Source organism: Canis lupus, chromosome 4 (genome assembly GCF_003254725.2).
Source record: "Canis lupus dingo isolate Sandy chromosome 4, ASM325472v2, whole genome shotgun sequence".
Taxonomy (NCBI): domain Eukaryota; kingdom Metazoa; phylum Chordata; class Mammalia; order Carnivora; family Canidae; genus Canis; species Canis lupus.
In genome coordinates, this window is record NC_064246.1 from 78,024,007 (window position 1) to 78,096,095 (window position 72,089).

Sequence of the window (72,089 nt, forward strand, 5' to 3'; positions counted from 1 at the left end):
AAAATGTATGCAAAGCATTTTAATTAAAGCCAAAATTAATCTAAGTGAATTTTTAAAATACACTGTCTTGAATACAATAAAGGAATAATAAATGCACTTCCTTATAATTTTACATATAGTATCAATGTTCTGTTGAAAATACACAGGAAAAAAAAAGAAAAAGAAAATACACAGAAAGGTTAATTTCTGCATTTGTTTTATATGATCATTTATATTCATGTTACATCAAGTGTTATTTTTAAAATTATGTGTCTTTTTCATAAATACCATTTATGCTATCTGTACTCTGTATCTCAGAATAATTATATTAATATTTATGCTTTCAGATTTTAATAAAGGATTATTTACACAGGAGAGATATAATGGAGTCATGAATCATGACATTTGTAACACTTTATAAGAAACCATACAATAGAAGCAAAAGAACGTAATTCCTTGACTGGACTCAGCTGAATGGTTCTTGCCTGAGGTTTTGCACATGATTGCAGTCAGAAAACAGCTAGACTATAGTCATCCTGAAATTCCACCAACCTGGTTTAAATAGTTAAGTCACAACTGGCAGAGGTGGCTGTTTCCTGAAATCTCAGTGGGGATGCTTACCAGAGCGGCTACTTCTGACCTTTGCTTTAATTTGGGCTAATCAACATGGTCCCTCAGTTCTGGGAACTAGTATCTCTCTCTCTCTCTCTCTCTCTCTCTCTCTCTTTCTCTCTCTCACACACACACACACACACACAAACACAAACACAAAAGCAACCCAAGACAAGACATTTAGACAGATACAGCAAGGCTTTTTATAATGTAGTCTCAGATACCACCCTGAATCACCTGCATCCCATTCTATTGATCAAAAGTGAATCTCATGACCAGACTAGAGTCAATTAGAATTGATTATATGAAGGAGTAAATGCCAAGATGTATGACTCATGCGAGGGTCCTGTTTGGAAACTATTTGGCTCAGAAGAAGAGAGTAGATCTAAAAATAGCTTCCCTGAGTCTGGAGCTTTCTTTGTGTGGAGGCCATGACCTTTTTTAGTTAATATGACCATGGCCTTAAGACACTGATATGGATTGCCTAACTGAGACTATAAATAATAGAGAATACTTTTTTAAGACATATTTTTCAAGACTCACAATAGTTTTGTTGTTGTCTGTTTTGCTTTGCTTTGCTTTTAATAGATAAACCAACAATAAAGATGGCTTATTAACATGATGGCAGGTTTCTGTTAGGTCATGAGGGGGGAAAAAAAACAAAACTTTCATAAACAAAACTAAATTGAGCTTCACTGTGTGCTATCTCTGAAAGATTGCAAAAGATATATGTAATTCAGTGTAATTCTAAAAATACGATGATGTGAAGTTTCCTGGACATGAGTGTTGCACAGAAAATTCATCCATAGTATGTATTATTACAGACTAAAAATAAAATAAAGAAAACAAATTTTCCCAAACTATGATGATAATCTTAAAAAATAAAGTTACATAACTTAATTTATCAGCAGTAATAACTTAGGAGAATCATTACAAAGTATATTAATATAAATGTCAACTAATTGAAAAGAGAGGTTCAAGGATGTAAAGTCATGCCAATGTCCTAGCAGCAGTGGTAAATTTAGATATATTTCTTTGCCCAAATAATAGCTTAGGGAAATATGAGTTCTTGTTATCCTGACGCATGCATATTAAATTATTTTAAAGTGTTAAGTTGATCTAATATTTGTATGAAAAAGTATACATATGAATCTTAAAAAGATTGAGCAAAAAGCTAAGATATGAAAATATTAACATGATGCTATATATTTGATTGCAAAATTCACCAATAAATATTTTTTAAATATGTAAAATAAGATAAAAAGATGATCAACTTAGAATTGGGGTGGTGGGGATAAAGGTAAAAAAAAAAACATAAAATTGCTCTTTCAGATAGCAGATAATTGAACTACTTGTATAACAGCATTCTTACTAGTCTTCGGGGTTAACTTGCTTCAATCTTAGGGACTCCTTGCATGCTGACCTAAGTCCCTTTGTCCCTAGCAGAACTAATCTACTTTCCTTGAAATTGGCCTTGAGGCGTGAAGGAACCAAACTTCCCAGGCAGTAAGCCCTGGCCATGACTGGAAACAGCTGCCACTGATGTTAGCAAGTCTGTTCACGGTCATATCCACAAAGGACTAACTGCCTGGGCACTTGCTCTTCTCTTTTCCCATGCCTTCCCCTTTCTTTAACCCCCTTGGGCTCCACATGGTGAGGAAAGATGAATATTGAGACAGTAGTCCATCTTCTTAGGTTGTTACTTTCCAAATGAAGCAACTTTTCCTATCCAACCATCACTTGTCTCTTGAATATTGATTTTCAAGCCAGAGCAGCTGACCCTGTTTGGAACTGATTTCTCTTGTGCAGCTAACACCTGGGAAATAGGAAAAAAAAGAGACTTCGGGGATCCCTAGCTGGCTCAGTGGTTGAGCGTCTGCCTTCGGCCCTGGGCATGATCCCGGGGTTCTGGGATTGAATCCCACATCGGGCTGCCTGCATGGAGCCTGCTTCTCCCTCTGCCTGTGTCTCTGCCTCTCACTGTCATGAATAAATAAAATATATATATATATATATATATATATATATATATATATATATATAAAGAAACTTTGGAAACTTATAAAGTCTACTTAATATTCAAACTATGAAAAAAAATAATAAGCACCATATTTCTATGGAGTGACCAGCGAGGAGACCTAATGAGAAGCAGTAAGTGAGGGGAATGAAATCCAGGGGAGTGTGGAGATGTGGAAGTCAGGTGGAAGACAGAGTTTCAAGAGGAGAGGTAAAAGGTCTCCAATGCCACGTGCAGCATGGGTATTTAATGACACTGATGTACCATTGTGATAGAATGATGAGATTCAAAAGGTATTCAAAGAAAAATTAGGAGAGATTTTGCAGATGGCAGATATAAAGTCTTTTTTTTCCATTTTATTTACATTCACTTAATTAACATATTGTGTATTATTGTTTTCAGAGATGGAGTTCAGTGATTCATCACTTGCATATAAAACACCCAGTGCTCATTCCATCATGGCCCTCCTTAATGCCCATTATCCAGTTGTTAACCATTTCCCCCACATTCCCTGCAGCAACCTTCAGTTTGTTCACTAGAACAGTTTCTTATGGTTTGTCTGCCTCGTTGATTTCATTTTATTTTTCCTTCCCTTTCCCTATGATCCTCTGTTTTCTTAAATTCCATATATTAGTAAAATCGTATGATAAATGTTTTTCTCTGATTGTCTTATTTCACTTAGCATAATACCCTCTAGTTCCAGCCACATCGTTGCAAAGGGGAGAAAAGGGAAGCCTCTTGCACTGTTGGGGAAATGCGAACTGGAGCAGCCACTCCGGGAAACAATTGGAGGTTTCTTAAAAAGCTAAAAGTAGAACTACTCTCGGACCTAGCAATTTTACTACTGGGTATTTACCTAAAGGATACAAACATAGTGACCTGAAGGGGCACCTGCGCCCCAATGTTCATAGCAGCAATGTCCACAGTAGCAAAACTGTGGAAAAGTCCCAGATGTCCATTGACAGATGAACGGAGAAAAAAAGATGTGGCATATATATATATATATATATATATATATATATATATATATATATAATATTACTCAAATATAAATAATTATTTATAGATTTAAGAGGAAGCTAAGGGATAAGACATTACTAGAAGGAAAGAGGGTTGAAAACCTGACTTTTGTTTTCATTTTTACTTTTTTGGGAAGTGAGGTAAAACAATGTTTGCATGTGATAGGAAGGGGTAACAAATTACTGAGAAATGTAAAGAAAATAAGACTTCAAAAGTTGAGAAAGTCGGGATCCCTGGGTGGCGCAGTGGTTTGGCGCCTGCCTTTGGCCCAGGGCGCGATCCTGGAGACCCTGGATCGAATCCCACGTCGGGCTCCCAGTGCATGGAGCCTGCTTCTCCCTCTGCCTGTGTCTCTGCCTCTCTCTCTCTCTCTCTCTCTCTCTGTGACTATCATAAATAAACAAAAATTAAAAAAAAAAAAAAGTTGAGAAAGTATGTCAGAGATTGTTAACAGGTTAAATTAAGAATACTTGCTACAGGGATCCCTGGGTGGCGCAGAGGTTTGGCGCCTGCCTTTGTCCCAGGGCGCGATCCTGGAGACCCGGGATCGAATCCCACATCGGGCTCCCGGTGCATGGAGCCTGCTTCTCCCTCTGCCTTTGTTTCTGGCTCTCTCTGTCTCTCAGTCTTTCATGAATAAATAAATAAAATCTTTAAAAAAAAAAAAAGAATACTTGCTACACGTGTTTGGTTTGGAAGAGGTTCGAATAATAGCAAATATTTATATACATTGTTTCATTAAAATACATATATATTCATATGTTTTTTCAATTGAATCATAATAAAACTTATTTTCAGGAAATATATAGTCAAAAGAGATCCTCATGTTATTTAACTTTATTCTTATCTATTAATTAGAAAGATCATGAGTTTGTCAAGTAGATATAGCCTTAGGTTTTAAAAATTGATCTGGAGTATTCCATTGGTTTTTATACTTGTCGGTCTAAGTCAACCAGCTATATTGGTCACTTTTAGATGACTAAAAACTTTCTATTTATTCAAATAATTTGTTTGGCCTAATCGCACAGACACCAGGTTTACTGCATTTTTAATTTTTCTTTTTTCACAATGCATTTGCATTATTACAGAATCTTTCAGCATGGCTGCGTCCTTTCCAATTGCTCAAATAAGGATTGATTTTCGCTTCATATTTTTAGTATATGTTACCAAATCTTCCTCATTTTTCAATCAAAATAAATGCAACGAAGGATATCTGCAGTGTACCACGGCCGCGGTTCTTTTGCAATATGCTTTCATTCTTACATTTTTTTCTACTCTTATACTGAGGAAATTGTAGGCATTTGCAATAGAAATGATCCAAATTTGTGGTACACATACATTGAAAGGAAAGCTGGAGAGAAATGCTAGAAATAATTCGCAGATGACAAGATCTTCTGAAGTGCCAAGTGCCTCCGCAATTGTAGTTTGGGAATATACTACTCAATGTTATGCTATTTCATTTCTCAAAAAAAGACACAGCATGACTTGAAAAAGGTAAAAGTACTCTAACCCACCCAGTCAACAGCTTTCAGAAACTATGTCATATAATCTTGGTATGATGAGACAATAAGATGGCTGTTTCCGTCTTTATATTATCATTAGGGGGGTGATGGGGAGGGTTTGCGGACACATTCTATCAACTAGCACATGGAAAACAATTGTAGCACATAATGTATTGCCAGAGAACAGGTCTTTACACCAGGTCATTCAACAGGTATGTGTTAGATGCTTTTATTTGTGTATTATAAGCTTCAGGAAGGGGAGCTTTATAAAAATATCTAAATTTAAGACTTACCTTTTATGGAGATGAAGTAGTCATGGTGTTTATTGGTAGGGAGCTGCTCAAAAACTATACCAATCAATACATATATTGCTATTTGCAGTTTAGCTAGCCACATAAATGTAATTAACTTTTTTTATAACCTGTTATTGCAATAATGATAGTGAAAATTTAGTAAGACCTGATAAAAGAGGTGTAGTGGGAAATGATGAGGAAGGAGCAGCAGTTGAAGGCAATCCAAAACCATTTACAGCTTCTTTTACTCAAAAACATTATTTCAAAAATTGGGATTTTTACAATCATACAGGTAAACTCAAAATTTTTCTGAATATTTTAGAAATATTCAACCCCTATGATCTGTTTCTTTATTTTCCTACTTCCCATGTTCCCTTGTATGACACTGCCATATTGATTATTTTATTAGATAAGAGATAATACAGCAGTGCTAATATATTAATAAGTTAATTCATTTTTTTGCATTTTTTTTATTGGAGTTCGATTTGCCAACATATAGCCTAACACACAGGGCTCATCCTTAACTCATTTTTTTTTTTTTTAAGACAGAAAGAGAATATGCCTCCATTCCAGGGGAATTTCCTCAAGATAATTGAGTATATTCCTTGTGGATAGCAATGTATTCATTTGAAAAACAAAAAAAAAAATATTTAGACCAACATAATAAATATGGAAAACTTTCCTACTCCACTTTTCTAATAAGTTAGTTTTTCTATTACGTAAGATATTTTGTAATTTTTTCCTGTCCCAATATGTCTTATTTCCACTCCCCTTCAGCCAAAGACCAAGCTAATTACTTCATAAAGAAAATACATGAAATTGGAAGAAAGCTATTTAACTTCACACAATTTTTTTTTCAAGATTTTATTCATTTATTCATGAGAGACACAGAGAGAGAGGCAGAGACACAGGCAGAGGGAGAAGCAGGCCCTGCTCCATCCTGGGTCTCCAGGATCACGCCCTGGGCCAAAGGCAGCACTGAACCACCGAGCCACGGGGCTGCCCTAACTTCACACCATTTCTTAAGCTAACTTATTTGATCCCATTTCTAGATCTTCTTTCTTTTATTGCAGTAAGAATTGCCTGGGCCCCAATTTTCAATCAACTCATAATTTTGGCTCTGCGCTTTATCTCTTTTTACTACTTAAAAGTTTTTGCAACTATAAGTATTCCCCTTTCCTTTCATTAAAACTTTGCCCAAATTTCTTTTGATTGTTCTCATAATAATCAGCAAACTGAAATATTTGTCTATTCTTATGTTTCCATAATATTAATTCTATCCTTCACCCATTCCAGTTGGACTCTCATCCTTAGACCACTAAGAATATTTTAACATGTCTAGTGTTAATAATCAAATATCTGTCTATGTTTGCATCTATCAGTAACAATTGTCATGTGAAAATTAGACATCTGGCTAAATGACATTGGCTAAAATAAACACAAAAGAAATTTATTGAGAACATTTTCATAGTAGCAACCAATGGCTGCGAAGGGTGCTTGCCACATATCTAAGAATAACCAAATCTCCCTCCAGAATGTTTCCTTGAGGAATAGAACTATGGATGCTTCAGCTGAATCCAGAGGTATCACTGGGAAGGCACTTCTAGATGCCAACATTAGCACCCCTGACACTGTGACCAAGAAGGAAATCTTGCTAGAACTGCCATTGCTGTGAAAATTTATGTAGTTTCAGAACTTTTGTGCCACTTTTTTTTTTTTTTAATTTTAAGCCCAGATTAAGAGCACCTGATTGTGAGAGCTTAGTAGGCCAGGTGTCCATATTCATTCTTTAAGTCATTTGAAAATTGTCTATCTGGACTTACCTGCTTCTATTGTGAGAAGGAGGCTCTGTCCCCTATTTAGATTAATAAAATAAGGCTTTTCCCAAACAGTATCACTTGGCATTAGAAAAATAAAAATAGAAAAAAAGTAAAAGTAGAAAAAAAAAAAAAAAGGAAAAGGAGAAAAAGACAAAGGGAGAAAATAAGCAGTATATTCCACACCATTGGGATCCCTGGGTGGCGCAGCGGTTTGGCGCCTGCCTTTGGCCCAGGGCGTGATCCTGGAGACCCAGGATCGAATCCCACGTCGGGCTCCCGGTGCATGGAGTCTGCTTCTCCCTCTGCCTATGTCTCTGCCTCTCTCTCTCTCTCTCTCTGTGTGTGTGACTATCATAAATAAATAAAAATTAAAAAAAAAAATATTCCACACCATTGACTTTCCAATAAAAACATACATACTTCTTTTCATCTTTACATAAAATGGTTCTTATTTAGCACACATATTTCCTAATATTGGACACACATTCTTTAGCTCTCTAAAAGGGAGAAAATACAAATTCACATCATTTATTGTACTCAACTGAACATTATCCTAGTAATGACTATTGTTTCTCTATTTCTGTCACAGTTCATCTAAAAAATTCTCTAACCTATGGATTAAGTTATAATTTAATTATCTCTCAGTTATAATTATATATATAATTGATAGATGAAAGATAGGAAATATATTATTTAATATAAATAACACAGATTTTTTTTTTAACTCCACAAAGAAGAAAATGCAAAAAGATGTCATTAATTCTAATATTATCCACTGGTAGTGAATCTCTATTTTATGATTACCTTTCTCCACTATTTATTGCATATTTCCTCTAACTTTAGCTTGATCATTAGCCAGTCATCCTTCTTTATCAAGGAATATGATTACAACCTCTCTTTGGAGGAATGTAAACCTTCTGTTTTCTTTAGAGTTTTTTTTTTTTTTAACTTTTACTACTAGACAGGCAGTACTAAGATATATAGAGGCAATCTCTTGAAGTCCATTCATACATTTTTTTTTTCTTCCTTCTGCAGTAGCAACCACACTTCTCCTTGAAAGTCAGAATGGATAACTTCAGCCAAAATCATACCCATTTTTTTCTTGCCCTTGCCTGTTCTCCCTAAAGAATTAAAAAAAAAATTAGAAAGAAAGAAAGAAAGAAAGAAAGAAAGAAAGAAAGAAAGAAAGAAAGAAAGAAAGAAAGACAGGTTGGAGAGTAAAAGAGTGGAAGATTGAGAAAGAGAAACAAACAAAAAATGTCCAGCAATATGGCCTCAGTTTCTAGTTGAGTAAACCCCATGCTAAGTCTTCAAATGGGAGCTTCTTTGCTCAGAGATTATAGTTTCCAGGAAAAGTTTTCCCAATGAAATCATTTTGTGCAATGTTCAGCATGCACCATCTCTCTTTTATGGTCTGGTTCCCACACCATGTATTCTTTCAAAGAAAAAAAGAAATTGATATGGATAGAACTCCAAACTCAGATCTTTCTTTTGCTGCAACTAGGTTCAAGAAGGTTCTAGAATGCTTGTTGCTTCTGACTTATGTAATGCAAATAAATTCTGCGATAATTAGCTTGTCACCTTTTGTTTTTCCTGTAAAGTTCCTTGGTCAGGTACCATACTGTGCTTTATAAAATATCAGTGATCACATAATTTCAGTAAGCAAGCTAAGAGGGTTCTTAGAGCAGCATTAGATAAAGAGAAAACAAATTCAAACTGTAAGTAAGCGTTTACTGTCAAAACTGTGCTAGAGCTTCAATGTAATTTACTTATTAGAGCTATTCCATGGTTCCTGGGCTCCCCCAGAGTATAGCATTTTTTTCAGGGAATCCAGAAGGAAGTCCACTCTTGGAAGGTTAGATTATCACTTACTTTGTGCTAACTTAGTTAAGAAGAAGATCCAAGTCTTTATTTCTTATCAAAGAAACAGCCATTAAACAAGGACTAGATAGCTAGAAATGAGCTTGTCTGATAATTTACAAGGCAATTTATCTAGTCTTACTGATTATTGAGATCTATTTCTTAGAACTTTTGGCATGTCTCAAAATTTGATTTAATCTAAGAGACAATTCCCATTCATGTTCCCAAACCTTTTGTCTTAAATACTCCAAAGTTATTCCCTACAAGCCCTGATCATGATAGCAATCTATTAATTGATGGTAATAAAAATCATTGTTAATCTATATCTCACATGTTACTCCACTAATCTCATATAGGGATTAGCAAACTTCTTCTGCAGGTAAATATTTTAGGTTTTGTAAACCATAAAGAATCTATTCCAGTTACTCCTGTCTGCTATTGCAGTGTGAGAGCAGCCATAGACAGTATGAAAATTAAATATAGTTGCTGTGTTCCAATAAAACGTTATTTGTTTAAAAAAAAAAGAAAGAAACCAGATTTAGACCACAGGCCATAGTTTGCTATTTTCCAAAATCCAATTGCCTTCTGTGCTGGCTAAGCAAGCATATTAAAAAAGAATGGCAAGGAATTCCATTCAGCATATTTGAGGTTCTTTTCATTAAAATGTATTATTCACCTTAGACTCAGTATTGTATAGGGTTTATCATTTTACAGAAGGAATAGCTCAGATGTCTTCTACTTTATTGGTCCTCTCCCAAATACCAGTATTATAGCATAAGCCAAACAGCTTTATGGATGTTATGTAAGTGTCTTAGTAGAACTGCAAAAGCATGTTAAGATAATAGCGGGAAATATCTTGCTTGGTTCTACTGGGAACTCCATAAATAAAACTTACATCAGAACTACATATGGGGATACCTGGGCGCCTGCCTTCAGCCCAGGGCATGATCCCAGAGTCCTGGGATCGAGTACCACATCTGGTTCCCTGCATGGAGCCTGCTTCTCTTTCTGCATGTGTCTCTGCCTCTCTCTCTCTGTATGTGTCTCTCATGAATAAATAAATAAAATATTTTCTTTTTTTTTAAAGAACTACATATGATTTCACTTATATGTAGAATATAAGAAATAGTGCAGAGGACCAGAAGGGCAGGGAGGGAAAACTGAATGGAAAAAAAAAATCAGTGAGGGAGACGAATCATGAGAGACTCTTAACTCAGGTAACAAATTGAAGGTTGTTGGAGGGGAAGTAGGTGAGGGAGTGGGGTAACTGGGTGATGGACATTAAGGAGGGCATGTGATTTGATGAGTAATGGGTCTTTTACAAAACTGATGGATTATTAAAAACTACATCTGAGGCTAATGATGTACTATATGTTGGCTAACTGAATTTAAAAAAAAAAAAAAATTCTGAGTCTTTGGAGCCTGTGTCCAGTAATCTCTATGTAGTTCTGTTGTTTTCCTTAATATGGAGGCATCCTACAAAATGGCTATCAGCAATTTCATAGTAGTATTATAGGCTGAACTGTGTTTTTCCAAAGTTCATATGTTGAATGAAGTTCCAATCCTTAATACCTCATAATGTGACTGTATTTGGAGATTGAGTCTTTAAAGAGGTATAAGGTTAAAATGAGATCATTAGGTGGATCCTAATCCAAAGTGACTGGTGGCCTACAGGAAGAGGCGGTTAAGACACAGACCTACACAGGTAAGACCATGTGAATACAGAGGGAGAAGATGGCCATCTATAAATCAAGAAACCTCAAAGAACTCAGCTTTGTTGGCACCTTTGTCTCAGATTTACAGCTTCTAAAAAATATAAGAAAATGAATTTCTACATTTAAGTCACCAAGTATGGCACTTTGCTGTAAAAACCCTAGTAAGCTGATAGATAGGAATTTTATTATATTAATTATAATATCCCAAGGTCCTTCCTCAAGTTACCGATTTACCTTTGTTCTAAGAGTCTATCTTTAAAAAAAAACTCAAATCATGGAATTAGATTATGGACTATGGTTCTTAATTTTGAAGACCTCATGTAAATTATAGAGACTAAGTGGGAGACGATAGGTGATAGATGATGGATAGATAGATAGATCAATAGATAGATCAATAGATAGATCTCTAGCTCTATAATACTTATTCATTTTTTTTTCCAATGACAAAGCTTCATTTGAATCATAATTTTCAAATAACTACACTCTGAGATACAAGCATTAGAGAATTGTTTTTTCTTCGAAAAGAGCTCCCTTGTGGCAGGTCATTTTTGTTTGTTTGTTTGTTTGTTTAAACAATGTAAGAAAACCCTCATGAGACAGAAGAGGTGAATTTGTACTTGCTGTTAAGGGAGACTCATTATGGTGTAAACACTAAGGATATTCTGAGATCTGTGAAATCATGCATATATTCACATTCCATTTCTCCCTCTCTCATTCTCTATTTCCATCTATCTATAAGTCTTTCTATGACTTCACTAAAATGTCTATTATCTCTTGTAGCCATGGGGCTAGGAAAAGTCTTAAAAAAGTTTGATTCTGCAAATTTAATTGCAGGATTAGTCCAATTTATAGGTAAGTGTTTATTGAAATCATTAGTGTTCAATTCCTCAGAGCTATCCCATAGTGTCCTAGCTGATTATCACTGCCCTTGGTGTCAGTACAAGCAGATAACAAATTGCAGGTTCTCTTCACTTGCCTTAGGACCTTTTACTTCCAATTCCAATTTTTATATTGTAAGAGTTCTTAATTATAAACACTGAAGTAATGTCTAGTAAAAAAAAAAAAAAAAGGAAAAAATACGATCTTGAGTAATTCACAAAATTTTGGAATACTGAGAGAATCATCCTTAGAAGATATACAATCTGGGATCATGCCCCAAATCCCTCCACAGGGTGGTTTAACAGAAACCATGGCCACCTTGTCAGAACTTTAATATTGCAAGTTGTACCACTATTAATGTGCTGCTAATACAATTAGCCCCTCACCCTGGAAGCTGCTCCTAACAAAGCTTCTACTGTCACTTAAGGAACTGAAACACAATACAGCTGCCATTGTCACCGGAGAGGATAATCAACTATTGCTGACAATTCTATTGATTATTATCTCTTGAATCAAAATCGAGAGTATGACCTCCTGATTGCAAGAGCATTAGTCCTATGCCCACACTATGCATGCAAGCTAGCTGGGGAAATGGATGTTTGATATTTGTATATTTTATAGTGAAAGACTTGCAGGGCATTGCCTAAGAACCAAATACAGAAAGGTGTTTCTGGTGCTATGTAGCCAAAATAATGACAATACCATCTATATCATATTATTATCAATATGGCACCCCACCCTAAAAACAAACGAACAAAACTATTTATCAATAAATAGATCGTAATCTATCCACTTAGACCACAAATCTTAGACTTACCTGTGATGCGTCTCGCCCATATACTCAACATCCAATTCTAAATAAAGGCCTCTCAAATTCATTTCCAAAAAGATCTAAACCTCACTGCTTATCCCACTGCAAATCTTTTTCAAGCCATTGACATCCAGATTCTAGATACAATATCCCGTCAGGTCCCCATGCCTCCCTTCTTGCTACTCTGCAAACTCTCTACTACGGAGTAGCTAGAATGATCTTTTAGAGGCTCACGTAACATCAAGTCGTGTTCTATTTAAAACTCCCCATTGCAAACGTAAAACTTTTCTAACTTCTTACCGTGTCTACAAATTCCTGCATGAACTGTGCTTTACCTTGTTATCTGCCCTGATTTACTACCAACTCCATCCAACACATCCCTCCATTACCTTTTCTGTTTCTCGGGGCCTTTCTATGGCTTCTTCTCTTTTTGAGAAAATATATATATATATATTTTTTTATCTCCAGACCTCCTTTCTTTTTCCAGAAATTTCATCACACAGATATTTACTTGGCTTTCTTCCTGTTGTTATATCAAATGAGAGATCAAATACAAGTTGCACAGGGATGTATTTCTCAACTAGCCTTGCTAAAGGAGTATCTATAGTCGTGTTTGCCCATTTTATGTTCTTCAAAGACTTAATAAAGAGACAAGGAGTCTTTCTCCCTCATGTTCATTGATGTAACCACTATGCCTATAATTGTGCCTTTTTACAGAGTAGGTATTCAATAAACACGTTTGACCAGTAAGTCTAAATCCTAAGCTTTAACCACAGTATAATCTATTACCTCAAATAAAAGCTGATGACTGTGAACGTTAATACTGTCCAGGAAGCTAATTTTTAGTAGCCTCGTAAGGAATTGTACCTCTCTGGCCTGTTCTTACTGTTTATATTGTAGGGACGTGGAGAATATTTACAGACTTCTGGAAATAATAAGGATATCCACAATTTTAAGGTATTCTCTGTATATAAAAATTGGTTAGAAATTCCATGTGCTCTAGTAATGATCTGAATTAAATGTACGAAATTAGCCTTGCAGATAAGATGGAGACATAAGAACTGAATAACAAAATATTATTGGGTTTTTTATCCTGTACTCTTTGTCTCAGTATCTTGGATGATTTGGAGTTGACTTATAAAGATCTTTCTTTGACATATTCTAAACTACTTTCAATTCTTTGAAAGTAGATAAAAAAAAAAAATGTTTAGTTACCAAACATTTAGATGGCAGCCGATTAGAATAAATTTGAATATGATAAACAGTACAAAATAGTCAAATTGGCATCAAAGTGGAAGAAAATTATCTTCACTCTGGTAAGATGAAATATAATGAATGAATAGACAAAGAAACCTGAAAAGTAGAAATATTACAAACTCTATCTGAACTGATACTATACTATAAAGGAAAAAAATACTTTAAAAGGGAAATTAAGTCTCGGTATTAATAAAACTTTTTTCATGAGCTATTGACAATAGAATTATCAGAACTGCTCTTTGGCTGCATTAGGATACTTTTCCAAAGTAAGGACAATGCATTTTATTTTTATTTAGCTACTTATTTTTTAAAAAGATTTTATTTATTAATTTGAGAGGAAGAGAGACAGAGATAGAGAGGGCAAGAGCAAGGAAGAGATGGAGAAACAGACTCCCACTGAGTAAGAAGCCCGATGTGGGGCTGGATCCCAGGACCCTGGGATCATAACCTGACCCCAAGGCAGACACTTAACCTACTGAGCCACCCAGGTGCCCCAAGGACAATGCATTTTAGATTAAATGTTTGACCAGATCAAATACATAGAAAAGGGTAAACATACTGGGAGAAACCGGAATGGCCCACGAGGAATAGTCGATAAAATGACACACGAGGTCCAGAGATAGTTAAGAGGAAATGTTTTCATATTCTAGGCATCTGTTTAAAAACTGTGATATGAAATGATAATTTCATTCAGCCTGCAATTCAAGAGGTTGGGACAAGCACCACAGAAAATAATGTTGGCCTGATGGGGGATTCAGTTAAAAAAAAAAAAAAACAAAGATCGGAACCCTATATGTATGGGCCTAGCAATTAAACTGACCTCACCATGCAGTCCTTTCTGCATCTGGAAATGAGCCAGATTAGACCTGCCCCCATACCCCCAGTCAATCCAGTGATGTAAATCGTATTTCCATCAGCCCCATATTTGCCATAGGAGAAAAGAGGAGTGCAGAGCCAACCATACAACATTTTGGGGGTAAAATCATGCTTCGGAATCAGTTCAGTGCAGCAGCATGTTCTCTGAAGCTTGAGAGGGACAGATTTGAACTCTGAAAGATCAGGTTCCATTCTGAATAGAACCTTTAACTAGGTTATAGCTGGGGAATCTCATTATTTAATTGTGTGTAGGAGTGTGGAGACAGGCTGCTGAGTGGAAGTACGCGCGGATCAGGGAGGGAGCGGGCCTGAGAATGTGACAGCTTATGCGGTTTACCCAGTGTGTGGGTGCGGGTGGCAGCCCTGGCACGACAGCCAGAAGGAAACCAAATGGTCACTTTCTTCAATTAACAACCAGAGCTCTGTGAGGTGATGCTCATTTGAAAGTGGACCATCCCTAATTTATACATCATGGGTCAGGGAAAAAAAGAAAAAAAAAAAAACAAAAAACTAAGTTTCAATGCTGCATTTTCTGTTCCCTTAGAAAAGCTCCAAGTCACTTCCAAAAGGCAAGAATTTGCTCGTCTACATTGGGATGTTTGCAAAGAGTTAACATCCGCCTCTCACTCCGTATTCCAAATTACTTTTGAAAGTAATATCCATATTGTACCTTGAAGGAAGGCCTAGGCAGTAAACTTTAACGGCTGCCTGAGTTGGCAATCATTTCATAGAGACAAGACACTGCACTGGAAATTGCCCTATAAATAAGATCCCTTACAGAAAAATTAAAATGGAATTCATATTATTGATGTTCACTAGCAGCCGTAAGAAACACAAGGGAACCAGGATGGGGCACTTGTTTCAAATCGCTCTCAGAGGCACCTGAAGGACGCCCTCAAAGTCAGCTTTGATCAATGGTGATAAGTAGTTTGTCCAGCATGCAGAGTGGGCTGTAATGTATTTGGAAACCTTGAGGAATTTGCCTACCGAATAGAAATGATCCGGACATTGGCTGCCCCACAACAAATTTTATTCTGTGCTGGCTGTGAATTCACGAACACCCCGATTACCTGCAGAATCAGCTGCCTCATCCTTCCCTGCCGGTCCTCCACCTCCCCACTCCTGCGCTCATTGGTTTATTTCTGCATCTTAGTTCACCTTCAGGCCTTAGATTCCCCAAGAGATTTCTGGGTTTGGGACTGAAGGAAGGGAGACCTGGAAAGCTGCTCCTACTTCCAGGTATACAACCCTCTTTGCCACATGTGTATGTTAATGTGAGACCTGAGATACCAAGCCACAATGTCTAGATGGTGCTGTGTTTCTGTGAATCATGACTGCTTGCTGTAATGTCCATTATTATAGTATATTAAGTTGTTCACCCCGAAAGGAAAACAGTCATGTAAAAATGTAAATGTTTAATCTATAAATCCAAGCAAAATAGAGACTATGAGAGAGAGAACCAGAAGGTGAAAACAAGGGCAGGCAAGTGACAGCAAGAGTTAGAGCAATGTAGAAAGAGCAGAAAATAAATTGGAAGGACAAAGCAATTGGAAAAGGTAAGAAAGCTAGAAATGTGCAGACCCATAAAAAATTGTCTTCGGTGCCAGATATATTTATACAGGGTAAATGTGAACTGAATAATAAATAGAAACATAAGGAATAAAACATGTTGATAGAAATTCACTTTGATTATTTCAGCAGAACTGAAAAACGTTTCCCTTTCCTACAGTAAGTAAGGAGATAATTATTAAAAAATGAAAATTGATATGAAATAGAAGAAAGGCTACAGATACCAGAGTTCAGCTCAGTTCTACCTCTTACCAGGTGTTGATCCTCTAGAGGAGGCTCAGCATTGGTTCCTTTATCCATGAAAATCGAATTCCAGGGTAAATATATGAATTGCAGATAGTATGTGTAAGTTACTTAATGCAATGTCTTCACACGGTAATATCTCAATAATAATTGCTATAATTACTAATAGCATGGTATTAATTTCAATATATTATGTTTAGACTCATTTAAAAAGCAGAGCATACGAGCTAAGATTAAAGTAGATTGCATTTATGGCAGAAATGTAGTCCAATATTGAATTCAGAGTTATTAGCTATGTTACTTTCGACAAGACACATAATTTCTCCGGGACACGGATAGTTCTCCTGTAAAATAGCACTGTCAGTGCACACAGCTATAAATACCAACAGATTATATAATACAGAATTGTATGATCAGCTGACTCTAAAGCAAGGTGAGCCCAAGATTGTCAGTATCTGGATAATGTATAAATTACCTTTCTAGAAAATTTGCAAATGAATCCGATGTTATAATAAATGATGTTTAATATCTAGAATCATAAAGCTCACCATGTAAAGATTGCTAAACTATGTAAAGGTATGAGAGAAAGATTAGGCAAGCAATAATGTTGCATAACCTAATTATTTCTAAGTATTCAGAAATACCTATTCCTTATCCAGATGGGTAATATTGGATAAAACACCTTTTCACTGACCTTTTCTCATATGAGTCCACCTGGTTGTGTGTGTGTGTGTGCGTGTATTCTGAGCTGATGACTTACTGTGGCAAGATGTCTTACAAATGAACATATGCTCAACATATTGAATACATTGTTAATCAAACCCTGGGCAGTATATGTCAGTTGATTGTATATAAAAGTGGAGCAAAAATGTCTAAATGTCTTTGTTAGAGAAACATGAGAAGTGCCAGGATAAGTAGTCATAGAATGACTAGTAGAACCCAACTCAGGGCTTGAACTCACAATCCTTAGATTAAGACCTGATCTGCGATCAGGAGTCAGATGCTTAATGGACTGAGCCGCCCAGGTGCCCCCTTTGGGATATTTCTAAAAGAAGTAACTTCCTGTAAATCCATTTGTTCTTTAGAAGAAGTCTATTATTTTGTTCTTTTAATTATGAGATTAATCTTATTCCTCATACTGAGTCACAATGTAATGTAGTGTGAAGACTATAAAATATTTCCTGTTTGGTCACTGCATTTCAATAAGTTTTCTGCTTAAAGGGCCTCTAGTGTGTTTAATTGTATCAACTTACCTCAGGTTGAAATCTAATATGGCATGGAAGTAATTTTTTTTTCTATTACAAAACCCAAGAAGTGTCATTTTACCATCAAGACACACTTACTAATCATCTGAAGTCAACATCTACCTAAGGTTGAATTCAGGTGGTCTAACTGGTCTAATGATAAGATTGTTCAGGCTACTATTGGATAAAGAATATGTATATATCTGTTTAGGAATGAAAAAAAAATGAAGGAAAAACATAAAACAAAGCTGAACTCTGTGTCTGTGTGATGTTTACATATGTGTGTTTACAAACACACATACACACTCACACACACACCTCGTTCTAATACAATTTGGGTAAAACTTCAATTTCCTGGCTTAGTCCTGTATGGTTTTAGGAATTTTGAATTGTAGGCAGCATTTATGTACCTCATGTACTATCCACCAAAATATCCACTCCTAAAACAATTCCAAGATTATTTGTAAAATTAGGCTTGGCTCTTGAGGGTGCCCTCAATCCTGTGTCTTCACCAGAACAAGTTCGTATGTGACGAGGAGCAGTGTGTCAGGTGAAGACAAGTCAACATGGGCATTCAGATGGAGCAGCGACACTGAACACATCCTTGAAGTGAAGAGAAAAGGCACGTTTAGGAGACTGTGAGAAATCTCTTGGGCTTAGACACAGCATTTCACAATACATTGCTCCCATTATGTTTATACTGAGTATTGATACAAAGGGTTACTTGAATAAGAATTATGTGGTCAAATACGTTAAGAAAACATGTAGCTGAAAGCATTCAAGTTTCTTTAACTGAAAAACTTCCCAGATTCTATGTACCCATATTTTCTACATTTCCAGAAGAGTATAGAAGTCAGAGTTTTCCAAGCTTATCTAAACAAAATCATAACTTTAAAAGAGCATGCTGGTTTTCCATTGTTATGTAATTTGCAGAATGGATTGTTTAGAACAAAGAATCAGGTGCAGAATTTTGGGACCTGAGGCTGGAGATATCTGTAGTGGTGAACTTATGAAAGCTCTCAACACGTCTAGGAATTTGGGTTCTAACCTTTCACAGTTTTATCATGGAGAAATGAGGTCTGTTGCATGTAATGGAAAAGCTAACAAAGTTTTAAGCAAACAGACACATTTTTCTGATGTAATTAAAAGTTCAGAATTAGATATACAAGTTTTTGTGTGTGTATATATATGTATATATATGTATTTATATAAATATACATATAAATACATATATTTTCATATTTAGAAATGTATAGTCTATTATATACAGTATATGATATTATTATTATTATTTTTTTTTAATTTTTTTTTATGATATTATTTTTAAGATTTATTTATTTATGATAGATCTAGAGAGAGAGAGAGAGGCAGAGACACAGGAGGAGGGAGAAGCAGGCTCCATGCCCGGAGCCCGACATGGGATTCGATCTCGGGTCTCCAGGATCACGCCCTGGGCCAAATGCAGGCGCCAAACTGCTGAGCCACCCAGGGATCCCCTATGATATATTTATTATGCTTTATATATTGCATTATTTCTTATACAATACACTTTGCTTATTATATATTATTTATAGTCGACACTTTCAACATTTTTGTCTGGCAAATGCTTAGTCAAATCCACAAATTTATTTTTATATTCTTACTTTTCCCATTACACAGGTGACAGTGTTTTCAACTTTCCATTACTATATAAAGCATCTGAAATGAATTTCAGTTTCCTCCATATTATTCTATCACTCCAGCTCAGGTTCAGTGGAAAGAAAATCACATTAAGGTATGAATATCAGGTTTTCAGTTCATTGAGGATCAATATTTGGAGAAGAGTTATGTGATGCTTTCTGGAAGCCATGAGTACTATAGAAACAAGATGGGAAGGATTGAAATAAATAGTGAGAAGCCTTGCTTTCCCTAGAAGGCAATATAGAGAACAAAGCAGATGCATTTGAAGTAGCCAAAAGGAAACCTGAAAAGCTATCAACAAAGGTTGCATGTTAAGCCCCAAAATATAGCCTGCTTGAGTTCTTACTGCTACTATAATTTCATCATTAGCATTTTTTTAAAATATAATTTGAAAATAGCTGTATTTGTGGCATTAAAGATAAAAATGCAAATAACACATTCTAAAGAAGCTTATAATGGAAAAAATGAAGACATATACCAATAAAATTTGGATATTTCCAGAATATTTCATAAAGTTTATGAAATCTGAATAGATATGTGAATAGATTGAGTGAATAGATTATTGAAAACATGTGAGATGAGACAGCTTTAAAAATGTTCTTATATCAATATGAAGTTTGTTTAAATAACATTTAAACACATTTTTTGACTGAAATTCAGTTGCCACTTTTATATAAACCACAGTGTCGAACACTTAGATATACAAATAAATTATTACTGAGTTGTAGATACATTACTTGAAACTTTTATTTTGAACATTCACATTAAAATTATTCAAATAGAATTTTACAATATATAATCTCCTCCTTATTCTCATGTTGCATCTATCTCCAAAGTGTAGGCACTTGAAAAAATGCATCTACTGTCTGCACAGAGTACCATGGTTAAGTTTTTGAATAGTCTGATACTAGTAAATAGGAGATTATTGATCAAATACTATCTAGATTTAACTCAGGAAAAACTTTACTTTTTAAAATCTCTTTTTTCTAGAATTCCTATTGTGCATATTACATGAGTGTTGCTTATTTTCTAAATCATTGTTTTTTTCATGATATAATTATTCAGTTTTCCTCTGTATTTTAACACTTTTGTTGTCAATCAAATATGATTTCCCTGATAGGCACAATGCCTGTATTTGCTATGGACTTTTTTCACTGACTCTAAATTTATAATATGATATTTTTGTGTTATATTTCAGCTTTTTTAAATGGTAAGTAAACTCATAAGCACCATCTGTAGAGGGTATCCTGTAAGACTGACTTTGTTTTTGAAGATTATCCTTTGTGCTTTTTAAAATATATTTTTAAAGACTTTATTTATTTATGAGAGACACAGAGAGAGAGAGGCAGAGACATAGGCAGAAGGAGATGCAGGCTCCCTGCAAAGAGCCTGAAGTGGGACTCGATCCCGGGACTCCAGTATCACACCCTGAGCTGAAGGCAGACACTCAACCGCTGAGCCACCCAGGCGTCCCAAGATTATTCTTATGCTTTTTTTTATTTTTTATTTTTTTTATTCTTATGCTTGATGAAGTTCCATTTACATCAGTGTTCTTGAAAGAATATAAAAGAGGGATAAATAACATGCTAAAGTACATGCAGATATATACTGATACTTCATAATTTGTTATAAATGGAGTTTTTTTCAGTGTTCCTAAAGGAATCATTGAGTGGTAGCTATGTGTACCAAATTTAGGATGAAGATGCTTATGTTCTTTTGTGGGGAGGAAATCTTTCTGTAATATTTAGTATTTGTGATCTACAGAAAAGGGACTAAAACAAAAATTATTATTAATTATATGAACCATTATTTTCAAGACTGCATTGTTTCCATTCCATTTCTCTCTCTTACATTTCTGAAATTTACGATATATGCATTAATTACCTATTTGTTAACAAAAATTCTATGCATCAAGCTGTGCCAAAATATTATTGTTATATAACAATTAGCATTTCTTTAAGTCATATTTCTGTCTGGCTCTGCTTCACTTGTCTTTAAGTCTTTACTTAAACTACAGGGAACTGGTTTGGATATACTCTTTTCATGGTGATAACAGAATTGCAAGAGAACAAACAGAAAAAATGTTACTGCCTCTTATATTTTGGTTCAGAAGTGGCATGGTATCAATGTAACCTTATCCACTTGGTCAAAGCAAGTCCGAGGCAACACCAAAATTCAAAGGGTGGGGAAATATTCATTTTTATGGACCTCTTCAGTGGGAGGTCATGAATCAATGGGGATGAACCCAGAGAAGAGTCAGTAATCAGGAACACAGGATTAGTCCCTGGAAAACTATGTCATAAATATATGAAGACATTTGTGTGATATTTTAAAAGGATTTAATTAATCAATTTAAGAGCATGAGCAGGGGAAGGAGCAGAGGGAGAGGGACAAGCAGACTCCATGCTGAGCTTAATCCCACAAACCTGAGATCATGACTTGAGCCAAAACCAAGATTGGCTGCCAAACTGACTGATCCACCTGGCACCCCCCAAGACAGTTGTGCTTTTTTCATATGAAGGAAAACATATTTCACATGGGGTAAACTGGCTCTTTTAAGATAGAACTGATTCTTTAATTCATTAAAATATTGATGATTATTTAAATTGATAATCTTCAGTTTTCAGGAGTTCAATAGGAGACAGTTTTTGTATTTGTTTTGTCGAGCAATTTTAACTGGGCATAATTTGCATGAATTTTAATTTTAAACCTTGTATTTCATAGTAATTTTCAGAAATGTGTAATGTGCTTAAGCAAACATTGGAAATCAGTAAAGGTGGAATAAATACTTAAAATAATCATTACAATATAAATTGATAAATAACAGTATTTCTGCTCTGGATTAAAATTAATAATGGCTTTAAATTACTAACAACAAGGTTTATTTCACTATAAGGTTTTAATAAAACTTAAGATTGTATTTACGTCATTAGTGTTACAGTTTTACTAAAGAAAATAATGTAACTTACACCCTTGATCTCAAACTTTCCAGGATCTTAGGAACTTAACTCATTTTCAGGCTCCTTGGATATAGTTTTATTTATCAATATGACCAGGCTAGCCAATAATTTTTGTCCCCTTTCAATTAAAATCTATAGTAAAGCAAGTTATATCAAGATTTCCAGGTGGGGTTAATGATAAAACCATATTGCCTGGAGGAAAATGCTACCTCCCACTTATTTTATATATCATTTTTCTTTATATCCACTACCTTCTGGACTTAAGCAATTCCCAATTAGCCATAACCAGAAATAAAATTACATTTTCAAAAACTCAGAGTATGGTATCTTCAAGAGTTATTTTGTTGTCTCAATCACATGCACCTTGCAAAACTGTCACTCCACACACACAAAATGAGACAAGCTATCTCAGCAAGGACTGTGGACATTATTAAGGAATACTGCCATTCACAGCATTTCTTTCCTTTCTCTCTCTCTCTCTCCCTCTCTCTCTCTCTCTCTCTCTCTCTCTTTTTGCTCAAGAGTAGAATCACTAGCTTAGGACATTCAGGGGTGAACTACTTTTATGCTCTGACTTTGTTCTGAGAATGACTTAAGGCAGCACTACTTGAAATACACTTTGATTTGCTTCAGTGAATGAGACGAAAGGTCAAGGAATTCCTTCACACTAGTTGGCCACCCAGAAATATGTTTACTTCAGACTCAAGATTTTTAGGTTGTTCAGCACTCATACAAACTCTAAATAACATCACAAAGCAAACAAAGCTCTGAGGACTACCGCATGGTACAGAAAGGCTTAATGACCTCTCAACAGACTCTTAAAAACACAGATGTGTGAGGCGTGATTTAGACTCAAGCCATATGAAGAACAGAAAATAATATCAAAGAGAGATTTAGAACATGCATTTTCCCAAGGGTTAGTGATCCAATTACCATTAGAGCTACGTGGAAAGGGACTTTCACTTATCTCTAGACAGTATAATTTGAAATGCCCATTTCAGTTCACTTCATCACATTTATAATATTTCAGAAACATTGCCTTGTTTATGATCTCTCATATGACGACATGCAGGATAATATAAAAAGGTTGAAAGCATAAAAATACAATGCTGCATATTCGCTAAAACTGAAAGACAAAGCAACATGGAAAGGCTTATTCTATTAATTTTTCTGTTGCATATATCCTTTTTTCTTGCTAATATTTATAGAAGGCTGGTTATTCTAAGCTACACTGTGTGTGGTATATGACTGATTTAGTAGATGCTACTACCTTTTTAGATAGATGGAACTGGAAAGGATTTGGGTATAAAAGTTGACATACAAGAACAAACTCATGATAAACCCGAGGATCTCTTTTTCTTCCATTAGTATAAACCAAATTTCAATAAAACTGGAAAGAAAAGTTCCAACTGCTTCCCACATTAAAAATTTTACACATATTTACAAACTGCAATGTTTACACAAATCTTCCCTTTATAACTTGATGCATTTCTGTATCATAGATTAAGTTTCTCCACTCAAAAGTGAATTATTCTTAGAATGTTAGACTTCAAGGCCGTATTGTCATGATTGGTATTTGGTTTTCCATTTGGAACAGCTACACTTTTATCAGGGATGCTATGCAATCTTGTTTTCAGGATTGGCCACATTACTGTACTGATTGTACTTTGTACCACTGACCTATATCGAGAGAGGTAGAGAGTGTTTAGTAATCTAATAAGAAAGCTAAGCTAACCTTGCAAACGTCAAATAGAGCGCCATAATGTTTTCATTTCTTCGGGTGAAATATATTTTATTAAACTAAAATTCAAATGATAAGAAACCTAATTAACATTTGTCCTTAGTTTTCCAAAATGGTTTCCTTTTCCAATTATATGTATAATAATACCATAGCCTGGAGTAGGCAGAGGCGGTTTAGATGGAAAATATACTCTGTAAAGTAACTTTTTAAGCATATTTTGGAAATATGCATAAGCATCATGTTGAAATGATGCACAAAACGGTCAGGTGATCATTCCAGTATCAGATCAGCTACACAAAAGTAGAGTCCTCTGTCCTCTGTAAGGGGTTCTTCCTCTTCCCACATTTAGCTGGGACCTCATTTTTAATTTATTTCTCTTCTGTATCTATTTACTCTCTTTAAATAAGTAGTCTCACTATAAACTCACAGATACCCCCCTCCAATCCTATACAATATTGTTTTTTTGAAGCTGCATAGTCACCTAAAATATAACATCCTACAGGCTGATGATACCAGTTATGAGCTCAGAACCGAAACCCCACGTACCTTTTCATAGTCTTCATACATTGGTTAATGACTTTTTCTGTCCTTATTGATAAATAATATATTTTAACTCTATCTTCTAAATATATTTTGAATTGGCACATGTTTTGTACTGTCAACACCAAAGGTATAAAACATGGATTACTACTGTCATCTTTTAATGTTCTCTAGGGGCACCTGGGTGGTGCATCAGTTAAGTATTCAGCTCTTTGTTTTGGCTCAAGTCATGATCTTCGGGTCCTGAGACCGAGCCAACCATTGGGCTCTGCGATCAGTGGGGAGTCTGCTTGTCCCTCTCCCTCTGCTCCTCCTCCCACTCATTTTCTCTCTCTCAAATAAATAAATAAAATCTCTTAAAAATGTCTTTTAACATTTATTATCATAAAATCTCAAACTATTTACAAGTATAAGTGACTTTTTATTATAAAGCTTAATAGTGTGCAATGCTATGTCATGTATGTGAGAAAAAGAGGACAACATTCATTATCTTACATTTTATATTTCTGTAGGGAGGTAAAGTCAATTTTGGAGGAAATATAGATGCCCCTTTTCACTCATCATCTCTCTTCTATTCCAAATTCTGGAATTTGGGAAACTATTTATTTTTCCTCTTCCAAATATCAATGGGAGATGGTCATAGGTCACAAGTAGCCTATAATTCTCTCTCTCTCTCTTACTTTCTCTCTTTCTCACAAATACTTTCTCATAAATGCTTTCCCTGGTGTTTTTATCTTTATCTATATTGTTATTTAGAGCAATTATATTTGCTATAACAGATAAATCCAAAAATCCCATGCAGACCTAAACCTTTGCGACTCATTGGGGAAATATCCACAAATCAAGGAACAGAACTCCTATTTTATGGCTCTTATATCTTCAATATAATGCACCCAAGATCACCAGGAAAGGGATCAAGAATGAGGGAATGCACATGGAAATATTTAACGGCTAAGCTTATAGGCCTTATACTTCACTTCTATTCACATTCTCGGCCAAAACCCGGTCATGTACCATGTCTTTTTTTTCAGCGAAGAAAGCTGAAAAATATATTCTAGCTGTGTGATCAGAAAGAGGATGAAATATATATTGTAAAAGAAAGCTTATTAAGCTTTGATACGAGGTCTGTCTTGGTGGTGGTTTGAAAATAGCAAGCTTTTTTGTCTTAGACTGGGTGAGCAAATCCAACTCATTGGGCAGGGAGTAATAAAACACTTTAGATTCATATTCAAATCAGTCACTCCACTTCAATAATGCTCACATCCCTGGGTGTGTTTCTCCATTGTTCTAGAAGTAAGCAGTTTCTTTAACTTCAGTATGTATGTAAGTGTTTTAAATGGTTAATAAACCTTGCCTGTATCTCCTGCTTGATATTTCTTCACACACTCTCCCTTGTAAAAACTAATCTGCTTCCTTTACTACATTCCTTATATTCCAAATACGCTATGATCATTCCTGCCATAACCACCACTATACCTTTGCATAGTTGCCAGAGCAGGAATTATTCACCTGTGTGGTAGTTTCTTACGGCAGAGGTAGCCTACAACAATAAAAATGTATTCTCTCACAATTCCGAAGCCACAAAGTCCAATAGCGAAGTGTTGGCAGGGTCATACTCCCTCTGCAGGCTCCAGGGAAGGGTTTGTCCCACACTTCTCTCCTAGCTTCTGTTGCTGCAGCAATCTTTGATATTCTTTGGTTTGTGGATGGATTACTCCAATCTTTGCCTCCATATTCACCTGAAGTTCTCCCTTCTGTGTCTGTATCTTTATATAGCCTTCTTAGAGGACACCAGTTATTGGATTTAGGGCCACCCTAATCCAGTATGACGTCATTTTAACAGAAAAGTCAAATGAGAGTGTCCAAACACAATCTATTAGTGTTGATTAAATCACACTAGTTCTTCATGGTTATCACAATAATTGAATGTCTAGCAAATACTTGTTTCATATTCTCTGATTTGTTTAATTATTTTAATAGATACAATTCCATATCAAAGATAGGGAGAAATATATAATACTGCATATATTTTATACAAATTTTTATTTTTTTGAAGGAATTCATTTATTTATTCATGAGACACACACAGAGAGAGAGGTAGAGACATAGGCAGAGGGAGAAGCAGGCTCCATGCAGGGAGCCTGATGTGGGACTCGATCTCAGGATTCCGGGATCATGACCTGAGCCAAAGGCAGACACTCAACCACTGAGCCACACATGTGCCCCTATATAAACTATTTTTATTTCCTTTGTGAAATCATTCATTACCTAAAATGTAACTGAATTAAGAATATGTGTTATTTATGGAATGGATGATGGTGTTTTCATTACAAATGCTGAAAAGGTATCTTGACTTAACAAAAAACTATGATTGCTTTTATGAAAATAGCATGTGACAATTAAACATAGTATTATGGTTTGAGTGACTACATTGTTAGATACCATGAAATGTGAGCGAAATCATAAAATTTAATTCAGATTCACTTTAATATATTTCCACTTCTTTTTTTTAATTAATCATTTTCCTTTCTTTTTTCTTTTTAAATGTTTTATTTATTTATTCATGAGAGACACAGAGAGAGAGAGAGAGAGAAAGCAGGCTCCATGCAGGGAGCCCCATGTGGAACTCGATCCCGGGTCTCCAGGATCATGTCCTGGGCCAAAGGCGGCACTAAACCGCTGAGCCACCTGGGCTGCCCATATTTTCACTTTCAAATTTGTTGTTTGAAGAGTAGAATAGGAAATAATAAAAATGAGTCATTAAAATATTTTTGTCAAGCTTTAGAAAATGCCCAAAGGCCGGTACTTTTTTTCTCACTCTCCCAAAACCAGAACCTGATTTTTTCCCTGAAAGAACATATCTAATTCTGATATTATCTCTGAATTCTCATCCTCCAGTCCTCACTGAATAGGTTATTATTACAAGCTTAGTCTTCTACAGGACATCTAAAACTGCTATCTTGACCTTCTATTTCCCAGAGTACTCAAGAACTCTGTGTAAATCACTCAAGCCCTGGCAAAGAAGGGAGCATTTCCTTTTCTGAATTGCCTTACGTGCTGCAACCCCTTGCATAGACTATAGTCATGTTTTAGACTCAAAATTGAATGCAATTTAATGTAACATATATTCCATAAATGCCATATAGACCTAAATCTTTGTGCCTTATTAGGATGAATGCTCATAAATCACAGACCCAGACTCCCTTACTTTATAGAATTGAATACAGTTTTTTTTAAGGACACCTGGGTGGCTTGGTGGTTGAGGGTCTGCCTCTGGCTCAGGTCGTGATCCCAGGGTCCTGGGATCCAGGCCCATGTCAAGCTCTCTTCAGGGAGCCTGTTTCTCCCTCTGCCTATTCTCTGTCTCTCTCTGTGTGTCTCTCATGAATAAATGAGATTAAAAAAAAAAGATTACAACTTTTTTGTAATGTCGATACCCAATTTGATATAATTGTTTAGCAAGTTCACAGTTCTCAAATGCAGTGCAGTGACAAAAGGAACTGTTAATACTTAAGAGTAAGAACCAAGTCCCAGTGAATCTCTTGGTGAGATTTAAGAAGTTATAAATATATATTTCATGTAAAACAGTACATCGTGAAACAGAGGAATAAAGTCTTATTGTCTTCCATATTACAGAATAAATATCTTAATTTTCAAAAAAAGTAGAAAACATATAGAAAATGGGTACACTTGATTTTTTTTATTAGTACTATATAAAAAGAATAAAAGTATAGCCATAGTAAAAAACAAGAATTTACTTGTGGGGACATATATATCACATGTAATCCCTGGCATTATTTAAGGATGTACATTAGTAAATATGAAAAAAGATAGACAAAAAGCAATGGAGGTCCATTTGGTGGGTTCCAAGAAAGTCAAGGAGAAAATATTTAAAACTAAATTTGTCTATTAAGGATAATCTATTCTAGCCATAAATGAACTACTACAAGACCAGGAGAACAATTTAAAATAATAAACAAAATTTTATTTGTGAGATACAAAACCATAATGACCCAAAACTAAGAATACATTTCATGGCTAAAGGTTCACCAATGGTCTATCAACAAGGATTAGAAGCTAAACACAGAACATGTTTCTACTGAGGGCTGTTTTTTTTTTTTTTTTTTTTTTAATAGCTGAATTTATTTATGTTTAAAATGCTAATTGCTGGGCAGCCCAGGTGGCTCAGCAGTTTAGTGCCACCTTGAATCCAGGGCCTGATTCCGGAGTCCTGGGATCGAATCCTACTTTGGGCTCCCTGCATAGAGCCTGCTTCTCCCTCTGCCTGTGTCTCTGCCCCTCTCTCTCTCTGTCTCTGTCTCTCTCTCTCTCTGTGTCTCATGAATAAATAAATACAATCTTTAAAAAATATATTAAAAATGCTAATTGCTAAGGAAATATGGCTTATTTCACAGAATAGATACAATTATTCCTTTCCAATCTCTGGTTGTCCATATGAAATTCTTGGTTTGCAGATTTTTTTGAAATATTGCTTAGAGCAATGTATGACCTGGATAATAGACATTTGAAAACAAGAGTCTATATGTTTGCTGATTGTTGGTTATGTTAGTTAAAGAGACTGCTTTAAAAAAGTTCACTATGGTGCATTTATCACAATTATACTGTTAATATCTTCAGATAATATTTTACAACTCAGAAAGTAACTTTGTCTTAAAATGAAAATAATTAACTCTAACACATTACTTACATATACTCATATATTTCATGTTGGTTTTCCTTCAAGTTAAGAGAATATTCAGGATAGTAATTTCAAAGTATAATCACATACCAGTATATGTTCATAATTATTCTGAAGACTAAAAATAAGTATGGTTCTCTGGGTTCTCTCTCAGGAAGTTTTAATAAAATAAATCATATAATTATATATATATATATATATATATATATATATTCAGAGGTATTGCTATTTTCTTTACTCATCTTCCTGCTTCTCTTACTTTTCCTTGAAGTCAGTGTCTCCGAATCTTACCAGTATCTTATAGGAAGAGTTGTTATTTCAGTATTCATATAAAAAGAAATACTATGGTTCAGTTGATCTGTAGGTAGCATGCAGATGTGAAGTTCTATCCCAGGGTTTTACATGCCATGGAGATGAAGCAGCTGAAGCATCTGGGGGTTGGGCTGTCACCGCTTATCTTAATGTTATCTTGTATAGAAGATGGCTTGCCAAGTTTAGCCTTCTCTTGGGAAAATTCTTCCACCGATGACTAGTCAATCTGTAGTATAAATTCCCAGCTCTCTTGCCTCAATTTGGGCTACCTCTGAAAGCCCACCCAGCTTCAGAGCTCTCTATGGGGTGTTCTGTGTTCTCGGTTGCAATGTCACTGCAGAGAAGTTTTATCTCTGCCCAGCCCTACTTTCTTACTCTTTTACAGCTATTACCCCAATAGATTTCATGTAAATCTTGAGCTCAGGGTCTGCTTCGAGAGTTCTCAACTTAAAGAAAGCTTAAAATTGAAAGCAAATTGAATGTCCATTAAGTTAACAGAGGTGATCAGAATGTCAGGTTGGACTTTCGTGAACTAGAGAGCCTACTGACTTTCAGCTTTATAATTATTTCAAGAATACAAAGAACCGACATGCACAGGCAAAGAGGGCAGAGATCAGGATCTTTTGCAAGATTTCCCAGGCCCTTTTTTTCTAATATCAGATATACTCAGGCTTTGGAAAACAGATGAAATTTCTAAGCAAAGTGTGAGATAAGCTCACATACCCAAACATAGACATTTAGGTCATGAAATATCTACATTTTTTTACTCAGTTTCACAGCTACGTGACATTGTCATGGGAGCCATGTTTTATAAATCCATAGACCCCGGTCAGTAATCCTCGATAGTCTGGCACAATCTGTTAAAAGCATTCATAGATAAGAATTATTTTGCCAAGAAAAAAAGAATTTGGACTTTTTGCCAAGAGATCTGTCATTGTTACATTTACAAGATTAGATGGGGACACTTGTCTTCTTTCTTTCCAGTAGAAAAGAACAGACCACAAACCTGATGCTCAACTCCCTAATCTACATTTATTATCAGAATCGATTACTGAATTGTGATATAGTCACAAAATTGACTACCAACGAGTAAAGAAAATCAATGAAATATAACTACATCAACAACACAGATGAAACTCATAAGCATAATAGTAGATAAAAGAAATACAACACACACAATATATACCAATTTATTCCATTTATCTATACATTTTAAATACAGGCAAAACTTAACCATATTTTAGTAATTAATATGGTATTACTTGTGGAAAGATAAAATTTAATGATTGGGAGGGAGTACAAAGAGCTTTCATGGTATTTTTCATGAGTGGGTGTGGCTACACCATGGCTATTATTTCATTTTATACATATGCACTGAAGTGTACATTTATGTTTTGTGCAATTATCATTTTTAAAAAAGAAATGTTTAAACACTTACATAGAATATGATTAGAATGTTAACCTTTATTAAAACTATTATTTTAACAAATATTTAACCATAAAATAACTTCAATCTTAGAGAATTTTGTAAGGGAGTTTTTACACAATATTCAAGAAATAGCTAATCTGTATTTTAAGAAGTCTCTTCCAGAAATTGAAAAAAAAATATACACAGAATATGTTATAAATAGAATTTAATTTATATATCAACATTAAATACAAGGAAGAAAATATTGTTTCATGTGAACATGGCTTTTAAACACTGATAGAAAAATCTTAAAAAAAAATAGCAAATTGAAATGAAAATCCAAAATAGCCCTCTCTATATACATACACACACATAATATACACATGACTAATGATATATGCACATGACATATATTTACACATATATCATCAATGTTTATGGGAAGGATATATATACGTTTATATATGATCAAATATAAGCATATCAATAAGACAAATCAGGGACAGTAGAAACAGACTTGGTTGTGTATCAAAACCTGGTGTAAAACACTCAAAAATGTTGCTGAAAGTGTATCTGAAATGTTTGTGTACTGTAAGGCAACTACACCTTTATTAATTTCTAGAAAGATTGGATTATATCATACTTGGGAAATGTTATGTTTAAAATCTTTAGAAAATATATGTGGTTCTCTAAGTGTGAAGTAAGCAAACATTTTCTGACAAAGGACCGGAAAGTAGATATTTTAGAGTTTAAGGATCAAAAAAGAAAAGAAGGTCTCATGAACTATTGAATATTTTTTTTCAATAAACATTTGCTAATGAGAATAGTGGGATTTATATTATCTTTCATTTTCTTTTGTTTGTTTCATCGAGATTCAAATTTCATGTTCCATATCATTGAAATCTTTTGTAAATATTTACCTGTTAATGTTGATCTGTGATGAGATTTTATGTATTTCCTCTATGAAAACCTTTTCTTATGGAGATAGGTAATGCCAGATACTAGTATCATTCTACAAGTATATGCCTTTAATTGAGCATATTTATAGAGCCCCATTGGGTTATCCTCTTGATATTTGTGTTTTATGATGTCATTACATTTCAGATAATCACCTACAATCAAAGGTTATATGAAAGTTTCTCCATTTTATAATTCAATGCTTCTTGAAATACAGAAATTTCCTTTGAACTTTCATCGAAGTCTGACACACACTGCTGGAATGGTAGTTTCGGCTCACCTGAAATGTGTGCACCTGCAGATTTTGCTTGTTTAGCTATTGACAGCACAGTGTGTAAAGCAGCTTGACATTACTCATGACTCAAAGAATGTTAATAATTATCAAAAGTTATTTCACATATCTGTTTCCTATATAAGCACTGTTTTCTTGTTGGATTAATGAAGAAATATGACGAAGTCCACAGCAGAAGCTAATTTTTAAAGCTTTTCAGTGTGTTTATAATATAGGTTGAGGGAAGTTTTTCTTTAAAAAAAATCATTTTTTATCCTTGGTATGAAGTAAATTTGAATTAATAATGTTAGCATTAGAAATGCATTCTGGGAGATATTCAAATACTAGATTATTTCAGAATTTTCATTGGAACAAAGAAAGACTGCATTACTCTAAACAGCAAAAGTTTCTATTCACTGATTTTACTGTTTGGTAAATTACATGCTATTCAAAAATAGGAAGTTGATTATCCTTTTACAGTAGTGAGAATGACATCAGGTGGAACAATATATTATAGACTACATATAAGTGATTTTATTTTGGCAATAGCATCAACAGTAAAAAGAAAGCTGCATTCTGAATGGACTCTTGTTTATTTGGCCCTGCCTAGGAGTAAAATTTCAGATTCTAAAGAAAACATTTAAAGACAAGAGAGAGACAATATCACCAAAGGAGCTGAAATAGATTTTTTTGCTGTCATACAGAAAGTAGGATCACCTCAGATAACATAGTTAAAAATAATAATAATAGGATGATTATTCTACTTGTTTAGCTAACCAGTGGAGATTTACCGATCTTTGAATTAACTTAGCACATTTAAATGAAACAACTGTATGATATTTTATTATAAACATTTGATATTGTCATAGGTAAATGCATAATATTTTGCCAGACCTCTTGTTTTCACCTAAACATTTGTGTTTTCTCTCCTGTGTTCTGTCTCCAAAATTAATCACAAATCTCTATCTTAGGGATGCCTGGGAGACTCAGTGGTTGAACGTCTGCCTTTCGATCAGGTTATGATCACGGAGTCCCAAGATCAAGTCCCCCAGCAGACTCCATGGGGAGTCCACTTCTCCCTCTGGCTACGTCTCTGCCTGTCTTTCTGTGTCTATTATGAATAAAATAAACAAAATCTTTAAAACAAAACAACAACAAAAAACAAATCTCTATCTTAATACTAATACTATATATATTATCACTTCATTATTCTTGTAATTATTTAAATTTTTTTCTAATCATTTGCAATGTCTGACATTGGCAAAGGATTGCTACCTACTACATAGTAAGAACTTGAAATCTATACAAAATAGAAGTAAATCCAATAAAAGTTAAGCCAAGGCTATGCATAGGTAATTGATGAAAAGTAAAGTCTGGATAGCTAAATAACATACAAGCAGATGCTCACTTCACTAGTAGACAGAAAAATGCAAGGTAAAATAAAAAAAAAATAAAACCAAATTTGTTTTGTAGAAAGGGATGAAGAATTCTCATTCCATTAAATCAATAACATAGTTAAGAACATCAATAAAATATAACAATATTACCATGTTCTTAGAGTCTTTGCAAAATTATTATCTAAATTTGGGAAGAGTTACTTCTAAGATTTCTACTCTTGTTATGATAATATGAAATAAATGTTTAAATTGATTATTTTTGTCCAATTAAGAAGTCTTGCTTTTTTTTTTTTTTTTCGGTACTATGGATAAGACTTGCCCTCTGTGTACTTCCTAATATAGTAAAGATATCAGAGTATATGGGTGCACAGATAAACCACACAAAGACACTCTTCAAGGACACTTTATTTGGAGAGTGTATATAAAATCTTTGATGTACATTTATTTACATTCCTTCTGAGCATAGTTTTCTTCTCATTGTCATCAAATTACTATATAGCAATTCATTTCCAATCAGCAGCTTTCTTAGTTACAGCTGTTATCTGCAAACTGCAATCATGGTAATCGGATTTAGGATTTATAAAATCTGGCAGTACAGCAGTGCTGCAACATGCTTCTAGGGCAATAGTGTGTTTGGTTTTAATGATAAATGTTTGTGGGGATCCCTGGGTGGCTCAGCAGTTTAGCACCTGTCATTGGCTCAGGGCGTGATCCTGGAGTCCCGGGATCGAGTCCCAGGATCGATTCCCACATCGGGCTCCCTGCATGGAGCCTGCTTCTCCCTCTGCCTGTTTTTCTGCCTCTCTCTGTGTGTCTCTCATGAATAAATGAAATCTTAAAAAAAAAAAAAAAAGATAAATATTTGCATTTTGGGTTTGTTTTTGTTCAAAAAACTAATATTTATTAATTACGGAAAAAATATCAAGACATTATAGGAGACCCATTAGCAATTAGTTTTGTATTATCCAAATAATGTTTTGCTATATATTGAGACAGGCACTATTGCGTATTACCAAAATTAGGTGGCAACATTAACTATTGCCATATATGTGGAAAAGAGTATTTAGCCTAAGTTGAGCCTACCCTCACCTTGAACCACCAGGGCCTGCTTGACAACTGCCTAAGTAATCTCTAGAAATTCAAGCCCACAGTTACCCATTCTGGACTCTTCCTGTGCTGTTCTCTGCATTTCCTCATTTGAAAAATCACCACCACCTTCACCTTTATATACAAATTACTTTGCAAATTCTTGATTGCCTCAACTCACCCTCTACTTCAACTTAGAAAATGTCTTTAACGTGCTTGTTTTTCTTAAAAGCTTGCCATTCCCTTAGGAAAATGACTCTCCGTAAAGGACACCTGAGTGACGTTTCTTAAAAACAAATATAGAAGATTATCATAGAAAGACCATGATCTTTCAGACATAGCTATTATTGCGATTATTCAATCTATAGCTCATTAACATAAATGTGTAGTTGATTTTACAATTTTAATTATATATGTCCCCTTATAACCAGTAGATATTTTTTAACTCTTGATCTTTACAGTTATGTGTGATCTTTATTGACAATATTGCTTTATTGATATTGATTTCCATTTTAAAATATGGTTTAGGAATGCCTGGGGGGCTTAGGGGTTGAGCATCTGCCTTCAGCTCAGGTTGTGATCCCAGGTTCTGGGATCAGTCCCACGCAGGGAGCATGCTTCTCCCTCTGCCGATGTCTCAGCCTCTCTCTCTCTCTCTGTGTCTCTCATGAATAAATAAATATTTTTAAAGCATAAATTCCATTTAAAATATGTTTTAAACTTAGGTTATCAGAGAAGAAAATCAAGATGAAGTTTAAATAGTCACAATGTTGAAATTTACTTCCAGGTTATTTAAAGAAAGAGAAATGGGGAAAAAAAAAAAAAAAGGAAGAAAGTGTCATAGGATGTGAGGGAGGAACCCAGACAGATGGGAGGATGGCGAGACCCAGGACCATGTTCTCACATCCTGCCCCTGTTGCACCAAAGCTTTCTTGGTATTTGTTCCCCTTGGACTAATGACGAAGATATTCAATACAATTAGGCAGGAAAATGACTTTTGGTTATGATCACCTTCATGTAGCCCACAGAACTGTCTTGAAAAGACTGGTGGATTTTGTGGGATGGTTTCCTGTTTTTTGTTTGGTTTTGTTTTGTTCAGTACTGACTGCCCTATTTTGTTTTGTTTGAGAGAGAGATTTTGTTTTGATGTATTGCTGTTGTTTCCCAATATCTGAGGAGAAATTTATAGTTCAGAGAAAACAAATTTATAGTTCTGAGAAGAATATCAAAGCTTAAAAGGTTACAGACAATATTTGCCGTCAGAGCTCAATGGGAATGTTGGAACCGTGGTGTCTAATTATAAAGCACAGACAGGGAATCAGTTCTTAGCCAGGTCCTTCACTGATGGAGGAGGAGATGCCCTGAGCTAAGATGAGCTACAGCTCCAGGCTTTGTTGTGGGCAGAGCTGGCCCCATGAAAGCAGCAGGTCTTAGGCTTACCTGACAGCATCTGTTCTGTGGATATAACACTGTTTCCTCTTGATTTTCAGATTTAAAATGTGAAGGCCCCACAGGAGGGATGACTTCCCCTCTTTCTGTTCCAGTCTAATCTAGCCACCTCCTCCATTCCCTTACCCTTCTTTCCCATGAAAAACACCTGCTGTCCTGTTTGCAAAACCTTCAAAGATTTTCGGCTTTGACTAAGGCAACAAAAATGCTCTACTGTTTTCTAAATTCAAGAGAAGAAAATTAGAAGAAGGAAAAACAAAGCCTCTCTTCTTGTTATTCTACTCTCTTTTTTAAAACATAGCCAGTTGCGTTCTTCGAGAAAGAGAAAATGCCATATTAAGACAGTGATATAAAGTTCCTACATTCATTTTTAAATCCCACCTATCCTTCACTGTCTGAAAGGGACAGGCCAACAATGATAGAAAAGGACTTTGCCCTATAAATCGTACCATTGGGGCCATCAGAAGGACCCAGGCAGCCTGGCTTCAGGCAGTGGGATTGATGCTGTACAGTGCTGCTTTTGCCAATACAATGAGACACCTCCAGATGTTTAAGATGTTTGCTAGTTGCTCCACGTTAAACTTAGCCCTTATACTCCCCTGTCTGATTCCACAGATGGCAGTCGCTGCGAGCCTTAAAGTAGGAATCCAGCAACTTTTTCTTTCACTCTTTCTCTAGGATGACCTAGCTTCCAGTATTGCAGCTAACTGGAAAAGCTTTTGACCAGGCAATGGTGCATAGAAAACATTTCCAGGCTTCCCCTGTTCTTGCAAACTGGGTCACTATCAATCATTTTGAAGGTTAAATTCTTCTGAATCATGTAGATGACGTGAAACAAATCGAGTATTTTTTTTTTCTTTTTCTGCATTGAATTGAATTGAAACTGAGACCTAACCACATAAGCTATGGTAAAATAACTTTTATGTCTTGAGCTAACATAATATATCAAGAGTTCTTATACTGTTATTTTGCAGACTGAGCCAGGTGGAAACCTACCTCTATCACATGTAATTAACTTGCACAGTCCTTGTTATGATTCTGGCCTTTTTTTTTTTTAAGATTTTATTTATTTATTCATGAGAGACAGAGACAGAGAGAGAGGCAGACACAGTCAGGTGGAGAAGTAGGCTCCATGCAGGGAGCCCAACGTGGGACTCCTTCCCGGGACTCCAGGATCATGCTCTGCGCCAAAGGCAGGCGCTAAACCGCTGAGCCACCCAGGGTTCCCCGATTCTGGCCTTTAATATATCTTTCTTTCAATGCCTTACTCTCCCCAAAGTAAAAAGACTCCAACATGACCACGATACACTGTCCTCATCTTTCCTCCTATAGGTTATATCTGTTGAATGGTTACTAGGCTGAGTGAAAAGCATTGATGGGCAAAAAAAGTCTTAAAAGTGACTTTGAGGAAGAACCTGATAAATACACATAGCATTATGCACTCTCTTTCTCCTGGAGTGTTTCTTAGAAGTAATGATAAACAAAGAAATGAGCTTAGCATTTTAGATCAGATGTAGCAGATTCAAAAAATATAAATGTAGGCATTTTACTTTAAAAAGTATTATCTTTAGATATCATTATTATTAATATACAGATTTCTTATCTGTAACCAATTAATGCAAATTCACTGATACATTTTTTTGTACAGCACCATAGAAACCATAAAAATATCAAATATGCTAATAAAGTTGTCCAAAGTGAGAAGGTATAAAAGATTACAAGTTTCTCTATTATTTACCATTAATTGTAAGGCATAAAAGCAAAATTACCATCTGTGAATGTTCCCAACATTATGCTAATAAAACAATTAAAATATTAATAGGAACAAAATTCTAAATGGGACTATGGTTTATTTGAATTATTACCATAGTATAATATTTGGTTTCTTTATTTAGTGCTTATCAGCCTTATAAAACTCCACAAATTGAAACTTTCAATCACCCTAACTGGAAGACTTAGATAATGCCCAAGCACATTTCTATAAAACCATCCAATAAAGAATTTAAAATAGGTTAATGCATAAAAATTTATAGAAATAATTTCCTCTCCACATACTTTTCTCATGGTCCTAGCACTAGATGCAAATATACTTAATATATAATTCTAAAAAGCCCTTTGCTAAAAATGGTGGTGTCAATGTTTGCCATTTATTTGTAACAGAAGAGTTTTTTATATTTATGTCTGTGTTTTTTATAAACATTAAAACTGTAACTCACAAGGTAGTCCTGAAAACATCTTTATTGCAATTTAAGATATAGAATAAAGTGTCCATTTCTTTGCTTAAGATTTTTAAAGTTATGAAACGTTTCCTGGTGTAACAACTTTGAATTATTTTTGTAATAGTTAAGACTTATAAAGCAGATACAATTTCTTCCTATGCTCTCTCTACATATTCCAGCTTTTGAAAAAATTATAAGTTTTACTTGCCAAATTTTGTTACATTTTTTCCAATTTCTGCAAGCTTTTCTATTTTGCAAATGTTTCCCTGTATCTCAATGTTGCTTTAGATGAGGGATTTTTAATCTAAATATTATGTTTAAAATAAGCAGCCATAATAACTAAGGAAATGAATCTGAAATAATGCAATTTCAACAAACTTGACAGACAACAAATAGAGTAGGAAAAGGGAGGCTGTATGCACATATTTATGCATATGTTTGCGTGTGTGTATGTGTGTACTTTTGATCATCTGATTTTGAGATAGAAGGGCATTCCATCCTCAATTTTACATTTTTTTTTAAAGATTTTATTCATATATCTGAGAAAGGGAGAGCTCAGAGGAAGACTGAGAGGGAGAAGCAGACTCCCTGCTGAGCAGAAAGCCCAGTGCACTGGATCCCACGCCCCTGAGACCGTGACCTGAGAAGATGCTTAACTGACTGAGCCCTCCAGGCAACCCCATCCTCATTTTATGCCAGTACCCCACATTTTATCACATTTCATCCTATTTGTTTTCCATGTTTACAAGGATGGTCTTGTTTCATATACATAGTTTCATAATATTATTATCTTGTTGACTTCATTAAGGATAAAGAAATGATAGGGCAAATTATACTTAACATTTCAACTTAAATTATTCAGGTTTTTCCACACCAGCAGAAGATTCAAAAGAACGTACTACGACACCTAGAACTCTGAGAAATGATTAAACGAATCAAAACAGCCGTGTCTACTGTTGATTTTTCTAACATGAGAAGTAATTATGAATGTATGACTGTTGTGTAAACAAGATATTTTTGGTTTGTGTTTCCAAAATGGAAGATAAGCCTCATTTACATATCTAAAACTGTGACAACAATGTTCTTAACATATTAAAGGAAAACCGGTGGATAGAAAAAGTCAGGACCATAGTTTTCAAGTGGAAAGGAAGCAGATAAAAAATGTAGTCAATTTATCTGCTGTTTTTCATAATGTATACTTACAGATTTATTCTTATAATGTAGCCACTTTTTTTTAATTGAAGTATAATTAAGATAAAACCTTATATCAGTTTCAGGTGTACAGTAGAATAATTTGACATTTGTATAGATTGTGAATTATTCACCACATTAAGTTCATTTACCATGTCACCATACAAATTTATAACATTAGTTTTCTTGTGATGATAACTTTTTAAGATGTACTTTTTTAGCAACTTTCAAATCTATGATAAATATTATTGACTAGAGTTACCTGGCTGTACATTATGTCCTCAAGACTTATTCATTTTATAACTGGAAGTTTGTATCTTGATCTCCTTCACCCATTTTGCTCACCCTTGAATCCTCCTCTTTTACAGACATATACCTACAACATAGTCACTTTACCAATATCACTCAGTTTCCAATAATTAAATTTATGTTCACTGTCAAAGATAAATGTGGGCACTGGTTAAAGAAGTAGGCGCAGATTTTATTCGGTAACAATAGGGGAAAGAATCTGGCATGAACTGAACTCAACTTCACCCGAAGAAAAGGCAGAAGAATTTTAAAGGTTAGAGTGTGCTATGAGAAAAGCACCAAGGGTGAAGATAGAGGTGTGGTCTATGTGACCAGGCCATCTGGACTGCTAATTGGCATTCACCTGGAGCAGACACAAACTTGCAGTGGGGCAACTTGGAGCATGGCTTCCACCAGTTAGACCCTTCTCTTCACACCTGGCCAGGAGAATCAGAATTATCTCCCTGAATGTTTGTTTTTCAAAGAGTTGGCTCTCAAGTCATTGAAGAAACAATACTGGTGAGTCAGCGGCAGATGGGGCTAGGCAGGGAAAGATAAGGGAAAGGCCCAGAGTCAGGCTCCCACAAATTTATGGGCTCCCATAAAAACCAAGGACATTGAGATGCAACAGAGACAAGGCAACAAAAACAGAGATAAGGAATTAAATCTGGTCCCTTGGCTTGAAAATACTAGGAGTATCTTCCTTTGATGGCTATCAAGTAATCACTGAGACTCAAAACAGTCATGTCATTCACTCAAGAAATCTCAAGGCCATCAACTCCCTAGTCAGGTTTTCTATAAAAGGCCAGTCAAAAAAGTTCTCAGTGGCAACCCTGTCGGGACCCCTCTCACTTCTGAGAGTTTTCTCTGCATCTTTGCTTAATAAACTTCAATGCTTTAACTCACTTTCCTCCATGAAATTCATTCTTCAACAACTCTGTGAGACAAAAACGAAGCTTTCCAGCTCCACTGGTGATAGATATACATCTCAAAGGTCAAAAGATTGATAACTGTGAGCTATCTAAAGTAACAGGTCTCACAGGGAGTTCAGGGGCCTATCTGCTTATCACCAGGTTTTGGCTAGAACAAACCGGAGACTATCCTGGTGGCATTGAACTTTTCCAGGCAAGGATTTTAGGGAGGCTGGATCATTTCAGAGACATGGCCTGAAGCTAGTGGAAGCCATGGTAGAGTTTGGTCAAACCTCTTAGTGCAAGGTTTGGAAGGAATTGTTGTGTCCAGGGTTCTACAGTTCTCACTGTTAAGGAATATTCTAATTTTCACTTAGATTCCAACATATGTTCCCTAGCAATATAATGTACTAGCCAAAGGGTTGAAATATTTGACAGTTTCATTTCCAGATGATATTTCTAAATTGATATTCAAAGATCTTGTTTTAAAATTAGACCTGAGGGCATCTGGGTGGCTCTGTCAGTTCAGCATCTAACTCTTGATTTTGACTCAGGTCATGATCTTCAGCTGGTGAGATCCAGCCTCACTTTAGGCTTTGCACCTGCATGGAGCCTGCTTAAGATCCTCTCTCTCCCTGTCCCTCTGTCTCCCCCACTCCCTCTAAACAAACAACTAAACAAATGAAATGAGATTTGACAACAAACCCCTCATATAGATTAGTTTACAATTTTCATAAAAACACTCATGTAAACTATTAAAACATTCTGCCAGCAAATGTGAAACTAAAATGAAGTTCCAAGACTTATACAAGCTGATGAAATTAAGTTGGTTAACACAAACATAGGCCTATTGATAATTGGCCTAGGTTGAGTAGGGTCACTTGTCCTTCATCATGCTTTACATTTCCTAATTCAGCAAGAATCTTCACCAACTAGAAAAATCTGTGCTATTATTGAAGTTTTCAGAAAACCACTGGGCAAAAGTAAAATGTTTTTGACAGCTGAGCCCACCCATCTTGATATGTGTATTGCCCACAGGGTCTGGAGGCAGAGACATAACAGTCTTTTGGCAGAGGGCACTTGGGAGTCCAATTTTCATATGCTTCATCTGAAGACTGAATACAATTTAATATCAAGTCCTTTGAGGCTGGGTTGATGAAACAGTGTTATACACAAAAAAGTGGTGTAGTCATCAGACCCTCTAGCTAGAGGTGTTGAGGAAGAGATTGACCTATTTCCTAATGGCCAAAAATAACTTCAACTCCAGTGTTGCTTAACATTCTCATTCAGACAGAGCTTTCTCAAGTCAGAATAGGAGAAAGATATGAAGAAGAGAAAGAAGGAAAGGTAGAAGGAAGGGACAGACCCAGAGGAAGAGAGACAGAGGGATAGAGAGGAGGAAGAGAAATAGAAAATATTGTAGACTAACACAGATAAAATATCAACCTGAAATCCAGAAACTCTTAGCCCTGAAATGTGCTTTACAAAAATGGGAAAACATTTTGTAAGGAAGAGACCCATGAAATATGAGTAAAAATTAGTGGACACAGAATAGGTTAAAATGAAGACATAAGATACAAATAGAAATAAATAAGATTCAAAAGAACTACATAAAAAAAGAAAAACAGCAAAACTAAAATAATGTTGCAAATGATATGAAAGAGAACTTATAATATAAAACATATAGCAATGTGGAGGGAAAAAATCTGAGAGGCAATTGTAGATTTGAGAAAATAAGGAAATAGATAATTGAAGAATAGGATAGAGATTTTAGGCAAAAATGTATACTTAATATATACATTAGAAAAATGAATAAAAGCCATATTTAAAGAAATAATGGAGGAAAATTGTTTGACCTTGGAAAAATAATTTTAAAAATATAAATATTTTGGGCATCTGAATGACTCAGTGGGTTGAGCACCCAACTCCCCATTTCCTCTCAGGTCATAAGATTGACCCTGTGTTGGGATCTGCACTCAGTGTGGAGCCTGTTTAAGATTCTCCCTCTCTTTTTCCCTCTGCCTGCCCCCCCCCCACTCATGTTCATGCACAAGCTCAAAATATTTTTTTTTGAAGGAGCTTATGATCTTTTAGGAAAAAACAATGAAAATAAAGCCATTTTTCTGAAATGCCAAGAAAGAAAGGGCAAAGTGCTTCAATAAATTGTATCCTAAAATCCTAAGTTCTGCAAAGTCATTTAAGTTAGAAAATAGCATCTTTTTTAATGTTTTCTTTGGGAACACAAGAGCTGTACTTCCTGATTCAGTTTGAGTAATAATGGAGGAGGTAGTTAAGAGATGGCGTTTGGGACAATAAAGACATCAATCACTGTAAAGATGAACTTTCATTTATTTACCAGTATTGGACATGTCTAGATTGCAGTTATGCTTTTGGCTTTTTCCTTAGTTGCAAATTCCATATAATGTTGGCTGCTGCTGACTCACTTCAATTTTAGCCACCATTTTCATTTATTTTTTGTTTCTCATAGAAATGCTTTGGAGCTTCTTAACTCATAAGGGATGTAGTTCTACCATTCTAATGAGGTGTTGCAAGGAAATGGAGACAAGCTAAACACAGTTTATTAGTTATTGTACTAAGCACACTTAAATACAATTGAGAAAGAGACCATAACTACCATAAATCTTTATAATGTGGTAGGAAAGATAAAAGTGACAGAGCATAGGAGAAAGGAAGAATGGTAGAAGGATGTATAAAGTTGCCAACTGCTTCATTTAACAGTGCTAACCAGGAGATGTTAACATTTGTTTGAACAAGACTTTTAAGTATATATAGGGAGAATCTTTTCTTTGAGTCTCTCATATTTTTGCATACCTTCTGAACAAAAGCATTATTATTTTTATTATCGTTATTACTATTATTGCTTGGAATTCTCTTTTCAAGGGTGTTTTTGTAGAAAGCAGCCTTGGAAGATAATGTCTCCATCTGAGCAGATCTTACTGTCTAGATAATAAAGATAGTAACTCTCACAGAGACAGAAATTGGGCAGGTTTGCTGGTGGCTCCTTACACAGAATGGTGCTTCCTCAAGTCAGGACTCCTCTCCTGTAAAACACCCCCACCTCATGTGAAGACATCTTCTGATCCTCACTATGTTGCCCTATAAAAAAATGTGGCTCAGGGAATAACACTGGAGCTACTGCTATTACTTCAATTGATACATTTCCCTTTGTCTCTGGCAAAATTTTCTATGAATTTGTTGCAAGCTAACTTTTAGTTTGCAAGTAAGCTAAAAATCTAGACCCTTTATATTCCTGACACGTGCTCCTTAAACATACAACAGTCGCCATCACAACTTGATTATATATCAAAAATTCTGAAGTGTTGGCAGGAAAGTGTAGTTAATGATCTAAATTATTGTATGTTTCAAGGGTAGTCAGCAAACAATGTCTTATATCTATAAATGCACATGGAATATTATAATCATGTGATGCTGAGTAACAAAAAGGAAAAAGTAAAGTAAGAAATATTCAAAAGTAGCTACCTGTAAGAAGTCTTTGAGTAGGAAGCAAAACAGAACATTGCAGTTTTTCACCAGAAGAGTTTTTTTCTTTGTCATGAGTTATATGACAATTAAAGCCGGAAATACAATCCTTTTAAGTATCCTGTACAATTATCTAAGAAATGGTTATATGAGAAAAAAATGAAATTATTATGATGCAGGTATCTTTCTCTGCTATATCAAGTGCCAGAAGGCAATGGGAGTAACATCTGCTAAGCTTGAAGAAAACTATGAAGCCCAAGAATATACAATTAGGATTTTTTTTTTCTTTTGTGAATTGAAACAACAGAAAGCCATTCCCAGATACAAAGAATTTTGGAGATACACCACACACATTGCTTTCTTAAAAGTATTTCTTAGATATCTAGTAGACCAACAAAAGTTAATCAAAATAAAAAGGTTCAGGGATGGTGAATATGTAGTATAAAACATCTGGTAGATGGCCATAAAAGATCATCAACACACATAATTTGCAACATGTTCTGAGATTCTTTTGGACGGTCATTCTCTCAGAAAACCATTATTAAACTGGACACATAAAGGACCATGTAAAGCAAGGGTCATGATGACAGGGTCTTTTCTGAAGGGCAGATGACTTAAATTTTAACAGGTTTATTATGATTTCATATGCCTTAATAAACATATAGAGAAGAATGGAAAATCTCTGCTCAGAGGGTTTAGGAACACACAGAGAACTCTAAGTAAGATTACATTGTTTTAAAGAAAACTTATATGTTATTTATTAACTACTAGAAACCAATATCTCAAGAGGTTAAAATAACTACTTTAACATTTTGTGCTGTGTTAGTGATTTAGGCTTTATAATTAAATGAAATATGTTTCTTTCAATACCTCTGTATTTAATTAATGTATTTAAGCACCACATTTCCATCAGTTTAATTAAAAATTGTGCAACAAATGAATATAAGGGTTTTCTGGCTTATAAATTCCATTTTCCTGTGGATCACATTAGGTTAAGTCATATCTTTAGGTCTTTCATATTCCTCATATCTGGTAATATCAATTACCCGGACGTACGATATGGAAGTTCTTCACGTAACCCACTACAAATATCAAAACATCTGATAATTGTTACATCTTAAAGTTAAAACAGAGTAATTATAGTAAAGTACTTTTCAAATGAAGAGTTTAGATGGTAAAACAACTTTCATAGAAAGATGGGATGTAAGTTTCACATAGGAGACATTTCAATTCCAGAAAAAGAGCAAAGAGCATTTTCTTCACTTTACTTTCAAAGATCATGGGAAAGAAAATCAAGTTATTCATGTCTCCAATTTCTTCCAATTTGGTAGGGAAAGAAAATATGATTTATTAAATTTGATTTGTGGCAATGTTTAGAATGATGATTGTGCTCTAGGACATGGGCTTATATTTGTGGAAATTTAAAATTTATAAAAAATTTAAGACACATTTTGCTTCAGGGGAAAAATAAATCATATACAGTCCTTTATTGAACAATTCAAACTTATAAATTAGGTCACGTACAAGAGGAAATCTTTTCCCAAATATTTTCCTATTTGGATTTCAGTGATCATTATTGTGGCAGGAACAATAAGTGCAAGAAAAAGTCTTCATGTGTCTTTACTTATGCTAACATCGGATGTTCTGTTTCCCATTTTTAGTTCTAAAAATAGTTTATTGTGTTAAAAGTTTTTTTTTAAGTGCATTAAAGGGAAACACCAAGATATTTACATATTTAAGATTTTAGATTGTTGTAGTATATTTTTGTATTACCAATATCATTGCATCCATACAGGATGAAATATTCCACAGTTTATATCATGATTCTTATGAATGTTGGTAAAATAGGCATGCTATATTAAAAATACACTTTTGTATAACAAGGTTGAAAACAAAATGTTACTTTTAATAACTTCTATTCAAAGCCAGCAATCATAAGGTTAGAATTTAAAGGACTGGAGATCAGTATAGAATTTTTATTATTTTGTTGTCTGTAGATACTAATAACACCATATGGTCCATTGATGCTAACATCTGTCACCCAGCCAAGTATTGATTAAATCACTTGGAATTATGTGAGGCACATGGAGATTTAAAAGAGATTTGATTATACATTTATACATGTTATGTTTAAAACTGCTCTTAATCAAGTAGAACTTAAATGAAGTAAATATTAAAACATATTTTTTCTCAAAGGAGAAAGTGTTTCTTACTCATATGCATTTATATACTGAATTTCTTAACAATAATTTAGACATATATGTAAGACATATAATTTAATTTTGTCTATTTGAAGATTTTTGATATATTCAAATATAATCTTGTTACTCTTCATACTTGGTAAGTTTAATTGGCAGCAAGGAAGATGATTTTTCACAGGAGTAAAAACTTCTTGCATATAGCCTTGGAAAACTGCCCAGATTTATTTAAATTCCTCCTATTCCCAATAATTTCCAAATAAATATCATTGGCTTATAGATGCCTGGAGGTTAGGTTACATGAAATTGTTGTATGAATTATAATTCATGGCCCTATTTATCAAAGTAGTATTTTTGTATTTGCTGTGCATTTCAAAGAGACAAAAGTATTCAAACACTGATATCCAACTGCAGTTTGAAAAGTAAAATAAAATAATTCATAGTTACAAAACTGGATAAGGTTTAAATCTTAACTATCATCTATGTGAATGGAATTCATGCATATCGATCCATATTTATATAATATTTAGTTATATTATGTGAATTATAGGAGTTATGTCCTAGAAACAATATGAAAAGTAGATTATTAGATATTTTTATGATCATTACTCTACTAATAATCAGCAAGTATGCCTTATATACATGTTATTATAATAGAATGTGAACCTAAATAGGATAAAATAAATGTGACCATTGTTAAAGTGATAAATATGTTACATTTCTGGAGAAGTCATGGCCTGCACTGACATTCTGCCAGCATCATGACTATAATTAACTTTCAGGATATTGTTGGTTCATAAAAAATAATTATAGGAAAAAAATGACCTATGGATCTAAATTGTTATTTAGAGGAAAATGCAAAAGCAGTTGTTCTTAGCAAGTAGTTTTAAAACACTTGTTAATGATACTCTAAAAAAAATTGATTAGGATAGTAGGTATTGAGATTAATTATCATTAGGAAAAAATGAATATACTAACATTTTTAAAAATATTGCTACTAACTGTCAAAGAGACATGCTTTAGAGGCAGAAGAAGGACATGGCAAAATGTGTTCTTGAGATTTGGGATATGTGTGTAATTTTATTTTTTAAACTAAATTTTGGGAAAGATTTTTGTACTTACCTTTGCCCCAAATCTCCTACATCTTGTATGCCATTAAGTCTTTTCTGAATAATACTTTCAAGAAAATGATTTTGCTAACTCTTAATTTTTGAAGATAGATTTTAAACACCTTGTGTTAAAGATGATGGATGAAAAAAGAGTCAAGGGGAGAGAGAGAGAGAGAGAGAAAGAGTTGCACCAGTTGCCTAGAGGTAAAAATTTGTCTAGACAGTATCAAATATTGCAGCCATGTGAGCTTCACGTCATTGCTGCTATGAGGGAGTGATAGCCTGGTGTTACCAATTATTTTAATTTTTAATAGATTTTTGATGTGTCATATTCTGAATTTTAAAATATGAAGGGTGCCAATACATGTTTATGGACCTATTGTGTTCCTGTAAGTCTATCATAAAAGTCTTATGCATCCTATAATGACTTTCACTTGGAATGAAACATTACAATTTCATTATGCAGATTTGAATTCGAGGTATAAGATGATATCTTATATTGTCAGCAAAAAAAAAAAGAAAAGAAAAAAGAAAGAAAAAAGACAGTACTTCCAGCATGAAGAGGTTTCCTTTCTTTACCAAAATATTTTGATTTCCCATCTTCTATCTGAAAGCCAGAGCTTAAACTAAATACATTCCTCTACTTGAATTTTTACCAGTTGAAAACTTTTATCCCTGTATATAATAATTTTCATATTTTTCTAGATATTGAAAGGACTACAGATAAAATTTATTGATACAAACCTGTATTGTAGCTGCTTTCAATAAACTCATTGCACATTAGACCATTTACTCTTCTCAAAACATAAAAGAGAACACGAGAGAATTGTTTGACTCATTTGTTCACAGATTTGCCCAGACTTCCTACTGTGTGAAAAGCTCTATTCTAAACTCTGAGATACGATAGTAAATAAGACAGACAAAAGCTAGCTCCTACGGGCACTTGTGTTTCAGTGAGACAAACTGACACTATACATGATAAAGAAAATATAAAACAGGTTGCATGTCTGTGTTAGGGAAATAATTTAACTGTTTCAGGGGAAAAATGCGGGGGGGGGGGGCTCCTGGGTGGCTCAGTGGGTTAAGTGTTTGCCTTCAGCTCAAGTCATGATTCTATGATCCTGGGATTGAGCCCTGCATCAGGCTCCCTGCTCGGTGGGAAGTCTGCTTCTTCCTCTACCTTCCCCCCCCGCTCATGGTTTCTCTCTCTCTCTCTCTCTCTCTCTCAAAGAAAGAAATAAAATCTTTAAAAAAAAAAACATAATTTTTGGAAAGGAGAGTAAGTTTTGAAACTTGAGCTCCCGTGGTCAGGGAACACCCCACTGAGGAGGGGACCCCACTGAGTAAAAAGTGAAGCTAACATAATTTAAGGTATCTGGTAGGAGAATATTGTAGACTAAAATTCCTCAACATTTTTTAAAATATCATTATCTACCTTCTTAGGAGCCTTTCAGACTTTTCTTAGTTGTTCTTCTTCCAGAAATTCAATCCTAAGAATTACATTTTGGCCAGTTGAAATGAAACATCAATGAAATTGAACATTGAAAGGCTCAATTTTAATATCTGAGATTTTTTTTTTTTTTTTTTTTTTTGCCCTTGAAGAATCCATTTTTGTTCTCTTGGGGGAAAATTTACCATAATAAGAACATGTTCTCTAGACTTAGTAGCAAGAAATGGAAAAACTTGAAATCTGTTATGTTGGAGTATATGCATATCTAGGAAAACAAAGTTAGTGTCTGACTCAGAGAGAATCGTGAAAGAACTGTAGGAAAATAAGGGAGAGAACGGAGTGAGGAAATCATATATGACCTTACTAGTCAAACTCTTAGCTTTGACATAATCAGAGGACTTTAAGCAAAGGAGCAATATGGTTTAACTTAAATTTTGACAGATCACCTTGGCTGTCCTGCCGAGTCTAGAGGGAATACAAGCATTAGCAGGCAACCATTTAGGCAACTTTTGCAATCAGGTCTGGTTAAATAGTTCTGAAAGTCCAGTGCAAAAGGAAAGGATTCAATTCTAACTAAAATATTAAGTATTTAAAGAAGCCAAAGAGCAGAGCATTAAATCAAGACAAGCGTCCTTCTTTTCACCAGGACCTACTGCACAGGAAGCTACTGTTGCTTGCAGTAATTTTTGGATCAGGGTGGTGACATTGGTGGTGGAGAAGGGATTTAAATGTTGAATGTTGAAAGCCTAGCAAACTGAATTTTTCATAATGTGGATAAGGAATGTGATAGAAAGAGAGGAGACAAGCAGCATAAACTTAGGTTTGGTCCTGAGCAATTGAAAGGATGAAATAGATCTGAACTGAGGGAAAGAAGACAGCAGAGGAACTGGCCTAGCAGGTGTGTCGGTGTTACTGTCCTCATTCTGGCAAGTTTATATAAGATGTTGTTTCTGAATTATAACTTATTTCATATCCTCTATCCGTGCTATCATTATTAACATATCTTAAGGGTTATTTTAATTTAAAAAAAGATGCCAGAAATATTGCATTTATTTAAATAATCAGGCTCTTTTTCCATAACTTTGCAGACTACTCCCTTTTGCAGTTTAAGTCAGTTTCAGTAGTAATTAGAGAGAATATATTCATAATTGTCATCTAAATATGTGCATGCACTTTCAAATGTATATTGGGTGCATGTGTGCATCTGATTCTACTTTGAGTGCTTTTAAGATTCACAATTGCCTTACCCACTTGAAAGGACTCATTGATAAATCAAATTAAATATTGATGTTTAGTTAAAATAATTTATATCCAAATTTCAAAACCTTAAAGTTATGATTAAATGAGTTATACGTTTCCTTTTCACCTTCACCTTCCTTACTGAGTGATTACAAAATGATCAAGTTGTGGAATTAAAAAAATAATAATTCACAGGCAACATAACCTATTTTGAGATAGAAATTGATAAGAACGCCTATGTAGTAAACTTGTTATTTTCCTAAAGACCACATCCAATAGTGTCTATTAAACTTTAAAATATATATAAGCTCTGAACCACCAAGTAAGCTTCTGTATAGTTACCCCTTATTTTTTTAATAACATTCCCTCCTGTGTTGACTTTTTGTTCTCTAATTTAAAATCCTCTGAGGACACAAATGTCAAGTAAATTGCCTATAATTCTATTCATACTTGTTATTAAATTCCATTAATAAGTATACTCTAAATATATATGAAAAGGAAAGTATGCATTCAGGCTTTAATTTTCATGCTAATCTTCTGCTTATTTTCTAATCAATGCTGAAAAAAGCCTTAAGATGCTCTTCAGCTTCTACTCTGGAGGTCAACAAGGACAGCAGGAGCAGAGAGCTGATAAAAATGGGGGGTACAAGGCAGAGCGAGCCACTGTGATTATTTCCTCAGTGTCTGTTTTGCAGAAAGATCTTGTTATCTCAAAACTCAAGAAGATTATAAAGGTTATTTTTCAAGGTAGGGGATGTGTCAAAAAAACTACTCAATCATGCTGTCAAAGATTTGTGTAGCTGAAAGCAGAATTTATATTAGAAAATATATTTGTCTTCTACATCTGATAAAACTCAGAATTCAAAATTGATAATTAAATTTGTTTTCTAAATTTGATGAGGCCAAACAAATGAAGATTCTAAAATACTGTTCTAAGATGTGTAATTATTTTCAAAAGTAATGAAATGGAGAAAAGAATGAATGCATCACACCATAGAAACTAGAATAGAATGAAGAGTTAATTTCATGTTTCATATTATTTTAATTTCTAATGTATTAATAACATGACTCTACCATGGATGCATATTTCTAAATATGAGACATACATTTCCTACTATAAAGCATTTATCTGAACCTATTTCTTCACATAATAAAATATATTTAAAATATTTGGAGATGTTACAATGTAATAGTGTGCGCTTATGTGTGTGTGTTTTAAAAGAGAAAGGTACATAAAATGTTGACATATCAATAGCATTGCAAGTAATTATTTGAATTTCAAATAAGAGCTGCTCATATTACCTTTTCAAGTAATAATCCAAAATTTATTTGCAATTTTTTTTCTTTTTTTAAGATTTTGCTTCATGGCTCCACACTGTGGAAAAAAAAAAAAAAAACCTATACAAAATAATTTATTGATGAATTTTAGTAGTGAAAAGTGTGCAAATAAACAGCAAGAAAGGCACTTATTTATCTTCTATGATTTTTGTGAAAAAATAAAACATTTACTGATTATAAGCAATTCTTCTTTGAAAGAATAACTTTTACATTATATGTGGCATTAGAGATGCTGAATGTATATTTGAACTAAAATACTTTAAAGGAGTACTGTAAGTGACAGATGACTACCATTTGACAATATTTGTGATTCATATATGTTCATACTAAAAATTTTTAGGTAATCTGAAGTCTTATAAAATTATACCTACTTCTTAATTACGTTCATACCCAAAGTCTATAAAATCAATAGAGAACCCAAACCATAATTTGAAAATAAAAAAAATTATTACACAATTATCTAATAACATAATTACTGATATTACATTTTTGTTTATCTCTGATACCTCTATATTTTTACATCCATACTCAAGAGAAATGCAAAAGCCATATCACATTCATTATGGTTGGGAGGAAGGATTCTAGTTCTTCAATTCATGTAACTTTCTGTGATTATATTTCAGAAGTGTAAAATGATTGTCATTAACATACAGATTTAAAATAACCTAATAGACAATGCCTTCTATAATATGGTTACACAAGGTAAGAAACTATTTTTTTTCTGGAACAATTTTATTTGGACTTTTTCTTATTTCTACACTTAATGCTGGAAATGTAGCATTGAATAATTTCTTTATTTAATATTTAGCAGAATTCCATGCTATGCATATTAGACACATAAGATCATTTCCCTCTTGGAATTTGCATTTTTGTGGGGATTCTAAATTTTGAAAAAAATATTTACAAGGATGCTGAAAATTACCAAAGAGAAGAATACTATAAATTGAATTAAGAAAACCCACAAGAATGTATCCTTTATATGGTTTTAAAAAAGTAAACTGTGCATCCCAGTTGTCCTGGAACAGTTGAATTTATACCCATTATCTAAACATAATTATTAATGACCCATTTGATGATCAAGGTTGTTAATGCTTAAACAACAAATGACATTGTCACCCTAATTAAGGCTATCTTACTTATCATTCTGTCTCTCAATTGCACTCTAACTTCCCTTAAATAGCAAATATTCAGAAACTAGGCTTTTCAGGAATTTACGAAAATGTACATTGTTGATTGAAAAAGTAGCATATTTGTTGTTGTTATTACCAATGATACAACAAGAAGCTAGACTATGATGATCTTATGGTGCTTACTGTAAACTTACCTGGATGGTGGTCAACTTACTTTTACATGGAGATGTCCTTGGGAAGTATACAGAAAAAAATCAAAATTATTATTTAAATTAAGTTGTGGATCTTTTTAACAGGTACTTAGCTGTGATTGAAAGTGCCTTGCCGGGATGAATGCAAGAAATAACAATCTGGTGAATTATTTAGCACCAAGCTATAGTTAACATTGACTAAAATATAGAATATTTCTATGTGTATTTGAGCTTTTATTTCACAGAAGATATCCAATGTCATTAAAAGGAATATACATCTTAAATTTCTAATTTCCTTCATAGAAGTAGGTTCCTATTCACCCTAAGACACCCTTTTACTTTCTAAGAGCTACTTTCCAGAAGATGAGAGACAAGCATTTGTTTAGCTGTTTTTGTGCATTGTGTGCCATGCATAGCCAGATACTCATCTCTTGATGTGCACTCCCTTTAGTACTGACAAACTAAGATTTCTACCCCTAGGTTTGCCCCATTTCTTTGATGGAATCTGTGGCTTCCAGTCAGTCCAGTTTGTCCCATTGTTACCTCTTGGTTCCAAGCAATAGAAATCACTTTTGGTTAGGCAACGTAAGTGCATCAAAAGAGTGGAAAGCAGAAGCACCAGAATTGCACAGGAGTTAAGAAAGACAAGGCACAGCAAAAATCATTCCACAGAAACAATTTAAGCTAGTATTGCTGCCAGCATTGCTACTTAATACTCTACATGGTCACTGCTTTAGGTCACTGGTGGCCAGGGGGCTCCACTACGCCACTTTTGGTTAATTTGCTTTCCTGATTCCATTGTATCCAACTGAATAATATTTACTTATGGCTTTGAGAGATGGCAAGCAGATAAGAACCAATGAAGAAGGCTAGTGTGTGCTTGCTGGGTGCTGCCTGTGGACCAGAGTTCCTCAATTCTCATTCATATGGTTTCTCATCTTCCAGGGAGTTGGCTTTAGATAGTGGCCCCAGGGCAGTGCATGAAAAGGAAAAGAAAGAAGTTAATAGGGGTCATCTGCTGAACTCTCAAAATGTCATCTGTGAACCATTGTCTTGGTCAAAGGAAGTCCTATTTACAGCCCATATTCAATGGATAAGAAAATACACCCTGCCTCTTGATAAAGGAATGGCAAAGATATTGCCAAAGAATATAAACATAGGGTTAGGAGGAATTATTGAGCTCATTAAAATGGGCACTGAGGGGGGCACTTGACGGGATGAGCACTGGGTGTTATTCTGTATGTTGGTAAATTGAACACCAATAAAAAATAAATTTATTAAAAAAAAGTCAACCCTAATACCCAAAACATAAAAGAATATAATTAGCTAATTTAGTTACAGAAAAAAACAAATTTATTTTATTCTATTAAGCATAATGCATTAGGTGGTAAAACATAACCTAGATAAATATATCAATGAAGGAAGATTAATTACCCTTTTGACTGTTTTTTGCTTTTTCATAGTGACATTTTATTCCCAAGTCATTCAAATATGTTTTCAAAAACAAAGCAGAATGTTTTCTGAATGCAAAGATCCTATTGATTCATACTATTTGCTCAGTGCAAATACAGAGATAAAAAAGAATACTCAGCCATTAACAAATCATTTCAAGAAGATATAACACTCACAATAGAAAATATGTGACACCTTTTAGCATTAAGAGGGAAATAATGAGATGAATTAATTATAAAAATTGACATAATTTGAGCTGTGTCTGTCTCTTCCGTTTTGAGATAGGCCTTTATTGTTCATAACAAAGCACCATGGTGGGAACAGAAAATTTGTCAGTTTAAACTGAGTTACATATTATGAATTCATAGTAGATAAGGGAGAGAAAGGGAGCCATGTATGAGAGAAAGGAGATGCCTTATGTGTTACTTAACTTGTACCATCTTAGCATAGAGCAGTACAAGACTTGTTACTTTAGCACGCTGTTTCACCACCTTGAGTAATTGACAAGAATTCATAGTCATCACAGTGGTTGTAGAATCTAATTTATTTGCAGACTTGCATGGAAAAGGAGTTTATAAATCTCCCTTGCTAATATTTGTTAGGGTCTAGTATGAATTTCTGTCAAGTGCATCTTTCCGTTGTCCAATCTAACTCACTCCTGCTGTGATTAAAAAACAAAAACAAAAACAAAAACAAACTCATGTCTTCTACTCTCAGTGGAAACGAAGAGCAGCGGGTTCTAGTACTCCTTCTTGAAGGTTACAGTTTCAAGTCACTCAATTATTCGCTCTGACAAACCTATGACTCTTGGAATTTTTCCTTTGCAAGTTGATTGAAAGTTTTTAATTGATCACATGTCATAAAACTATTACCACATCAATGCATCAATAGACCAACAAAGTAGAGAGAATCCCTGATGTACTTCTGTTGTTCGCTTAATTACCTGTGTTGATAGCTTTTTAAATAGACACAGTTCAGGTTTTATTTTTTGCTTTTTTCTCATCCTTTTTGGATCAAAGTCATTTTATGAAGTGTATAAATTTATGTGCAAGTTGGAATATGAAAAAGAAAAATATGACTGGAAACAGAAGCATTAAACATTTAGAAAGACTAAAGAGTCTTTGTGAATTTAATGTATGTTATTATGCCATCTTGATTTGCTTAATTTTTCAATGATAACATCACAATCTAGTGTGGTTTTGGAGTTGGTTGAATGATGCATAAAATCTGTTGGATTCCAGAATGGAATTAGATAAATAATAGTCAGTAGAAAGGGTTGACATGCTTAGGAGAAAGTACGGGTTTATGCAAGTGATAATACGGAATGGTAAACTTCAGAAAGACCATCACCAAATGTATAGCAGGCTCAAATATCTTTTCTCTATACCTCTTGTTTAATACAGCATCTCAGCCTGAATGCCAATTATTTGCAGTAATATTACTAGTTTGAAGGATTTCCTCCAGCATAGCCTTTCAATGCATTCAGAGCTCCCACAGTTCTAGACTCACCAGGGCACCTTCTGTGGATTCAACCCATGTCTTAGAAAAGTTCAATATGAGAATATAATAGCTGCACCAAAAGATTATTTTCTCTCCCCATTTTTAATTTGCCCTATATATGATGTGAATTACATGATACAAAAATTTGTAACAACCAGGCTTTTAGAAAGAGAGCTATTCAGAGGATGCAGTGGTTGGGAGAAAAAAAAAAAATCAAAACGTGAAACAAAAACCCAGTATCCATTCTACTACTTGGCAAAGGGTGAAACATTTGTTACTTACAAAGCCATAGCAAATCCGGTGGAGCTCAGATGTGAAAAAAATATCTTCACATTGGTTTTCATATTTTTTGACCACTCCTTGGATCTTAATAATACTCAAGGAAACCAAGGGAAAAAATAATGTTCTGAGTATGATATCATGTGTATAAGAAAATTGGCAGTGAGTCAATAAGTCTGCTGGTGAATTTTCTTGTGTATTGCCAAAAATATGAGAACTATCTGTCTTCTGCTACAGGACTCCACAGATAAGGAATTGATTATTTAATTTCACCATATTTTCAGACATGCAGCAAGTATAGCTCAAAAGGGGCACACTCAGGTAAAGCCAGCTTTCTAGTATTTATCATTGAATATCTATTTTCACACTTTATTAGAAGTGTATTATATTATCATGTGATGATCTCTTCCATCTTTACATCATTCACTTTCAGAATGTGTTCAAGTCAATCTGCCTACAGTCTGTTTTCACCTAAAATTCAACACAAAAGTCAACTAGCTAGGCAAGGGCCAATGGATACGTGTTGTACTAGATTTCATTCTCCCTCTGAGATCACAGACCTAAGTGAGACATAGCGTCATGCAGGTGGAAGAGCTGCAAGAGGACAACAGAAAGAGGTGAGGTCTCTTTTATGCCTAGGCTCAAAATCAACATAATCACTTCAATCCATATATCACTGATCAAACAGGTCACTTGGCCAAGCCCAAGTCAAGGTTCACTATATACATTGGCTGTTAGTGAGATGGACACAAAATTGAATGCCAGGAAGCATGAGTATCTCAAAGGATAAAAAATAAGTGCCAGTAATAAATCTATCATGTAGCTCTCAATCTGTTCATCTCCCAATATTATTATTCTCTCCTAGCTACCTCTTTGTCCCCATGCAGAAGGTAAAGGAATGAGAATTACTAAAACCTTTTCCCTCAGATTAAAGACTGGGATAAAAATCCTTCCTTGCCTTTTTTCTGTCTCTCTCTCACATACATACATGCACATTTGCTAATTTTCCAGTAGTTTACTATGTAGATATCTTCCATATCAGAGGAAAATCTGATTATATTTTGCTGAAGATTTTTATGAAGAATAGATACTAAATTTTATTAAGTGGTTTTTGAAATTTCTTGAAATGATTCATACACTCATTTATTCAATTAATATTTACTGAGAACCTCCTAAGATTTCCATCTGTAGTGGAGGAATGATAACAACAAACAATAGACAAAATTCCTTGCCTCATGGACCTTACATTCTACCAGGGTGAGAAAATCCATACAAATGATAAAAATAATAAAAATAATAAAGAAATTAAAATTGTATTATAGTGAATTGTGTTTATTGCTAAAGACAAAAATAAATCAGGGGAGGGGAATGGAGAGTGGATAGGAGGGAAGGCTGTACATTGAGATAAGGTGGCCAACACAGATTCAGAATGATGAATGAGGGTTAAACATCTCTAAAGGAAATTATTTTTTAACATGTTAAATGTAATATACTTATATCCTGATATTACATAATACCATACTTTTAAGAATGAAATATTGTGATGGTATATTCTTTATTGTGTTACTGAGTTCTATTTGTTACCATTATATTTAAATGTTGAATAGATACTCAAAAGTGTAATTGGCCTTTTCTTTTGCTATGATATCTTTGCCAGTTTCTTTTTTTTAAATCAATATTTCTCTAGATTCTCAATAAATAATATTAAACAGTTTTACCTCTTGATTATGTTCTGTAATGATGTAGATCAGAATTATTCTTTCTTTAAATATATTTGAAACGACTTTCCAGTGAACCTTATTGGCTAGGTCTCTTATTTGTGGGGCATATAATTCTACATTAATTATTGGAACTGTTTTGATGTTTTTCCAAAAATGTTATGTCTTCATATGTAAGAATACTATGCAATATATATATATATATATCATCAGCTAATACTTTATAAGAAATTTATTTCTAGATACACATATATAAATCTTATCAATTACATTTCTCTGGCAAACTATGATTAATACAGATTTCTTCTACTTCAACTCTTTCAAGTGTTTGAGTGGAAATAGGAACTCCCCCAATACTACCTACTTGAGTGTTAGGGCAAAGCTACACCAATAAACTCTATGCATAAGCACCTGGTTATTAATATTCTCTCCTGAGTATGTTGTACTTCTCTCTTTTATATCTATGAATATTAGAAGTAGGGATAGCCAATTAAAATGTATTTTTCTTTTATTAAAAAGATTTATTTATTTATTCATCAGCGACAGGGAGAGAGAGAGAGAGAGAGAGAGAGAGAGAGAGAGAGAGGCAGAGATATAGGCAGAGGGAGAAGCAGGCTCCATGCAGGGAGCCCAATGTGGAACTTGATCCTGGATCCTGGGATTGGGCCCTGAACCGAAGGTAGGCGCTCAGCCGCTGAGCCACCCAGGTGTGCCTAAAATCTATTTTTCTTATTCGTATCCTGAAGAATTTGGTTACCTCTATTCTCTAATTGAGAGTTACAGAGTCAAAAATATGTAGCAATCCTTATAACATAGTCCAGTATATAATACAACCAAACATTATTTGTGTAAATGTTTGTGTTTATCTTACAAAGTCTTTTTCTTTTCTTTTCTTTTTTTTTTTTTTTTAACATTAGGTGGATATAATAGTACACATGAAACAACTTGAGAAGAAAGTAGGGAAATACAAAGGAACATAATTTTAGACACCTGTTTTAGATTACTATTTTCACAATTGACAATAGAGAACTAGGAAATTCCTAGAGAGAAACTGGGTCAAGGGAATTTTTTAATATGGATTTTTAAAATAAAATTCTAAAGATGATGTACAAGAAAGATAATCCTTGAGGGTAAAGGGTGAGAGAGGAAGATTGCAGTATTGAATTTCTTGGGTTGATGGGGGAGAACGGCATCCAGATCACAAACGAAAAACTCGAATGAAAGTAAGGGCATTTTAGGGCATCTGGCTGGCTCAGTCAGTACAGCATGTGACTCTCGATGTCAGGTTTGTAAGTTCAAGCACCATGTTGGGTTGAATAAAATCAAGACTCAAGAATAAAATCTTAAAAAAAAAAGAAAATTTCTTCTTTTTCTTTTAAAGACATTTATGTATTTAAGCAGAGCAGAAGGAGGGGTGGAGACAGAGGGAAACATAGAATCTCAAGTAGATTCCCTGCTGAGTGTGGAACCTGATGCAGGGCTCCATCTCATGACCCTAAGATCATGACCTGAGCCAAAATCAATAGTAGGATGCTTAATGAACTGAGCCGCTCAGGCACCCCTACAGGCATTTCCTATTTTGTGGCATAAGCAAAGTCAGAATATAAACCTCCAGAGGAAAGAGCATTGTTAAACCTGCTTGTGGAAATATGAGGTTTTTCACCTCTGATTGCTCTCATTTTTTTTTTTTTTCAAATGAAATGTTAGGGAAAGTTTTTGATGAGTCAATGGGGATAAGTAAAAGGGCTATAGTTTTAAATAGGAAGATGGGATATAAAGTAGCTATATAGGAGTATGGGAGTGAGAAGTCAATAGATACATACAGTAATGTGCATTTGGGATTTGTGTGCACACAAATAAAGTGGGACCATGTAACACTGTCATGTGCTTTTTCTATTAATACTCAGAGTAGGATGTGAATCCAGGATGGACTAATAACTGAGATGAGGTTTGTCCAGTTGTGATGACAAATAGGAAGAGTAGTATAAGACTAGGTGATCCTATGGCTAAGAAACAAAATGAGGAAACTGATTGATACATCGTGAAAAACTTGTGACATCCATAGGTAGGAGTTCTCAGTGGAGTCAAAGGATTGCAGAGAATAGCCCTTGGAATAAGTGAACTCGGGGAGAAACATGATATTTGGGGGACAGGAGTCTTAAAATATGCATTTCAGAGAATAGGCAATTACCAGGGCCAAGAATCTCTGGAGTGTGACCATATGAGCAGTTAGCTCAGGTGAGTAGGAATATGATCATTGTAATTTTAATTTTATAGTTGTGACAGCTTGACTGGATCTCCTTCATTGCCCAGTAAATATTATTCTTAAAGAGTTTCTGCCACTGAATGGTATTAGGTAGAACTTTGAAACCATCCTGCTTTTACCTCTTAACTTTCTTGAATTTTACCCACTTCCCACAGGGGCTTCAAAAAGGCATAAATATATGAAGCATTGATTATAACTTAATTAATTATTGCATGTAGTTGTTTGCTTTGCTTTTTCTTGAATTTTGATACATTCCTATTCTGCTGTTTTTTAAAAATAATTTTCTTCCTTAGTTTGCATTTTCTACTTTAGGGGAATTAATTACACATTTCTTAAATATTCTTATGATGTGTACTTCACACTTACTATCTTCTAATTTATGATATTGAATTTTCTTCTGATTTCTCGGTGATTATCTTAACTTTCTCATCTAGTCTATTGATTTAGATACTAATATAAGAGAATTCTGCTACTATATTTTTCTTACTCATGTTTGTTCCTATAATTTTGCTTTTTTTCTCAGCTTGTTTTGTTCGGCATTCTCTGTTTATCTCAGTGAAGGAAATATAACTTAGCATTGGAAATATAGCTTATTTTTACTGATATCAAAATTTCTTTTAAAATTGTAGGAGTGCAAAATATGTTTTGGACTTTGATTAAGTTATGATTTCATCTTTTTTCCTTCTTTTTTATTTTCTCCTCATTTTGCCATCTTACTAATTTTAACCTGGACACCCTTACCTAAACTAGATATTACTCATATAAAATATCTAACCAATTAGCCCTAATTTCACTGCACTTTGGGACTTTATTTTTCTTTTCAGAGACTAGACATGAGGGCTAAGTTTATAGAATTCTAGTCTCCATATTCTGCATTTCCTTGTCCACAGATTCAGTCTTTGATATTTTAAAGTATATTTAGGTTAAAAGTCTTTAAATCACTTCTGATTTGAAGCATATTTTATTCCTACCCAGGGTATCTTAAGCTTTTGAATAGCTTTTTCTACTTTATTTTTTTATTTTTATTTTTTTTTAGCTTTTTCCACTTTAGATTGATCCCAGGAACTAGTAAAAACACTAAGTATGTTTATTGTACATAAAATTGTTATTTTATAGTAAAGAAAGGAAATTTCAAAGGGTTACAATGTCTATTTTTCTATATCCAGATTACTGATCATCTCAGTTTTCTTTTTCTATATTATTCCATATATATAAAGATTTTATTTGTTTGTTCATGAGAGACACCAAGAGATAGAGGCAGAGACATAGACAGAGTGAGAAGCAGACTCCTCACAGGGAGCCCAATGTGGGACTCAATCCCAGGACCCCGGGATCATGCCCTGAGCCAAAGGCAGATGCTTAACCACTGAGCTACCCAAGCATCCCTATATTATTCCCTATATAATTACCACTTTCTAGTAACACCTTATTTGTGAAGAAGAAGGGATTCAGGATTAATGAGTCTCTTCTTGTCACCTAAAGAAAGGAGAAAAAGGTGATACTGCTTTCATTTCCTCTATTGGTGTTGGGATTACTATAGGTATCACAGATTGGTTTCTTGCAGGAGGACTCTGAGAGATTTTACATGCAGGAATTTTATTGGTAAAAACTCTCAGAATCTACATTTCTATGGGAGTAAAGAAATAGAGTTAGGTAGTAGTAGAAGTTTAAATATAGAAAAGATCCCATTTGAAGAGGCACTAGACCTGGAATGGCATTCAGAGTTGCATCAAATTGGAATAAGGGGTCTGGGCCTTTAAATTGCCAACTCAATCAGTCATTGAACGTGTGTTGCTCTGAACAGAGTGTAATGACATTGGATGAGCAACTCTCTTCAACCCATGACAAGGCCTGGATGTAACTCATCAGAGAGATTTGTCTCCCCACGTTTTCAGCACTAGGAGAATGAATGTTTCAGGCCAGAAATATAGGAAAGGGAGTAAGGAATTGGAATATTACATGGAACATTTACTACAGTTTGGAAAGATATTTGGCCTTACAGTTATTTGGTGTTTCTCTATATGGTTCCTAAATTCCCCTCAATCTGACTCTCTTACATAGATGGTATCTATGAAATTTTTCATATAGTTTTTTTCTACCACCATTCCTATGACTGTTGAAAATCATTAAAATGCAAATAAGATATGACCTATCTACCTAGTATCTGTTTTTTATTGTGTCGATACAAAAGCAACATACTGATTCTGATATATATATTTGAAATATAAATTTATGCAAAATTTCTTAAGTATTATTTGGCAATGTATTTTCAAAGTACATAAAATATATATTTTGAGTTAGCAGGTTGAAATTTATTTTTTTTTTTTAAATTTTTATTTATTTATGATAGTCACACAGAGAGAGAGAGAGAGAGAGAGGCAGAGACACAGGCAGAGGGAGAAGCAGGCTCCATGCACCGGGAGCCCGACGTGGGATTTGATCCTGGGTCTCCAGGATTGCGCCCTGGGCCAAAGGCAGGCGCTAAACCGCTGCGCCACCCAGGGATCCCGAAATTTATTTTTTTAAGTAAAAAATTAGTACCCATAATTTTCAAAGTCATATTAAAAAAACACAACTTGAAAGCGATAAGGAATGAACCAATTAAGACATGGGGCTTAATATAGTGGAATAATATACAAGTTGTTAAAATCAAGGGAAATGCAGATTAACAAATTTAGGAATTTTATGATTACTTTGAATATTTATTTATATGTGAATATAAATATAAAGGACTCTGAAAGAAAGCATAAAAAATTATGTTGCCAGAAATTGAATTGATTATTTGTTTATTTTTAGACATATCATTCATGTCAGTTTTCCAGTGCATGATTTCATAATCAAAATAAGCATATTACATACTGTTAGAAGAATCAGTCACCATGATCACTGGGATTTATTCCTGGGCAGGTTGTCCATCCTCACCATTGTTATTTAACATAGTACTAAAAGTTCTAGTCTCAGCAATCAGGCAACAAAATGAAATAAAATGCATCCAAATAGGCAAGGAAGAAGTCAAACTTTCACTCTTTGCCGACAACATGATACTCTATGTAGAAAACCCAAAAGACCACTAAAATTTTGCTAGAACTGATACACAAATTCAACAGTCACAAGATACAAAATCAATGTACAGAAATCTGTTGCATTTCTACAGACCAATAATGATGCAGCAGAAAGAGAAATTAAGAAATTAATCCTATTTGCAATTTCACCAAAAACCACAAGATACCCATGAATAAAACTAACCAAAAAGGTGAAAAACCTGTGTTCTGAAAATTGCAAAACATTTATGAAAGAAATTGAAAAGAACAAAGAAATGGAGAGACATTCCATGGTCATGGATTAGAAGAAGAAATATTGTTAATATGTCTATACTACCCTAGCAATCTACACATTCCATGCAGCCCCTATCAAAATAACACTAGTATTTTGACAAAAGTAGAACAAATAATCCTTTTGTATGGAACCACAAAAGACCCTGAATAGCCAAAGCAATCTTGAAAAAGCAAAGCAAACCTGGAGGCATAACAATTCTGGACTTCAAGTTATATTACAAAGCTGTAGTCATCAAAACAGTATGGTGCTGGCACAAAAACAGACACATCCATCAGTTGAATGGAATAGAAAACCCAGACATTGACCCATAATTATATGGTCAACTAATATTTGACATGAAGGAATATCCAATGGAAAAAAAAGACAGTCTTTTCAATAGACGGTGTTGGGAAAATCGGACAGCCACATGCAGAAGAATGGTACTGGGCCACTTTCTTACACCATACACAAAAATAAATTCAAAATGGGTGAAAGACCTAAATGTGAAATAGGGAAACATCAAACTCTTAAATAAGAATACAGGCAGCAACTTCTTTGACCTTGGCCATAGCAACTTCTTACTAGACACATTGCTGGAGGCAAGGGAATCAAAAGCAAAAATGAACTATTGGGACTTTATCAAGATAAAAAACAAACAAACAAAAAAATAAAAACAGAAAAAAGGAAAACAAACAAAAAAACCAAAACAAACAAACAAACAAAAATAAAACCTTCTGCACAGTGAAGGAAACAATCAACAAAACTGAAAGCATATGGAATGGGAGAAGATATTCACAAATGACATATCTGAAAAGAGTTAGTATCTAAAATCTATGAAGAACTTATTAAAGTCAACACTCAAAAACCAAATAAGCTAGTTAGGAAATCAGCAAAAGACATGAGGAGACATTTTTTCCAGAGAAGACATCCTGATAGCTAACAGACAAATGAAAAGGTGCCCAACATCACGCATCATCAGGGAAATACAAATCAAAACCACAATGAGATATCACTTCACACCTTTCAGAATTTCTAAAATTAACAACACAGGAAACAACAGATAATGAGGATGCAGAGAAAGAGGAAACCCTCTTACACTCTTGATGGGAATGCAAACTGTAGCAACTGTTCCTCAAAAAGTTTTTTTAAAAAAGCTAAAAATAGAACTATCCTACGACCTAGCAATTGCCCAACTAGGTATTTACCCAAAGGATTCAAAAATATAGATTTGAAGAGATACATGCACTCCAATATTTACAGCAACATTATCAACAAGAGTTAAACTGTGGAAAGAACCCAAGTGTCTACCAACTGATGAATGAATTAAGAAGTGGTATATGTTTAGAATGGACTATTACTCAGCTATCATAAAATAATGAAATCTTGCCATTTGCAAGGGTGTGGATGGAGCCAGTGTATCACGCTAAATAAAATAATTTGGTCAGAGAAGGACGAATACCATATGATTTCTCTCATATGTGGAATTTAAGAAATGAAATAGATGAACATGTAGGCGTGAGAGAGGCAAACCATAAAATGGACTCTTAGCTATAGAGAACAAACAGAGCTGCTGGAAGAGAAGTAGGTGGGGGAGTGAGTTATGTGGTTTATGGGCTTTAAAAAGGGCATTTGTGATGAGCACTGGGTATTACATGTAAGTGATGAATCACTACATTCTACTCCTGAAACTTATATTACACTATATGGTAGCCCACTGGAATTTCAATAAAAAATTGAAACTAAAAAAAAAAAAAAGTACATTTATCATGATGAGCAATGAGTAATGTATAGACTTTTTGAATCACAATATTGAATACTTGAAACTAATATGACACTATGTTACTATTAACTATACTGGAATTAAAAAAAAAAGTACATTTATCATGATGAGCAATGAGTAATGTATAGACTTTTTGAATCACAATATTGAATACTTGAAACTAATATGACACTATGTTAACTATTAACTATACTGGAATTAAGATTAAAAATAATTTAAAAACTTTAAAAAATAAAATTAAAAATAAACATATTATTTTTATATGAGATATCACTTCACACCTTTCAGAGTTTCTAAAATTAACAACACAGGAAACAACAGATAATGAGGATGCAGAGAAAGAGGAAACCCTCTTACACTCTTGACGGGAATGCAAACTGTAGCAACTGTTCCTCAAAAAGTTTTTTTAAAAAAGCTAAAAATAGAACTATCCTATGACTTCTTCTTATACTTACTTCAGCAGTAGTTATTTAATTTTAATTTTTCACAAAAACAAAGTGAAGTATTGAGGCATATTGAAGCAGTAAAGTATTGAATAAGAATCAGAGTCATTTTGTATAAAAATATAGCTAAAGGCAAACTCACATGGAAGTAAACCTCTGAAGGCCATCACAGCATGAAATATGGCATGATGGAAATTAAGAATATAAATACTAAAGCAAACTTTATTTTGAAGGTGTAAGTTTTGATGGGGATTTATTTATTTTTTTACACATTCTCATATTATTTGAAAAAGATGGGGAGTGGAACAAAAAAAAAAAAAGAAAGAAAGAGAAAAAAAAAAAAGAATCGCAGACTCTTACATGCAAAGAACAAATTGATGGTTGCCAGAGGGGTGAATGAGGGTATGAGTGAAATAGGTAAAGAGTACTAAGAGGTTATATTATTCCAATTATAAAACAAATAAGTCCCAGAGATGAAATGCAGCCTAGGGAGTATAGTCAATAATATTGTAATAAAGTTGTTTAGTGACAGATGGTGATTAAACTTGTAATAAGCATTGAGTAATGCATAGAATTATCAAATCATTATATTGTACACATGGAACTAATATAACAGTATGTTAATTAAACTTCGATAAGATATAGTTATTTTAAAAAGCAAAAAAAAAAAAGTATGTAAGGGGTACATGCAAAACTGATTGTTATTTTGTTAGAACAGAGCCATTATAGATGGTTTTACTTTTAAGTATTATATTATCTTAAAATGTTAAGATAATTTTAAAGTCAGAAAATAGAAATTGCTTAAATGTCATGAATGACTCAAAATTGTTGGGTGACACTAAGTCTAAATCAGGATGGCCAAAGATATTTTTTCTTGAACTATACCTTAAAGACATTTTAGAAGGAGCCATGGGAGCAATGTCTGTCATTATTACTCACTGTGCTTTAGCAGAGAGGAGAAATGAGCACAAATCTATCCCTTAGGCAAGAATAAGCTCTGTGACTTCTGTGGCCCAGAGAAACAAAGGCACCATGGATCAATTTGCTAACTATGCTGCAAAGTCCTAGACTCTCAGGAAATGCAACAGATTGGTTTAACTTTGTTTTTAAAAGGTCTGCTTCACTCCAAAATATCTGGAGGTTACAATTGTAATAATCATGCAATTTTTTACGGGTCATTTTTCCTGTGCTTGTTCAAAAGTTTGGGTAGTTCCCTAGTGTTTATTCCTATGGTCTTAATGACAAAAACTCCCAGACTGTATATATTGTGAATATTGGCTGTATACATACATAGCGGAACAAACAAACAAGTAAAGTATAAGGTCATATAGGGACTGCAAAAAAATGAACCAGATAAAGATGTGAATCAGCAATGGTGTGCTTTTAACTACTTACTTTTTCACACAAGCATTAGAAATAATTGGAGGCACTGAACAAACTGGAAATATTTACATGAAATATGACCAAATCTCAAGATATATATATATATATATATATATATATACACACACACACACATATATATATAGTAGAAATGTATATATAAAGTAGAAATGTATATATATATATATATATATATATATATATAAAGTAGAAGAGGATACAAGTAAAAAAGAAAAAAAGAATATCTACATTTGATACGTGGTAAGGTACATGAGCACATATAATCCACAAGACATATTGCAAACACACCTATAAAGTGATAATCTAGCAATGTGAACCCTCACTACTTATATTCAACTCTCCATAATATTTTAAGTACAGAGCAAGAGATATAAATGCCACAGGTACACTACTCAAAAAAAAAAAAAAAAAAAAAAAAAGGAAAGAAAAAGAAAAAGAAAAGGACATGAAAAAAAAAGGAACACTGTCTCTATAAACTGAAGATCAAACAAATTAGTAGTAAAAAGTTCAGGTTAATCTTGGTAATATTCTAAACTTCTGGTTGCAGAATGAACCATCAGGTGGTAATTTTACTCTGTAGAATAACTGAGAGTCAGCATCAGTAGTCTAGCCAGGAACAAAGACCTTTTTAAAGTTTTTAATTTGATCATGCAGAAAATGCTTTTGACAAAATTCAGCATTCATTTATGATAAAAATTCGACAAAGTGGGTATAGAAGGAACAAACCTCAACTTAACAAAGGCCATTTATGAAAAGCCCACAGTTAACAGCATCCTCAATAGTGGGAAGTAGACAGTGTTTCCTCTACCATCAGGAGCAAGATAAGGATGTCAATTTGCTACCTTAATTCAATACAGTATTGGAAGTCCTAGCTAAAGCAGTTAGATTAAAAAAAAAAAAACAACGAGGAAGAATATAAGGCATCCTAATTGCAAAGGAAAAGTAAAACTGTCACTATTTGTAGATGACATGATATTATACATGGAAAAACCCTAAAATCTCTATCAAAAAGTGTCAGAACCTAATGAATTCAGCAAATTTGCAGAATATAAAATCAATACACATAAATCTGATGTGTTTTTATATGCTAAAAATAGAGTGTCAGAGAAATTAAGAAAACAATCCCATTTAAAATTGCATCAAAGACAATAAAATACCTAGGAATAAATGTAATCAAGGACACCTCCTTGAAAAAATCTGTATATTGAACATTTTTAAACTTTTAAAAATATGTGTGATCTTAGTCTATGTTAAGACTACACAGTCAGGGACTGAGAAGTACACTGAACCCCATGGTGAGCACCACATCCATATAAGGAGATCCGCGCGATGTGCAAAAGTCAACACCATAAAAGATGACTGAGCTGTGATTTTCTGAACTGTGAACTATTTTGGGATCTTAAAATCTCAGTGAAGCAATTACACAACCAACTAAAGAGAAGAATAAATGGAAAGGGGGAGGGAGAAATGAGGGGGGGGAAGAAAGAGAGAGAGAAAGAATTTCTCCTCAGAGATTCAGTATACTTACAAACTAGGAATCCAAAGTACAAGAAGAAAAGAAAAATGCATGTTGGCAGAATAGGCTAGATCTCTACTCAGGTCTTAAACTCTTCTGTTCATGGTAAAGACCTGTGGTTATATGTAGAAAGCAACTGCTGAGCCAGCAGCTGGTCTACCTTCCTGGAGCCTCTTGCATCTATGTACGGCCGTATGATTTATTCTCCCAAATGGAATATGAAGAGATTTCTTCCACTTACAAGGGAAGAGTTCTAAACTGTGGCTACGCTTGTCTCACATTATGTCTTAGAGAATCCCTTACGTCTTCTGCCTGTAAAAAATGATGAGACTTTTGTAGACAGAAGTACAAAAGATAGAAGGCTAAGTTATCTCCCAACTAGAGTTGCCATTTTGCACTGGTTCAGGAGCCAAAAATAAAAATTCCTAGTATCTTTAAACTGTTATCAGTGAGGGTTTATTTATGAGAATAGCTGCTGTGGCTCCAACTAAACCATAATAATATTTTGTAGCCTAACTAACTCAAAAAGAAGGAGATGCATTCTCTCCAGACAAAGTAAATAAGTACTGTTAGAATGTTTAATTACCTCAGTTATAAAGTAATAGTATCCATGTAACTCATTAGTGTTTATGATACAAAAATGTATGAGGAAATAATCTAAGAGACATATAAAAAACCCTACAAACAGTTGGACATACAGAAGATGAAATATGTAATTATTTAAGTAAAAATAAAATATGTATTATAAACCATAACTTAGACAAATTCTTAGAGCATTTTCATCAATTTGAATTTAGGATTTAGGACTACAAGTGTCTCACAGAGAGAGTGAAAAATAGCAAAGAATCAAAAACTATTAAGAAATATATGCATCAAAAAAACAAAGAAATACATGCATCAGTATTTCCTAGATTTCAGACATAGAATGGTAAAGAAAAGAATGGTAAAGACAAGAAAGTGGTAAAGAAAAAAATATTGGAGCTAATAGCAGCCTGGGATATGTTCTAATTCAAATAAAAACATGTCTTTTTTAAAAAGTTGATAATAATTAATAGGAAACATAAACTAAACTCGCAACAAATAGAATATAGTGAAACTGAAAATATCAGATACGAAAAGAAAATCTGGAAAGATGCGTTAGTAGTGTGTCTGTGAAAGAATGGCAATAAGATCAACAGCCCTTTATAAACTGTGAAAAAAACAAATAAACAAAAAAGTACCACAACTATTTTTAGAATATAACTGATCAAGAGAATATTCTTTTCAAAGTAGTTGGGAAGATATGGTTTACATGCACAATATTAAAATATTGTTTAAGTGACTACAGTTTCCAGGAAATAATGAATCATAATTCAGTAAATACAAGCAAAGTAGCTTCATTTGAGCCAATTTTGTTCTTTTCCAATATTGTAACTAACCAAATATGCATATATAATTTAAATTGTTTAAATATAATTTAAATAGTTTGGGGGTATAGCTATTGTTGGTTTTATTTTTTAAGTATTCTTTGTTTCAGAAGTCAATACACCTTTGGTTGGTAAGGAAAAAATCATATGCAGTTGATCTTTAGTGTCATTTTCTTCACTTTTGCCATGACAGTGATTGCTAGTACTGCTATTAAATCATCAAAAGTGACCATCTCTCCTTATAAATCATAGGCTGGTGTTCGTTAAACATACCATGCCACTTGTCCTAAAACCATCAATTTCTTAAATAGACATCATATCTTTTGAAACATTTGAAATGTTAATGAATTCTACCAAATATAAATACAAGGAATTCATTTGTACCAGAATTTCACAAATCAATAAATACTTCACATGCTGGCCTGAACACTTTATTACTTTTCAATTTGAAAATATTACTTACAAAGAGTTTTTTTCTTCTAAAATCTCCTGCCATTATTTTTAAGTTTCTCTATGTTTATGTTTAACAGACAAATATTTTAATGCACTATTATTTTAGGAAATTACCAATTTCTACTCTGGTTTTAGTTCCTTCTTGATACGTGACAAATACACAATATTTTTTGACTACTTCCTTCTTTTCCCTTTCAAAAAATGTATTTTCTTCCTTGTTTTCTCTCTTTTCAAAAACATACCTTCATCTATTCCAAAAAATGTATGTCATAAATTTTTAACATTGTTCCACTGATTTGGGGAGGTTTCTTTATCACCTTAGATTACCCAATCAATTAACTGGTTTATAGTTACAAAGATGTACATATCTATAAAGAAATTCTTGCCCAGCTATCTCTGTAAAACAACTACAATGTGTTAAACTGCTTTAAAATGCTAGGAATCCACCATTTCTTTAATGACAAAACATTCTAAGTAATGGTTATGTTTACATCTTATATTTAAATATTCAAAATGTTTCGTATACCTATATAGCTAGGAGATTTTATTCATTCCTTATTCCTTATAATATCCTAAGGTTATATTTTTTTTACACAATGAAGAAATTAACATTAATTTTAAATTCATCCCTAGTGCTAAATATTGGAATTTATGGGGGTTAATGGATCTGTTCTTTTACTTGCTAAATAAAATGTGTCCCCTTAGATGATGGTTACCATTTCTTAATTAAGAATCCACTAAAGTGCCATCCAAATGTACATAATTTATTCCCTTTATATTATTGGACTGGGAATTTTGCCAATGAATAAAACATCTTATTCTGAGGCAAAATGGAAACTAATATTTTAAAGCTTGGTGAGAAATACCATTTCTTTAACTTGTTTTAATAATAAATCTATATTATAATGAAGAGCAAATCAGTGTAGGGACTAATCTGACTTTCAGTAAGGACACTAGCTAAAATATAAAACGATTACTTCTAAATGAAAGTATAAGACCTTTAGTGATGGAGGACAAATATACCTACATGCATATACGTATATATGCATATATAAATACATATTATTGCTGTTGCTGTTTCTAAACTTGATTTAAGCCAAAGTTGTCACAACAGAAGGTAAAGAGACTAACTTTGATTTTCTGAATGACAGAAGATGTCAGGAGCTTCCTAAGGGAAACGGTTTTGAATGAGACCGTAAGTACCGATTGGAAATACTCTATGGAGACCAACATAAGAAACAAAACAAAAAATTCAATAGTTTTTATTTCTATTTCTTTGTTTGCTTTATAAAAATTTCCTTTGAAAAGCTATGCATTTTTTTTAGAAAGTCTTTTGTTGTAAGAAACAACTCTGAAATCTCCAGTATATATGATTTCCAGAGCTAGAGAAGGTGGACAGAAATGCCTAGTTTTTTAAAGTCACCTCCATACACTCTTTTAATACATATCACAGGACCAGTTGGTTCATATTTCAAGTAGTTCATAATGATAATTAAATAGCATATTACATGAAATTGTTATACTAAAATCACATATAAATTATTGTTTTTATTTACGATATATTATTTAATTTGAGAGTTAATTTATTCTTAAAA

At 34.0% G+C, this 72,089-nt stretch overlaps 1 long non-coding RNA gene across 1 annotated transcript; it reads left to right on the forward strand.

The window, feature by feature from the left end:
* The first annotated feature begins 18,663 nt into the window (after positions 1 to 18,663).
* On the forward strand, positions 18,664 to 33,430 carry LOC112652828 (uncharacterized). The gene is made up of 3 exons (XR_003131750.3): positions 18,664 to 18,774; positions 19,357 to 19,471; positions 33,237 to 33,430. It is a non-coding gene; the product is annotated as an uncharacterized LOC112652828 (long non-coding RNA).
* The last annotated feature ends 38,659 nt before the right edge of the window (positions 33,431 to 72,089 follow it).